Genomic DNA, 63,411 nt, shown 5'->3' on the forward strand with positions numbered 1-63,411 from the left:
ATCTAGTCTCCTGCTTGGCCTGGTCCATAGGAACACCATGGATCTCCACCCTGACCAGAGGATCCACTATAGAATGCTCCTTGATGTTGACTTTGGGCAGCTGCTGACCACTGATCACCTTAAACACACAAATACATCCGTAACTAACAGTGATTGAAATAGCTGATGAACTTCAGGAGTACATGTCGTCTTACTTCCTTTGGATTGTACCTGTATGGTGAGGACAACAGGCTGGTAGTCGTTCCGTTTTTGGGGCGTCTCAGGGTCAAATCTTTTCTCCGCCTCTCTCATGAAACTGGGCTTCAGGGTGTAGCCACAGCTGCCATTCTGACTGAACAGCCCGTCGTTCAGATCCATCCCCTCCCCAGCAGTCTGGAAATTCAACGCAACTAAATAAAGAAGGAGAAAGAAACCAGATTTATTTCTTTTGTCTTGTCTTTTTTTTTTTATTTAGATTGACAACACACTGTATTCAGGCACTTTGAGAGAATGAGAATGTCATTAAAGTCGCACACTGCCACTTTGAGTTTAACTTCAAGACCAAGAACTTAAAAAATGCGACCACCTATCTGTTCTACCAACCAACCACACAGGAGCTAGACTTATCCTTTTTTTCTTTTGGAAAAAAGACATAAGGAAGTAACTGGAGCTGCACCTTGCATTGAACTACAGTGCAGATCAGCTGTTTGCATCAGAAGGTAGAGCAGTAAAAAATATTCTGAATACAGCGTACACTTATCCAGATATTGATATTTTAGAGGCTTTTATGTGGCTAAAAGATGTTTTTCTGCTGACCCTGTCCACATCAGTGGACATCGTTCCCTGTCTGCTTGTCCAAAATGAGAGCATGTTGACTGCCATCTACTGGAGGAAAAGTACCTCATACAACCCCACTTCAATTAAGCCGAACTATCCTTTCAATGTACAGTATTATCTATTTATGAAACCTGTCTTTTTCCCTTTATGATAGGACAAAACTGTAGCCCAGTGAAGAACTAAAATACAGAAATGCAAGTGACTAAAGAAAGGAGGTCTAAACGCCTGCTTGAGATAAAGTCAAGTCTGTCTTTCAGTTGCAATCACCGATTTGGCACCCAGCGTTCCACATTTCCTGAGGATTGAAATTGGAGGAGTCAGTTCGGAAGCCAGTGGGATAAACCCTGGTCAGCTGTCGTGAGTTATGGTGCACAAACTCGGCCCCTGTAATGGAGATCATATCAGAAATATGGTTAAAGTATGGTGTGACTGCCCCTGATGCAAGTTTTCCTTTTAAATTTAAATCTAGTGATAACTGAAACAAAAATATCTGCTGTCAATAGAAGAAACATCCCTGACTCTAAATGTCAAATATCAAAAATCTGCAGTAGTCAAACCTTGGTATCCACAGTTTCCATCATAAGGCATACATTTTACTGTCTGAAGCAGAGAGGAATGAGACTGGACTCACCGGCCTCTCTCAGGTGTTTGCGGGCCTTGGACTCCGTGAAAGAGGCCACCTCATAGAACTTGGAGTGGATGCGGGAGTGTTTGAAGCTACTGAAGTGGACGCTTTTGCAGTAAACGACACAGTCGGACAGCTCCTTGGACAAACGCTGCTTCGACTTCTACGGAAATTAGAAGACAGAGAATGAAAAAAACTTTATAAATGTGCATATTAATACATGGGGGTAGTCTGTAATCAGCAAATCTTGTTGAGACGGTGCAAGTAAATTAAAATTTAGACATGTCATGTATGCTTCTACTGCTCTGATTATGATGGGAACATCACAGAATTATAGTAAATTCAATCCAACGTTATAAATGTATAGACACTAGCAGAGCAGCTTTGGCCGCATCTGTTTGTTGAAGGAGGGATAATGGTATTGAGCTGTTTTTTAGGGTTTGGGCATTCAGGGTTTGGCCCCTTATCTCCAGTTAAGACCTATGTTAATGCTTCAGCATACCAAGACATTTTGGACAATGCTATGCTTCCAACTTTGTGGCAACAGTTTGGGTAAGGTCCTTTTCTGTTCCAACATTACTTTGCCTCAGCGCACAAAGCAAGGTCCATAAAGACATGGTTTGATGAGTTTGGTGTGGAAGAACTTGACTGGCCTGCATAGACCCCTGACCTCAACCCCATCAAGCACCTTTGGTATGAACTGGAACAGAGATTGTGAGCCAGGCCTTCTGTCCGACATCAGGGCCTGACCTCATAAATGCTCTACAGAACGAATGGGCACAAATTCCCACAGAAACACAATAGTCAGGCGTCTAAATATGCATATGTAGTGTAAAAGCCCAGAAAGGTGCTATATGAGTGCAGTCCATTTAGTGTAATGAGCATTGTATAGGCTAAAATGCGGGATACGTTATCTGTGAGTACTATCACGTAATTTCTTGGCCCCAGAATGGGGCAAGTTAACATTGAAGTGACCCAATCATCTATTGGCTGTAGGAATTATGACGCAAAGGAGAAAGTCAGATGACACTGCAAAGACTTTGTAAAGAGACGGTTGAAGTGGATGGACTGTAACATGAGAGACTGCATTTTTCCATTTCAAACCAGTCAACATTGCTTGACCACAATCATCCCCTAACCAAAGTAAACCAAATGGTTATCATTATACCTATATATCATTATTATCCTACCTTATACCCAAGTGGCATGCCATTTTTATGAGCCATATGCCAGTAAAACAACTGCAACTTTCCAAAATTTAAAAGAAGTATGCCGCTAAGAACCAGAATATGACACTAGAACAAGAGTATCGTTCCACTGATAAAGTGAACGTGCACAATGAACCTGTTATAAAGACATTAGTGCCATACCATTCGCCACTGTTTACACAAAAGCAAGCACACTGTCTGCAATGAGGATGCAGTTTTAGACCAGAAGATGTGTCATCGCTTTTCCAAAGGCTTCTTAAGTTCTGCTGAGTGGTAGGAATTTGTCCAAACCTAATGACCTAAAGAGGCATTTAAACCTCTTTGATCCATTAACACAAGAAGTCACATGAGGCTCACATGACCCATGACCATGAAGTGACTCGGCACCCAAGCGAGAGGACTGTTATTTCAATCACTACCACGTGATAGGGTAAACCCTTGAGATGTGAAGGAATCCTGTCATGGGTGGAAGCACCAGGCATATCGAAACCTTGAGACAACCCCCTTTTGAATTGTGTAAGTGATCCTCGACCACAATGCCAAGCAAAAGCAGGTGAGCTGCCAGGGGTATCTTCCATGACCGTACAGATCAGAGGTGTGGCAGACCCAAACACCACGAAGACAGTGAAACCTGCCGAGCACCTTGCATGCACGGCTGCCTGCTTCCACATGAAAGCTGATCCGGCTGGTCTACCCAGGGTTCAGAGCATTAATCCCCCCCCACCCCCCCCCCTCTAATCACCTTTCCTGCCTACCAGACAGCAAGGCCGCCATCTCTCCAGACACCTAAACCATCAGCAGAGGCACCATGGGGCTCACATCACTGCCAGGCTCGGTGCTGGCCTCACCTCTGATGACCGTGTTGACAGAAGTCCCAGTGTGGCATTTCATGCTTCTCAAATGCTTATCAATAAACATGACTCTAAGTGCTCAATGATTCCTTTACACACTTGCCAGTTTGCTACAGTGGACATGGATGCACATTGAAGATCAAACTTATGCTCTAAACACTGCAATGTCAACACAAATCCATTTTGTGTATGTACAGTATGGATGGCAATCAGGGATGTATAAGAGAAGTTGCATGGATATTTTTAAAAACAATATGTTCCCCGTGACGCAGTGATATGAACACTAGGTCAGAGATGGAGAGAGTTTTGGGGGTCCTGAGCAAAACTTCACCTAAAAACCTTCATATCAAGATGAAGAAATGTTCCAAACACCTCAATTAACAGCTACAGAGCGGCAGACAGTTTAATTTCAACCTCATGATTAAAAATTCACAGAGGATATGCAAACCCTCTGCTGGCTGTCTGGCCACACGCCAGCCAGTTTAACATAACACGTGTTGATTTACCTCTTAGGAAGAAATAGGTAAACAATTTTTTCCTCTTTTTGAAAAAGGACACAAAAATGACAACGACCATAGTTTCTCAAAAGAAATATGAATTATAATAAATAATAATAAACAAAGAACTGGGTAGGGGCATCTACATATACTGTAGTGGACAGTCTATTTATTTAAAAAAACATTCACTTTTCCAAAGATGATTTTGTTTCTTTCTCCGCTTTTAGTTCTTTATCAAATGATTATGAAATGAAATAACAATCTGGGGAAGACAAAAAATTACCAACCATTTCTAATCTAATCTTCTTTTTAAACCTCAGTGAAATGGCTTAATCCAATTAGCATTCTATTTCATTCCTCAGTGAAATGGCTTAATCCAATTAGCATTCTATTTCATTCATTTTCTTATGTACACCTTTTTTTAACTTGAAAATATTCTTCATGTTTTATCATGGTGACTTATTATTTGAGAGTCTTTCCAGAGCTATAAATCAAGATCAAGATACAATAGAAAGATCTGAAAAAATCTGTCAAGTGGCCCATGGGATAACATTTCTTTGTCAAACAACACTGATTTAGTTTGCTACAGTGGACAAACTTATTTGTAGTGATGCAATTTGATATTGAAGAAAGGTTTCTAGGACCTCGACAACCTTGCTAATGAATCAACTCAAATATATATGACACTTTCCATATCAAGCATGTCTAGATTGTATTCTTTATAATATTATTTACAAAGACCTAATAATGCCCACCATGAGCAAGCACTTGGCAACAGTGGCAAGGAAAAACAGAAACCTCAAGCAGATTTTACGCATTACAGAATCACCACAGTGTAGAATGATAGTAATTTTATACTCAATGTAATGGCATATTATGTTTAATAATGATGTTGTTATTCCAAATGGCAACAGTTTAAGTGATTCGTTTGATCATGTTTAGAAATGTGGCTGAAAAGGCCAAACTTATATTTCATTCTAGCCCGACTCAGAGACTCTAGACTTTGGTATTTACCAACAGAGGTAATTACTGACTGCAATTAGTGCTCTTCAGAGTATCAAGTATCCCATTTTAGAGGAGACTGTACAACCTTCACCTTGTGGAACTTAGCCTAATTTGGCCTAGCCTGGCATGGCACGGCTTAATGTGGTTTGACAAGGCATAATGAGATCCAGAGATCCTCTTTCTCCTTTTTCTGATCCGTTTCGTTCTTGTTGATATCCACAGTGGCGGAATGTGTGCGTCGTTTAGCTCAGGAAGAGTTTAAATGTCTCAGCAGACAAATATTCTGTTTCTTTATTCTCTGTTTTGAAAGTTCAATGAAGTTCATATCAGATCTGGGTGTCCGTGGTAGAGGACACCAGAGTCACGAGTGGTAGCACAGTGTTGAAGCCTCATTCTTTCTTTCTCCCCCGTCTCTGCCTGCCTCTGTGTCTATCACAGTGTAAACAGATCACCTTATCTAACACCCAGTGTCTGCTCCCTGCCCTTCAGTCCTCTTTATTTTTCATGAGGGATGACAGAAGTTTATGCAATCCTTTTCCGCTGGATAAAAAGGCTACCAGATTTCTGGGCGTCTCTGAGTGGCTTACTACAAAACACTCAATCAACTGTGACAACAAACACACAGCTGAGGAGAAAAAGTCCGAATTCACAAGTATCTTCTGTTTGTTCCACCAGAACAAAAACAAAGGCAGATGGTTGAATCTTTTTGTACAGTTAAATAAATAAAAGTAGACTGTCCATTCAGTCGGATCAAATAAATAAAAGCAGCAGATTAAAAGAGCTCGTGTGGAGGATTTAGAAATCAGCACATGACCTGAATGCACAGGCTGAACTGTGTTTTGTTTTTGTTTTTTCCATATGCAGGACAAATAGAATATACTGTGAAATTATGTGCAGATAATCACATTACAACCATGATAATTAATCACGATCAACACAACCTGCAAGTGATGTCACGGGTTTAATATGCTGGAGTGGACTGTATGGAATTTGTAAGTACACATTTACACACTTTGTCACCTCATTAAAGAAATATATGAATAGATTTTTTCTGAATAATACTAAATAAAATAAAGATAAAGCTGTGGGTGAACGTCCTTCATGACAGAGATTGTGAAACTGTAACTCTATAAATCTACAAATCTAAAAAAAATCTACAGTATATCTATAAAAACTGAATCATAAATGTGGATGTGGGCCTATAAAATGATTTGAAATGTAATGAATCAGAGGGCTCCAAAAATGATCACCTATGAGTAAACTGAGGACCTGTGACTAATATAATTTATGGATATTTCATAATTTATTCAAACTACAGAATAATAAACAATAACTGCAGAAGGATTTGTGTCAAACAAGCTATTTGGATGAATTTTCAGAACATTGCATCAGTTGATGAGTCTTCTGATGTATTTTTTTTTATAATCATACAAACTAAACAGATGTCAAATTCAGTGTTTTCTTCTCCCGGACACTTGGCCATTGTTCTGTGTACTTTTCTAATGCAGGATGAGGCTGTTTAACAGTGAAGGCTCTATAAATATAGTTTGCATCATGTCTTTATCCTAAAGGATTGGTTTATATCTTTAATAATCTTGAACAGTAAAAATTTCATTTGTTTTATTCACAGAAATTAATAAAATGCTTAGATATTAGTCTATATTATGTATGTATATATTTTATGTTTTCCAACAAAATATACAATTGAGAAGGTCTTGCAACTCCCAGGCTGGGAACCAGTGGGTTAGACTATTGTAGCAGTCTTTACCCATGTCTAGGGCTGGGCATATCTGTACTCAATACCCTTAGGTATCAACCGAAATAAGAACATCAAGAACAAGATGTTCTTAGAAAATTAGGTGTTACCATACTAATACATAATTAGTCACTGTAATGGTTTCCATATAAGGTAAAAAAATAAAAAAATAAAAACAATGGCAAAATAAATAATTAAATACAAGTGGTTACTCTGCTAGTAATGTATGGATTAAAACAGAGGTGAAGCTAGAGGAACAATATGATAGACCTGTGAAGGGAGTGGGTGTGTATGATCTCAAGAAGACACAGAACAAATCATTACCAGGTCACAGAAGAGCATTTTAAACTTAAAAAGAGTGCTGCTGATCTGGGTACCAATCCTCGAAATGTCTCCAGTCATACATAGATAACATTCATGCAACTCCACTCTTCAATATCCTGCTTGTCAGTACGTACATTCACACTAAGAACCAAGTATCAAGTCTAATCATAGGCTTGTACTTGAAGCAGTGCTGTAGTCAAGACCACCTAAACCAAGATCATGTCAAGACCAAGATCAAGGCAGGACAAGACGAGTCAAGATTCCAGGACAAGACCTTCTAATAGTGGTCTTGAGACTGCTCTCGAGACAAGAACCGATCTACAGAGTACCACAACACTTGGGTTGGACCACCAAAAACTTAACTTAAATGGTTTCATGATGCTTCAGGATTCAAACAGGCAAGCTTCCTTCCTGGACTGCACAGCAAAATGAAACTACCAACTGTAATTAACAGAATCTATTTAATCAAAAGGAGTGCCTTTATTTTGGGATGGTCAGCTTAATCTATTAAGTGTTCCAAATCATACATCGAAATCCACTTTCTGATTTGCCTCGATGTTACATTGTCAATCTAAAAATGACTGACATAGAGGATTCTGAGTCTTTATCAGGCTGGTTCATCAGACTGTAAAATAGGCTGTCTGGGACTGAGGTGTACCACTGCTCATTTAACAACCTGACCTACCTTAAGCCTGCGACGGACACTCTCGCGATGGAGGTTATCATCGTCAATCTCAGCCACATCGTCTTCATCGCTGATCTCTCCGTTCAGAGAGTCTTCCACCATCCCATTGAAACTCTCCTCCAGACCACCAATCTTCTTTGCTTTCAGCAGAATCTTCCCCTTTAGATCCTGGCAGGAAGGTCAAACAAAAAACCAAGGGTCATCCTTCACATTCTGTAGTGTGAAACGATGGTTAGACGGTAGCTGTGGGAGTTGTTAAAATGCTTAAATCAGCTGTACAAACTGGTCAGTGGACTGTGGACTGAAAGGGGAACCATGGAAAAATAAATGTATTGTCATATTCTTTAAAGTTGTAGCAGGGGGAAAAATTTGTGGTGTTGAATAATTCAGGGTGCCAGCGGTGCATGTGTACACAGATCATATGGCCCAGGAGGCTTTGACAGACTTTTGGGGGAAAGGGACGTGTCCTCTGGGTCAATCTGAGGACTCATTTGAGTATTACCTTGACAAGGATACAGTACAATTGATCAAGCTGTTCAAATGAACATGCTGATGCTATTTCTTGCTTGCTTTGTAACATTAATGCTCACTAATGGTTAGGGTTAGGGTTAGAACAAAATAGTACTCTTAGCTAGGTTTTGTTTTTATTATGTAGCACAGAAAATCAAATGTATGAATCAAAAATGTTCTAGTTAGACAACAGCACAGAAATTAACTGACTTTTAAAAGTCAGGTAAGGTTGTTTTTTTTTTTGTTAGTCTTGATTATCACTTATCATGGAACCCCCACTGTGGCCCTGGAATAATAGATTGGGCTGCCTTTTTTCAAGCAGGATTCATGTAGGTTTATGTTCACACAGAGAAAGTACTATAAATCCAGCAAGTACCACACAGAGTGAGGTAGGATTAGGACAGACTGCACTGCTCACCTCAGGAGACGGCAGCCCGATGGGGGCCCTGCCATCCAATGTGCTTTTCAGCAGCTTGTCACCAAGGATGTGGTTGAGGTGTTGGGCCATGACTCTCTGTTGCTCAACACCGCAGTGGTTCTCGATGGACAGGATGACTGGATATTCCGATACCTGGATGGGGGAGAGGAGGAGGTGGAGGGAGTGAGTGAGTTGGTAATTTAACACTGGAGAGCATTATCATAGGGGAAAGCTAATACGCCTGCTGCCATATGCCTGCAGGTTGTGCTTGGCTGGCTGAAAGACCAGCAGATGGATGGACAAGGGGTCATGAGGCCACAATATTCAGTTGCAGACAGATGCTCATACACAGCAGGCTTTGACATGCACGTGAACCTGGCAGCTGTTCACTTTGGCATCGGGCTGGCACTGCGTGGCAGATCCCTGACTAGCTCACTTTATAGGGCTTTCAGATTATGTCTTGGATATCATTGCACAGTTGTACTCCCTCTTATAAATTTGCAATGAGATGCTGAGCGATTTGTTGATACAGCTTTAGAGGACAATGAAAGCAAAAACAATTGCAATGCCAGCATGAGGGGATTACAAAACATGCTTGGTCTACTTGAAAAGCTGTATTCAGACCAGTGTGATCATCTTTCCAATTGGGCTGTGGGTGTGTGTGACCTGTGCAATGTAAAAATCACCAGTGTTGTACCAAATAAAACTTTTTCAGGAACAAGAATAACTTGGAGGACAGGTAGATGAGAAAGCTACTGTAAGAAAGAACAAAAAACATTTTATGCATTACTCAAAGCTTACGAGTAGATGTTTTGCTCCAGCAAGAATCCATTAAAAAAGACCTGGCCTGACCAATTTGCAGTTGGATTGAAATGTCCTCGAATAAATATTCTAGTTTCAAGCTTTGGACAAGGACTTTGGGCAAGAACTTCAACTGCTTGCAAAACTTTCAAACTGACAAGGGTCACAAGAAAAGTTGCCTAACCTTCAATAGAGCAAGATCCTTGAAACATCTTGTTGGGATTAAAGTTTGGTTGCAAGGTCTAGACAATTTGGGGCTTTGGGGGCAAGTTCACATTTACTTCCACATTGGCAAAGTGAAACAAAACAAAGTGAAACAACCAGACAGTTGATGTTACCTTGAAAGCATACTTGCTCACTGCGTTGACCACATCTTTGAAGAGTATCTTTGAGGTGAAAGTGTGTCCATGGTAGACAATGGGCTCTCCGTTGGCACCATCCCAGCAGTCCACTTCCACACATCGGCAGCCACGACTCAGTGCCCTGAGCCATAAAGACAAATTCAGTCTTTCATTCTTTCATTCATTTCTTTATCAGGATCAGATATACTTGCCTAAAGTTAATGCCATTATCAGACTGACTTTTGCATTAATACAAAGAATTAATCACTTAAAAAGAACTTGACGTCAGCAATCCCACTTTATTTTATTAATGAATTTAAAAAACTGATGAATGGTGGGGGATTAATTCCGAACAACGTCACAGGAAATCTCATCATCCCTGAGAGGCTCAATGGAGCATAGTAGAGAACACATTAGGGATTTCCACAGAGGGAAACCCTTAAATCTCTAAAATGGTTAGGAAGTGGATTTGGATAGAATCATCTTCTAAATTACTCGGAAAAGATTAAGAGAAATGATTAAGTCATAGTTGCAGTGGTGGTTCTGGATGCCTTTGTACCTTTGGAGAATTCTAGTTGTTGTTTAATCAATTAGAAGCATTTTTGTTTCTTTGCCCCCCAACTCATTGGCTTTGATGAGCAAGTCTTGCAGCTTTCCTTTCACCTTCACATGTGAAACTTCTGAATCTGAAAGTGGTGACTCATGGCATGGGCATGATGATGATCTAATCTGATCAGATAGCATCACAAGAAGCTTGACTAACAGGGTAGTCACCCGGTCATGACGATGACATTTCCAGCATGCACTTGTACCAGGTAACACTCAGACAGTTTCAATGTCAACATTGAAAGTCTTGAACATTTTTAATATTTTGTACTTAAACTTAAAAAAATAAATGAAATAAACACAGACAGGTCATTCAAGTCACCATATCTCAAGTCAAATCAAGTCATGTCCATATCCAAGTCAAGTCTCAAGTCATGTTGTGTCAAGTTGCAAGTCGTCAAAACAGTAACTTGAGCCCAAGTCACAATTTGAGTCCATGTGGATAGTCAGGTTGACAAATTGATCATTAGGCTCAAAACAACAACATCTTTTTGTTTACCATTGGTTGGTTGTTGTTTGATTTTTTGATTCAGTCACAACAACAACAGTTCTAACAGAATTTAATTCATTTAAATAGTAAACTCACAATGGACATTTCTATCAAACCAGACTATTTTCAAATAAAACAAACACCAGCAGCATTACCTGATGTATCCTTCCACACTGCTCTGTCCTCTGAGTTGGTCCTCCATCAGGTAGGTGTTGTGCGAGGAGGAGATGAAGTAATGGCACAGAGGCTGGCTCATGTCCTGGTAGACGCCCCGCCGCTGTGGGTTGAAGATGGAGCCCTCAGCTGAGCCAAGGTACATCAAGAAGCCGTCAAATGTCATGGCATTCAGCATCTTGGCTGGAAACACAGGAGGATAGTGTCAGAACCTTCTCACATACATACATTTTTCAGTACCAAGGGACACTAGGTAATCACAATGATCTTAGTTTTCCTATGGTTCAACAAACACCAAGATATGGATATCCTTCACTGCCCATGTACCTGTGTCAGAGGGCTCATAGTGGTCAATGAGCTGCTTGGCATGCTGCTGGATGTCGCCCCCTACCAGCTGCTCTTCCCTCAGGAAGTCTCCCAAGTCACTCTGGGATAACTTCTGGCCATCAGCTGAGTACTCCTGGAAAACCCTTAATACATCCTCCCGCTGGGTCAGCATCTTGTAGAAGAGTACAAACTCGTCATCCTCCAAGGTACCAGACTGGGATTTATCAGCCATCTGAGGAAAGAGAAGGATACATGCTGTAGCTCTATGGATATTTGTATTAAATCCCTCCATGGCTGTAAAAATTAAACACTCAAAGGCCCTCACTGTAAAGAGACGGTGAGCGTGGTGCTCGTTCATGTCCACATTCATCATCTTCAATAAATCACGCACTTCCTTGAAGTTCATCCTGCCATCGTGGTTCTTGTCAGCCTTCTTAAACCAGTCACCAATCCATCTGGGTACGCCACTTTAGGAAAGTGTCACATTAAATAGCGGATGAAACACTCAACTGTATTTTTAAAAGCTTTGCCTAGAGCAAGAGCAAGATATTCAACTAAATCTGTCCAGCTTGGTGAATTCATATTATTAATTATCAAGGACAAGTCAAAGTTTCCCCTTAACCAACCCTTTTGTCCGTGATAAGGTATTTCTAGAGCTATGAAATGTTAACTTGTACCCTACATCAGGACATAAGTCACAAGGCTTCTTCCTACCTATCTCCCTAATTTTCCTATATGGACACAATTCTGAGGATACTGGGCTCATGTGGAGTTCAGTTGGACTGTAAAACTATTTTGAAGACACTGACTGAAAACTGTGTGTGAAGGATTGACAAGTGAAGGATACTGGTCTAGTTTTTCTCGCTCCCCCATGTTCTCCAGGTTTTCAATCAGCTTCCTCATGCCTCTGATCCAGGACTGTGCTTCTTCGGCTGACTCAGCCACCAGGTCCAGGTTACCCCTGCGACCACGGAAGACCAGCGTGAAGCATCGGTCAGCTGGGAATTCATCGGCGATGCTGAGCAGCACCTCGGACTGGTGTCCCTCTCGTATTGCCTCCAGGTCACTCACTGAAACTGGGCACAAAGATCGACACAGGATGGAAAACTTATATCATACACAGTCGAAGAGAGAGGACTATCATCTTCATGTGGTGATCATCATAAGATGAACGAGAATACATGAAAACTTAATTACATTGGTCTGTGGAAGGCAAAAAAAATGTCTATCTTTGTCATAAGAACAAATCCAGTGTCCTGAGCTCCCTTGAGTTTATCCACCTCTGTTTTCTAGCATAATGAATGTGTTTCCATTTGGGTTATCATAGATAACCCAAATGGAAATTTGGCTTAATCTCCGATGAAAGAGGTTCATCACATTAGCGCATCATGTGCTCTTACATGTGGAGTGGGTGTTGCCAGCCTTCTTGGACTTGTACCAGATGGTCATGTAGTCGTCCTGCAGTTTGAAGTAGCGCTGTTTCTTCCAAGTACGAGACTTGATTTTTCTCATTACCGTCCCCACCAGCATGGACTGGAGGTTGTCATCCCCCCGGATGCCTGAAAAGAGAAAAAGTTATCATAGAATAAAATAATATTGTGTGATTAGGTGGTATATCGCTCAAAAGTATAGTTGCAATTCAAATGTTTACAATTGTAACTTAATTTTCAAGTTTAGGTTGCACAACAATTTGGGCATGAAAAGGACTACAGTGAAAATGATTTGTATGTGGAGGCATTAATTATCCTATTTCAAAAATGAACATTGTATTTATTTATTTATTTTTACAATTAATGTTGTCATAAAAAAAACGTAAATTTCAATTTTCATTTAACGATTACATTGCAGTATTGCAGCCTTGGACTTCCATACAAAAGCTCATAGTCATATATGTGTAATAATAACATGTTTACTTTACAGAAGCAGTTCTCTGGGTCTTAGATTTAATTTATTATATGATTAATATAGTTAATTCAATCTGTAAATCATAGTTTGAGACAATATTTAACATCCTAATTTGTATCTTTTCAAGAAACCTGGGGGAAGACATAGACAGACTGCAGAGCCTGGTCAGTATAAGTCAGATATTGTTGATGCCAACACGAATGCATATCGACACACAGAGTTCCAAATCAATGAGCAATTCTATATCAGTTCACTGAAGTAGTGGAGAATTTGTATGTATTGATGTACTGAACATCTTTCACAGTAAACCCACTGCAGAATATAAAAACAGACTTACGGAGATCAGTCCCTGTGCAAGCCATTCGTTGTTGTCTCACACTTTTGCCATCTAAAAAGAAAGAACAGAAGAGCGCATGCTATACTATGCTTTTAGTTATTCCTGTGGGTTTACACTTATGAGCCAGAGACATTTAGACATGATGATGATTTCATCAGAAAACATAATCATTTCTCATTTTCCCAGTATTTCACAAGTTTTTATGAGCATTTAACACTTTTCTGTTTTCTGCAGACGTTGATTACCAAAGCACTTTTTCACCATTCCCCAATTGGAAAACTGTATCTGCTGCAGGGTTTTAACAACCAATTAACACTCTACAATATCCACATAGAGATGAGACAACGAATTCACTTCATAACAATGAATAACTTTGTAAGGATTCAGAATTTCTGCTCTTCTAAATGCAGCTGGATGCTGGGAAACTTGCCGGCTATTCAACTTTTTAAACTTTTTACTGTAACATTGAGGATGTTAGTCAGCAATAGCAATAAACATATTTCAATTATTAATTCCTTAGACAGCGTGGTCGATGCGTATATTCTTAGCCCTAATGGAACATTTTGCTGTTCTATAACGGCACCTCATTTATAGGCTGAACAAATGTTAATATGATGCTCAGATAGTTTTATGTAAACAGACATGTGCTTCATCTTCATGGAATTCTATGCGTTGGAGTGACATGCTCAGGCTGTAATATAGGAGCTCTTATGTAGAATCACTCTTTTAACCAAAGATCTCTGTGAGAACAGAGTATCACACACCTGCTCCACACAGCACTAGCAGCCTCATTATTCAGCCTTCATCCCCGTGTTGTGTGTACGGTGACACTGGGCAGCTTACTAAGCTGGTCTGGATGCTCTTTTTTCTTTTGCTGTTATGCATTCTGCAGCGTCCTGCACTTTTTGTTCTGTCTCTATGTCAAGCTCAATAAGCCAACTAATCTCCCCTAAATCCCTGTCGTGGTCTGAGCATTCCTTTCACTCTGACCTCAGCTGACTGTGATGGTCCAAGCTCCTGCTCAGAAACACTCAAAATTCAGCAAAACCACATTGCCAAAGCCAGCCTCCTACTTGCAACTAATAAATAATACTATACATGCAGCAAGTAAATCAATTAGACACAGCATAGGAAACATAGCAAATATGATAAACAGACAAAAATAGGTAGTTTTAAATTGAAAAAACAGCACATAAGGTACAACAAGAAGTTCATCAGAAAGTCAGGGAGGTTTTAAATGGAATATTCTAGCAGTATTTACAGGATCAGCAGTTTAAACAAGCCTATATAATATGGAGTCTGACCTGTTGCAGGCTCATCCCTGAGTCCCGGTCGGTGCTGCCGGCTGTTGCAGAGCTGGAACAGATCATATGGCCCGGGAGCTGCTGCTGCTGCTCCTGTCCCTCTGCATGCCACGCTGCAGTGATGAAAGGCAGCCACAAACTAACTGAAGCCAGAGTCAACTCAGTGTGACGCTCACCTGCCCTGCCCCACCTCCCCTCCTCCTCCTCCTCCTACCCATTCCGCTCTCTCTCAGGATCCCTTTTTTTTTTTTTTTTTTTTTTCCCTGTTGCTTGATCACCTGTTTGGCCCTGTTTAGCATTGCTCTAACTGTTCTGAGAGCTGTGTCTTCATTATGCACTTCGGATAAGGAGAGGAGTGCGAGTTAAAGCCTTTCTAAACACAATGATGACCGTGCGAGGAAGAAAATGAAGCCTGTTTGCACACAAATCACATGATCCCATGCCTAATCTCAGTAACCTTTATAGCTGCTTATTATAAAGTCTGAAAACTCTACAAAAGCCTCCACGTGGCTGAGGTGAAAGTTTTGTTTGGAGCAGGGACCTCCACCCAACCTGCAGCTTCAGTCCAGACTCAACAGGTTTGCATTAGATGAAGTATCTGTGTGATTTGCATGTTTGTATCTCAGATGCATGTGTCAGACTTTGTATAGATTACATTGAGGGTAGATGAAAATTAGTATATGATATATGTATAGGATTCTGTGGAAAGCAGGATGAACAGTCATGTGTATGCTTGAACTGTATGTGTGTGTATACACAGTATATACACAGTGTGTATGCAGGTAATAATAAATAATAATACTACATTTTCAAGTCCAGTTCAGCCCTGATCTCCTCAGGAAGGTCATTCTACAGTCTTGAAGCCCTGACTGCAAAGGCTCTGTCACCTTTGTGTATAAATATGTATTTAGAACATGCAAAATGTCTTTATTTGATCATGTTTTAATTGTGATTTTTAAGTCCAATACAAGTTCAAATAGATCCAGGAACGGTCGTATTATAAAAGAAAAATGGAAACGAGGATTTATTATCTAGAGTCCTGCAGCCTGTCTGCTGTCATATAAGACGCTCGTTGGCAGAGGATTCCAATCAGCCTGTTTCCCTCAGATTTGGACCACCTCTATCACATCATGCCAGGTGGAGGACCAGCAGAGCTCCACCACAGAGTGCCCGTGTGTGTTCTACCCCGTCTAATGTTACTAAGCCCCGCTCATCAAACTTTGATCAGGCCAGTTTAGCTGCAGGCCACGAGGACGGTACACCAGAGAGAGATCCACCAGCAAATGAACAAACTGCTCCCGGTCTACCTCCGGAGTCATTACCGACATCGCTTACGCACCTGAGAGCTCACACACACACACTTTAGGTTTGGAAGTTTTTGAATATTAATATTCTCTCTGTGGTCTTCATCTGTGTTCCCCTGCTCAGGTTCTGAGGCATTAATAATTCACGGCTTCAGCTCAGCTTCCCGGCTCAAATTACACAGACGGAGCCAAGACTAAAATGGAGGGGCTCCCTCACAATGACCTCTGAGGAAAAAGAAGAAAAACTACAGTACCCAGGAGCAACCTCTGCAACGGATCACCTGAAGCCATTGAGAGTAGACATCACGAAGTGAAGGAAAAACCTGAATAACTGAGTGCAGAAATATGATGAGTGTTTTGATTTTAGAGCAACGAAAACACTAAATGAGGGAAAATTCTTTAGAAGAATGATGTTAAATACCCATATGTGTGTTGGAATATTGCACAACAGATCAGATGCAGGAGAAATAAAGAAGTGTGAGACGCAGTCGCCTGATTCAGCTAAACTTTTGTTACAGAACTGATTATATCTGCAGGAGATGTGCAATAATCCCATCAGACTGTAACTGTGCTGAGAAGCCACGGTGTCCAGCGAGACTTGCTCCAACGATATAATGATCCCGATCCGACTCACACAGGTCACTCTGGGTCACTTCTCAGTCCTGACAGCAGTCGCCTGTGGCTCCTGTAAATCTGTACTCTCAGATTATAATCCGCGCACACAGATTTGCCAAATATATTCTAGATTTATTTGGTAAATCCGGATTTGTAAACCGAGAGCACAGATTTACACATGGCTCTTTTTTTTTTTCCTCGGCTGAAGGGAAGCAGAGTTTGTATTACAAACTGATGGTGTGAATTTGAAAGACGTGGGTGTTTCTAAACAAAATACACTATCCAGCTGCATTATGGGAGATGTAGGATCCAGGGGTTTTGGAGCCTGTTGAGCCGCATTTTGTAATAACGGTGCATTTTGTAATAAACGTCCAAAATGTAATAACTTTTTCATTTCATTTTGTAATAAACTGCCGCATTTTGTAATAAACTGCCCCAACGCATTTTGTAATAAATTTTGCCGCATTATGTAATAAGTTATTACATTTTGACAAGATTATTACAAAATGCACTTGCAACTTTTTTGTTTTCTAGGAAATGTAATAACATGGTGCATTATGGAATAACAATTCTAAAGTATAGTTTATTTGTTTGTTAATAGTATTTTATTTTACTTTAAAGTATTTGTAAAAGCTAGGCCTATTATTATCACTGTATTAGCCTAGTAGCAGTACTTAGCAATTACTATCAGTACACTATTCAAAGGTTGCATTAACAGAGAATATTATGTAAATTGCAGATTTTTTGCATTTGGTAATAATCTTGTCAAAATGTAATAACTTATTACATAATGCGGCAAAATTTATTACAAAATGCGTTGGGGCAGTTTATTACAAAATGAGGCAGTTTATTACAAAATGCAGCTCAACAAGCCAAACAAGGGACTAAAAGTCAGGAAATCTCGAGTACTGCTGCTCCCGTTTTGACCACTCCTATAATCTGTCACTTGTGAGCAAACTGACTTCATGGAAGAGAAAAACTAAAATCGCTGCTATGAAGTGGACTGTTTCATTATGTTGTGTTAAATTAAGAAGTCACTGATGACGCCCAAAATTTAGCAGCAGGAAATATTAACATCTGTGACTGTACTGACTTCAAATCTCTGACAAAAACACACCTTTTTAAAATTGCTTTTAATGTTTAATGTCTAATGTGTTTTTAGTGTACCATCTTATATTGTTTTGATGATTTGATGTTCTTCTTTGTAAAGTGTCTTTGAGTACCGTGAAAAGCGCTTTTAAATAAAATGTATTATTATTATTAAATATAACGATGTGCGCTAAAAAGACATCATGATTGTAATACTAGGACACCGTTTCTCAAACTGTGGTACAAGTACTACTGATGGGATAAGACCTTTCTCTAGTGGTACATGGAGAAACCTGTGAAATATAAATATCATATCGATAGAAAATAATATAAATAAAAAAATGAAATAGATTTATTTCAAAACATTATACTGGAAAAATATTTTTTTTTCAAATTAAACCTTGCTGAACTATCTGAGCTATAATGTGTTTTTTTCAAATTAAACCTTGCTGAACTATCTGAGCTATAATGTGACAGCAGATCGTGAAAGGAGATGAAATATCTCAAAAGTGAAAAACGCTACAATCATGGCTCCAAATGGGGAATATTATGACAAGTGTGGCTCAGTAGTAATAATGTAAGAATATCTTTAATTTAATAAATAACATTCTCCAATCACATGTTGTTGTGATTCATACGATCGAAATACAATGAGGTTAAAACATGAGTCCGCAGGGAAGCTGAACCTTAATACACAGATAAGGTACATTCAGATTTTATATTCAGCTTTTTTGAACAATGCATTTGTTTATTTCTCATCAACATCTACATGTAATGCAGCGCTTCTTCTGATAACAACATGCAGCGCCCTCAAGACCAACTAAAACAAACTCAAAGCAGTGAGCTCTGTCTTGAAGGGCTGCTACAACTGAAGATAAATAGGAAGAGAACAAGTATCCCACCTGCTTGCTTTGCTGCATGTCATCCCCCGTCTTTCTTTTTCCACAGCTTGCTGTCATTCTTTCAGCTGCAACTATCAAATAAAGATTCAAACAAAGAGAAAGAGACTCACCTGCTGATCACAACCCTTTAACCTGATAGATGCACATACACCTTAAAATCCTTTAGCACTGGGATCCTCCATGTAAAGCAGTAACACACACCTACAGGTGATACAGACTCATAACCACCATGGGAGAAGGAGAGTTACCACAACATGCTGAATGAAGATGCTGAAGCTGTTATCTGTTATGCAACAATTTATTGTCGATCTGTACAACAGTTGTGGCGAGGCAACAAATGTGAATGTCTTTCAAAGTGTGGATCCATGGGGCTATACATGAGAGCAGAAAAATAAGCAGGCAGCAGCCTTTCCTTTGAGTCTCTCATAAAAACAGTGTCCATGATGGAAGCTCGTCTGTTAGGCAGTTCTTTGCTGGTGTTCCTTGGGGTCGGCAGGGAGGGACGTCACTGCGGCGGGAGAGGGATGCCCCGGGGATCGGTGACCTGACCCTCCTGAAGGTTCTTCACCAGCTGGGCCAGCCAGCGCTTGGTGGTGGTGTCGTCCTTCAGGACCTGGGCAAAGGTGGTGTCTTTGAGCTGGTCAGGGAGGCACTGGCGCAGAGCTTCTCTGGCTCTGTGGGACAAAGACACACACACACACACACACACACACATCAGGCATCCTTTGTATGTTTCAACACTTCCAAAACTGACTTGGAGTCAGTTTTTCAGTAAGAAAAGTACCTGGAGTTGTCAGACAGACGTAAGTAACAGCGCACCACGTGCTTCAGTAGACGGGCTGACGGCTCTTTGGAGAGCTGGAGGACCATTTTACCCTGAGACAGACAAACAGACTGTCAGGACACAAAGACAAACTGCTAACGAACGTGTCACATGTTAACAATCCAGATATGACTCACTAGAATCATAGCAACATGGGAGAAGCGCTCATATGTTTGACAGATGTACGCCAGCCCGGTGTCGTCCAGGAGGATCTTCTGGAGGATGAAGGTTGCAACCTAAAAAACAATTACACCACCTGTCACCGGTTCATATAGTAAGATTTTGTTTCACAGGGAATATCTACACTCATACATGGATGTGTTGGTCAGAATAAAAATCATGTGAGCGTACTGTTTTGGAGAGCTCGCTGCCGGACTCCATGATGCGAAGGCACAAAGGTATGATCTCTGTGGTCAACAGGAAGTTGATGACTTCCTGCTCGTCGGTTTTCACCAAAGCACCTTGACAGGATCAATAGACAGACTAAACATTTCTGACCGGAGACGTCCATTAGGATCTCGTATACATACAGAGAATGAATGCCATACACCTTTCTTTTATTATCTGGTTTGACAGTCAGTCAAATCGCAAATTCTAAGAAATGATGTGACTCAGGTACTCACCCATACCTGACCCTGGATGTACCAGTAGGATTTGTGACATCACAACTAGTTTGGAGCCAATCACGGATCACCCTTTATCATCCAACACGCAGTTCATAAGTGTGATGGAAAACTCCGGCATATAAATGCAACTAATGATTATTTTGGTTGTCGACTAATCTGTCGATTCTTTTTTCGATTAGTCGCGATTATTTCTACAAATCAGTACACACAATATATCCGATAACTCACTGATAGCTGAGACAGATAACTTGGATTTTATTTTGGCTATGGGAGAATCACCGATGACGACGATGAAGTGCAGAGTTCTTACCTATGACTCCTAAGCTGGTGAGGCGGAGGTACTCGAACGGCCGTGTTTTGCTCACAGTGTGTAGAAACGGGTAGAGGAAGAGTGGGATGTGTGCGGCCAGGAAAGCTGACCTGTGAGGGGACGAAACTGACTGTGTTCAACGTGATCATGAATCCACACCGTCATTATTTGTTGTGTGCTTATGACAGAGATTTCCGTTACCTTGTCTCTGGATGGGAGGCCACACACTGGAGGAGAGCGAGAGCGTTACACACTCTGTTAGACTGGTGTGCCGTCAGAGTGGGGGGGTTGATTGAAGGGTAGATGTTGACGATTTCCTGCAAACGGATGAAAGGATGAAAACACAGCATAAGCTTCTGGTTCTTTGCTCTCTCTCATCCACCCCTGGAGAACATTCCCTGACTCACCTGCAGCAGCGCGGCGATGGTGCCACATGAGTGCCACAGCATGGGAGCCAGGTCGGGTACGGACTCCCTCTTCTTGCTGAGCTCCAGGAGGGCGTTCTCCCTGGTCTCTGGACTGGACAGCTCATTGATCCACTGGTAGATCTTCTCTCTGTCCACTTGTGCCAGCGCTGTGGTTACAGCCTGAAAGCATCACACAGTGTACTCAGTGTGCTTCTAACATATGCCTGTTTTACCTGGACACACAGGAGGTGTAGCACCCTAAAATATGATAATAATAAATGAATATGCATGCCGAATTAAAGAGTGACCCATGAGGTGTTTATGTGCGGCAGTTTTTTACACAATGACATAAGGGAAGCCTCGAAAAAGGCGATGCTGTGTTAAATTGACAGATTTCCACATGGAGTTCGGTGCAGAGTCACACACATTAAAGGAAGTCGTCTTAATGCTACAGCATGCAGCCAGGCTAACAGGTTAGCTCGTGTGTACTCACTGCTCCTGTCGCCAGCATCCTCTCTTCACTCTCACGCACCTCTATGACACCTTTTATGAAAGTTATGAAACAGAAGGACTCTGCTCACACACACACGTGAGCCTACATTGGCTTCTGTGTCCTGCTATAGCTACAACCATAGACATATATACATAGACGCCGCATTGAGCGGGTTGGTCGTTGGGCGCGATACGGCAATATTGGATGTGGCAGATCTGCCCGTAAACTAATACAAGGAAATGGACTGAACTTCATAAAGCGCCTTTCTACAAAGTTCTTTAAGTTAATGTCTCTTATACACCCATTCACACACACACTAATATATCTGGGAAACAAACAGGCACCAAAAACAACGTATGTAACTTTTAAAGTGATGATTATAAATGTTTACTCCTTATGTAAGCACCAAACCAACGTATGTATTTTTCTAATGCTGAGTGTTTACAGCTACTAATGTGTGTAACACTGTTACTGTGATGATAAATATTGAAATGTTTATAATTTAACATTTAATCAGTGTCTATAACACACACACACTACACCTTAAAGGGTATGTTGTATGATGTAGTAGTATGGAGTAGGTATGTATGTAGCATCTGTGTGGGTATTAGATATATAATATATATTATATATATTATTATATATATATATTCTATATTATATATTTATATATATATATATATTATTATATTATTATATATTGGTGTGTGTGTGTGGTGTGTGGTGTGTGTGTGTGTGTGGGTGTGTGTATGTATATATATGTATATATGTATATATATGTATATATATATACATATAGTACACACACAGTTTGTGTGTACTATATGTATGTATATATGTTCACGTGTAATGTACACGTTAGTGCTCTTTATTCAGAAAACCCTCATGTCACATCTACATTTCAGGATCTAGTTATTATAGAAACAGATTAAATGTTAAATTATAAATATTTCAATATTCATCATCACAGTAACAGTGTTACACACATTAGTAGCTGTAAACACTCAGCATTAGAAAAATACATACGTTGGTTTGGTGCTCACATAAGGAGTAAACATTTATAATCATCACTTTAAAAGTTACATACGTTGTTTCTGGTGCCTGTTTGTTTCCCAGTGTGTGTGTGAATGGGTGTATAAGAGGCATTAACTTAAAGAACTTTGTAGAAAGGCGCTTTATGAAGTTCAGTCCATTTCCTTGTATTAGTTTACGGGCAGATCTGCCTTATCCAATATGGCGGCGACGTCGTCGTACAATTCAGCGCTCAATGCGGCGTCTATGTATATATGTCTATGGCTACAACAACTACAGCGCTTCCGGGTTTCCGGTTTTCAAAATAAAAGCACGTTAATTACGTTTTTTTTTTTTCTTCTAAAAATGTGTTTATTAATCGTTCCAGTTCATAAAAATCCCATCAGCAAATGCCTATAACCTGATCTGGTGAAATATTCTTAATGTCTGAAATTAGGTGAATATTACATGACTATATCTTTTTCTGTTCAAAATAGAAATGTTTTGAATATCAGTATCATGTACACAAGAAGTATGATTAAGTAAACACATTTAGACAGTAATTAATTCCCAACAGACTACACGTTTCTTATTATAACACTAAAAGTGACTTCTAATGTAAGTTTGTAATGGATCACTATAATATGATTTAATATATTTATAGTAAAAATGTTTGTATATGTATGCTTCACTTCACAAACACTTGGTGAACACATCATCATAGAACTTAATGTGCTACTTTACTAAATGTAATCACTGTGCAGTTCTTATGATGTGTGTGTTCAGCAGAAAATGAGTCTCGTCAATACGGTTTGTGAGTGGAACATTTTATTACAGAGAATTAAATACATGCACAGAAAAAACTGCTGGTGTAGAAATGACAGATTCCTTGTGCATGCTTGAATGTGTAATGTAGTGTGTGTGTGTGTGTGTGTGTGTGTGTGTGTGTGTGTGTGTGTGTGTATACAGCCTCTATTAAAGAGAGATCAAAGTTGTGGTGTGTGAAAGTGGATCTGATGATTCCTCATGAGGTTCCTTTGGAGATGAAAGAGAAAATTCATGATGATAATAATAATAAGAAGAAGAAGAAGAAGAAGAAAAAAACAACAATTATTTTTGCAAATGTATTCTTTAACTTGAAATTGTGCTCTTCACAATCGCAGAACTGACTAGCTGCACTGCTCCAAAACTTTTTCTGATACAATATTGATGCAGTAAATAAAGACTCACACTCACAGCACTGACAATGACGTCTGACCAATGAAAGCTGCTGTTACAGCTCACTAAAGTGTACTGAAGCTGTGTTTATTTCGCACTGACTTGAATAAAAAAAGCCATCTTCAAAAGAAAAGTGTCAACAAAACAGAAATGACAAGAAAAGTGAGTAATTCACCCTAAAACGTCTCAGTATAGCACTCACTTCTGTCCATCTACATTGTACATTTAGAAAACTACTAATACATTACATTATTAATGTTTCACAGTGGATGTTATTGCTTGATTTGAAGTATTGCTCAGATTAAGGTCTGAAGTATTAGCAGCTCCATGCTGCCCTCTTGTGGATCTTTTATGAAGCTGTTCTGTCTGCCTGCAATATTCAAGCTGTGTTTTGATCATTCATTAATAGATCTTCATTCATTACCTCTGTTCTCCTCGCCTTGCTTCCAGGAGGGGAGAGCCGACCCGCCCTCGAACCTCTGATCGCCAAAGGTCTGGAGGTCTCTAGCTTTGGAACCAAGATGCTGTCCTGCACACAGAATGAGTTTGACTTGTGGGGTGTTTCATAAAAGCAGGACTTATTAACCCAGTTTTATATTAATGTAATGGTATTTTATGTATCAGAGAGGAACAAGTTGTAACCTGAAGAAAGGGTTCTTGAGGTCCAGGATGTTTCCAGATCTGAAGCCTGATTGGTCGACTGTGGCTGTGATGTGGATGTCGTAGCTCTGCCTGGAATGTGGAAAAGGTAAATGTTCATGATTATTGGTTACACTTCCATGAGAACTGATCTGTTCTGATCCAAACTGATAAGACAGATCACAAAGTAATTAAATGTTTTGTCCACCTCAGCAATTCCAGAGAAAACACGTGTACCTGTTGTTAGCGGTCAGCAGGACGGTCCCAGACAATGTTTGTCCTACCTTGGCAAAGAGTGGCGTCTGAAGCAAACATCTGACCTGATACCAGCGGGTCAGAGGCTCAGTGGGAGCTGTGGAGAGCCACACTGTTGACCTGCATGCACAGAAGAAAGCTTAACTTGTTTGATATGTCTTAACAGATTTCTATTACTTCTTTGAAAGATCTAATGTATTAATCATATTCCCCATATCAACTGGAAGACAGTCTGAGTTCTTTATTTCTTACTTGGATCCCAAGTAGGCCACATCGAACCAGAAGGCAAGTCCATGGACCAGACCAGACTGCATGAGTGTAAACACAAACGGAATCTCCATCCTGGAGGAAACAAACACGCATTTTATCATATGTCTCTGTAGGTATCATATTTATCTGCGGTATCCTTTCACTGTTTTGTGTTGTACCATCAATGTTTAAATCCTCACACTTCAAGTTATTAGTGGACTTAATATATCATCTCTAGTTAATAAAAGGAGATCCATAAAATTACATCCAAGTCAAACCATGGTGGGATTGATTGGTTTTCTTATAAAAAAAACAACAACCCCACATCTACTTACAACTACATTACAGTATGTTATAAACTAATACTAAACAGGGGGCTTAAAATGAAGACTGTGTGTGTCTAACCTGTGTAAATCTTCTTCTTTAACCTCCATGAAGTTGATGCAGTGCTTGACGGACCTGGCCATCAGGATCTGCACATCGAACGTGTCCTGAAAAGAATACGATATGTCGTAACAGATCTTGCGTCAAGGTTAGCACTGTTAAATAGAGTTTTACAGCACGTACCACTATAGGCTGTTTGAAGAACTCATCCACTGCAGGACTGTGAAGAGCATTCAGGTTCACTCCATAGAAACTTCTCTGCTGCCTGAAGAAAGACGAGCAAAGAATGAACACTGAATATTGACAGTCAGCTGACTGACATGTCTGCTAGTTAATATATTTGATAGTTATATTAGTAGTAATAAAGTTTTTCTCACAGTGTCCCCGCCAAAATACTTTGAGTGAACAACATCAGTTTATAGTTTACCTTCATTCCTCAAGGCTGACTGAGCCTGACCCCCACATAGTGGTGGAGCAGTGAAGGGCACAGACCATGGCAATACACACACACACTTAACACACTGGTATGCTTGCATACACTTATGCACAAACAAACTGCACAACAGAGGTTGCATTGTTTGTGCAGACATACACCCGGACATCTGCATAATTAACAACAAACTTTTAGTTTAAGGTGAAGGAAGTTGGCCATGGAAAGTCATTGAATATTATATATGTTCATGGAATCTTAAATTTTCCTGAAATTTAAGGTGTGTTGTATCTACTTGTTGCCTTTTGGACACACACAGCTCAAAATACGACATCCACTTTCACTATGAAATGAAAATATGTTTATTTGAGTATATCCTAATAGTTTATATTGTATGGGATCAAGATTGTAATTTTCTTCCCGTGTCCTGATTAAAAATTTGCGTGAAACATAACTTATGCAGAAAGTCTTAAATGTGTTTTCCTGTGGTGCAAATATCATTTTTAGAAATAACTTATCGGCCTACAAAAGATGCTATCAGTCAAAGCCTTGGTTGGTCTGTATGAGTCAGGACTGGACTGAACCAGAGCGTTTTACACCCAACAGGAAACATGCCTGACTTGGGTCAAGCCTTGGGAACGTGTGTGTCTGTGCGAGAGAGACAGAGAGAGAGAGAGAGAGAGAGAGAGAGAGAGAGAGAAAGAAAGGGAGCCAGTGTGTTTGCGTCCTCATGCATGGATTTATGGCGGTGCGTGCTTGTTTGAGAGTGTGTGTGTTTGTGTGTGTGTGTATGAGTGTGTGTGAGACCAGAAACTAGCTCGTGCGAAGTGTTCGAAGTAGAGTTGCTCGTCACTGAAGGGAGCCAGATGAATATCACCATAGGAGGGAAACATCAGACCTGGAGAGAGAGAGAGATTGACATGGTCAATGGCTGGAATAACACTTTTGGGAGCCTTGGGGAAAAGTTGATGTTGAGGAAGGTAAATCCCAAAGCAAGCCGCAAGTGAACACAAACTTGTCCCAAGTAAAGGAAAGATAAACCCCAAGTCAAGTCTCAGATTAAGAACAAGTCCCATGTCAAGAAACAAGAGCAAGAAAAGTCCATAGTCAAAGTCTAACTCACTGTTTGACGTCTTAAACAAGTCTCTAAATGTATCTTTCCCTCTAACTTTTCCTCTTCCATTAATTAAGGTTTGCCATAAGTCCCCCCAGCAAGACATGGCCTCAAGATGGCTGAAGGCTCTTATTATTTCAGATGATCTCATAGTTTATGCACACTCAGTCGTTAGGGTGGGCTTTGGTTGCAACAGTCCATGTGAAACGAAAAAAAGGCAGAACGCATTGGCTGAAATACAGTCCCTAAACAGTCTAATGATGGTTTATCTTTTTAATATGATTTTTAAAGTTATACTCATTTATATGCAAATATCTGTTTACAGAGATAAGCACAACTGTGTCTTTCTCGCCATTCCCGAATATCAAGTGGATAATCGGATTGCAGATGAGTTCTTGACTTGGATAACTGTTATTTGTTTTCGGAGTCCAAATTATTGGCTGTTGCCCCCAGATGCTAAATCATCATCAGATGGGATCCGATGGGTTCCAAGATTGGTGATGGAGTACTTTCCGTGTTTTTCATTTCCTACTTGTCATTTTCCTAATAACCATCAGTATTATCACGATTGAACTGAATCCTACCGTTGGGTTTGAGCCATTTTCTGGCATGCAGGAAGCTCTCCATGAGTCTGTCACTGAGCAGCATGTATCCCATTGGCTCAGAGACGATGACATCCACCATGTCAGTACAGCTGACCTCATCCACCTCCCCCTCTAGGACCCTGATCCGCTCAGACATACAGTTACTCTGGACCAGGATCTGGAATAGAGAAGGAAGTAATCTATCTATCAAACAACCACCGTACAACTAGGCCTATACACATCTTGATAAAATGACCAAAGCAAACTGGGTCATTGGTTGGCTTCTGTCCACTATGAGCAGTGTACATATTGGAAATTTATGCTCAGTGGTTGGATGTTTCTTGCCGAAATGCACATTCATAAAAGCTACAGGCTCTTACGTTGATTTCAAGATTTTAAACGTATCTCTGCTTGAAGACAATGTATGGATTGGTTCTATTTGTCTAGGTGTTGAGATGTCTGTCTCTAAGATTTATGCCTGATACAAAGGAGGTTAATGGAATTTAGTTGGTGGCGTCCACAGCACTGAAAACGTCAGTTCAACGGTTCAACGTCCTTCCAGAAACAATGTTGTGGTTGCTGTGGATAATCCACAGGACACACTGTCTGCAGTTTTATAGGGACTGTTTCTTCAGAAAGGATGACCAATAAAAACTGTCGACAGTGTGTTTTGTCTCCAGGGACTCTGTTTTTGGAAAGAGACATCTCAAAACCTGGAAAAAACATCATGACAAGTATCCAAATCTAATCCATCTCTTTGGACTTTTGGACTTTTGTGCTGTGTGGCTCATGTCTGAACAGGCAGATCAGGTAAAGCTGACACCACGCTAATTTTCAATATTTAATCCATGGCAGACATAATCCCCTTATATCGGTCTAAGCCCGGTATAGCATGTCTCTGCAGCCCCTATCCTCCTGAACTCTGGGCCAGATGTTGCCGCAACCCATTAACTCCCCAGAATGCCACGCTCTGCATGTGATGTATGTACTCTATGTGTGTGTGTGCTATCTAGTGCATTGCTGTGGTTTTTCTTTAGGCTCAATCAAAGCCAACACACACATAACATTACTCTCTAAACTCTGCGTGTTAGCTCACAGTCAGGAGATTCAAATCTTGCTTGCAGGTTAGTCACAAAGATTCAAACAGTTCTTTCATTTCTGCAGAGAATAAGAGCAGTTTGAAGCTGACAAAGATGGAGGCTGCAGCAAATCTACTGACCTGTGTGTACTTGGCCATTGGGCTGGACTCAACAGCATACACTCTGGTGGCTCCTGCCTGGACTGCAAAGAAAGACAGAATACCAGAACCACAACACACATCCAGAACCACCTACAGAGACAGGAAGAGAAAGGGAGACCTGGAACTGAAATGTTTTAAATACACACACACACTTTTGGATTTTGATATAATGTTCTGAATGTTTCAGAGAGATGAGATGTTCCATGCTATGACTATAGACCACTCGATGCTCCCATCCTTTATTTTCCTCATTAATACTCTTTTATACTGAGTCTCACAGACTTATAGTCTCACAGTTACGTTAGCTTTCTCTCTGGTTCTATTTTACCTGAAGTGTTTTCGTCAGGTTAACTTCATCTGTCATATTTTTGTAGTTTCATTAACATTTCTATCAAGTATGATAACATTGTGCACACCAGAGTAACTGTTAAGATGTGGGGACATGGTGACATCTCTAAACATACTCAGACTGAGGTCAGACAGTGAACACACCTGAAAGTGTACCATGATGGATGTTTACAGGTAAAAATGACTGTTGATCTTCGTTTTCGACTATTGACAACCAGTCTCATTGTCTGTCTGACTGTTCAAACTCTTTTAAAAGGACCTGTCTGTAGGATTTAGAGGCCTCACCCTCTTCTTTCTAGCATAGTTGGGAAACTGTCATTTAAGGGAAAAATGTCAATCCAGAGTCCATGTTTAGTTTGTCCATTCTGGGCTACATTAGAAACATGGTGCTTCAAAGTGGTGGACGTGGAAGAGGCCCTGTGGGGTCTCAGGATATAAAAGTCTCATTGTAAGCATTGTAACAAAAACAGAACAATTCTTATTTCAGGCATATTCTGTCAATATAAATCTGACACACTGGATCTAAGTAATAGGCAGCTGTGGTTCAGCTGGTGGTGGAGGGTAGGGTTGGAGGTTTGAAGGGAAGCTTTGGACAAAATGAATGTTACCTTGGTGAATATATTTATCAGTGATCATACCTGACAGATGGATGAACTAAACTACAAAAATAAGATCTATCTTACTGGAATTATCCTCAATATAAACTGACTTTTATTGGCATTTTATAAAACAAACAGACTAAAGCCACTCTCTGCATGAACAGTCATGTGTGTCTGGAGGAGTCACCTTGTCTCTGAAGTCAGTCTCATTGACTAAAATGGCTCTCTGGTAGGTGGTGATCCTCAGGTAGTCCTGAAGCAGGCTCTGCTGCTGGGACAGACAGCTGTGGAACTACAAATACACGAAGCAAACTGTACCTAAAAAAATTTTAAAAACTTTTCTACAACCTGTAAAGTCACAGTTATGGAGCGGCTCACCTTGTAGCCCTGTATAGGGCTGTTTTCAGCCCCTGTTTCAGATGTAGCCGGGTGTCTCCTCGACGCTCTCTCTGCATCCTCCTTTCCTCTTTCGTGTCTTTCTGTGCAAACTTTGCCTCCCTCTTCAACATCCCTTGTCTTCAACACCTGCTGGAAGTTCTTCATATCTGCACAGCCAAAGAGGACAGGATGGGTTGTACATGACAACCACAACCTCATGATGATAACCAGTATGAATTTTAGCATGTACTGTACCGACCGTTTGGAGTTTTAAACTGCAGCAGAAGACTCAGCTTGCCGACAGTGACCAGGAAGGACTGTCCTCCCACCTGGCAGCGGTCCATCTCCTTGGAAACAGTAAATTGGAAGACTGATGCTCTGTTGGCTGAAAACATATTGTTTTAAAGTACACATACACAGGATCAGACACAGTTCATTCCTGCATCCACGAAAACAGCTGAAACTCTACTATGCAAAGATGAACATAAACCACATCTACCAGGTGTGTGTTCATGTATGTGTGTGTGCTCACCGTCCTGCACAGTGAGCTGCTGAGCCTCCTGTCCCGTGGTGAGGAGCAGCGTTAGCTCCTGCTCTGCTCGCTGTCTGCACACACTGACCTGCTGCTCCCTGCTCGCCTCCTCCTGGACCTTCTGCTCCTGAGTTTACACACACACACTTTGTTTGTGTAGCTACTTTTAATATCAACTACACAACATATCAGCACATCCAACATACAGCCCATCCAACCATTATCAAGGGTACAGCAGTGGAGATGGTAGACTCTTATAAATATTTGGGGACAATAATTGATAGAAACTTGACACATGACCTAAATACTTCAGCAATCTGTAAAAAGGGCCTACAGAGATTATACTTTCTGCGCAGACTAAAATCTTTTAATGTTGATAAGACCTTAATGGTTTTGTTTTATAGATCTTTTATTGAGTCAGTTTTAACTTTCTGCTTGATCTCATTTTATGGAAACCTGTCGGTTAAAAACAAAAATTGTCTGTTCAAAATTGTGAGAGATGCCAACAAGATAATTGGCATGCAGCAGCTCTGTCTCTCAGAGATCTTTGACAGACGAGTCCTACAGAAGGCTCGGTCCATCCTGTCTAGCCCTGACCACCCATTGTTGCAAGAATTTATTTCTCTGCCGTCTGGACGGAGATACATGCTACCTAGGGCACGAACAAATAGGTATAAATTCTCCTTTGTTCCACGTGCAATCAATGCAATTAATTTGCACAACTCTTAAATTGCACTGTTCTTGTGGCACTTGTTTATCTTTTTATCTTTTATAGACTTTTTGCCTTCTGTCACTTATGTTCTAACTTCATTTAGGATTGTTTAAATCAAGTTTTGGTTGCTTTACTTTGCGTCATTGTTCTATGTCACTGTTTGTCTATTTATTGTTTGTTGTGTAAGTTGCATTGTCACTGTAAATCAAATTTCCCCTGGAGGGACAATAAAGCTCTGAACTGATAAAGCTCTGAACTATCATGATCTTAATTTGGGCAGATAGGATCTACCCTGATATGAAGGTTTGATTGCTGCCCATAGCTCCATGTGGTGGTGGTGTTGTATGTGTTGTGTAAAACACTCCTAACAACTACATTAACCACGATACATCAGACTCTCTTCCAAACAAAGTTTATATCCACTTTATTATGATCAGACCAAATAATGACTCAATTATTATTATTCTATAAAAAGACAGGTTGGAGGGTGAACACACAGGGGAGGGAATCGTGTCCACAATATGTACACTAAGCACATAATTGTCCTTTTAAGCCAGTCGACATTTTAACATGAGAAAGAATCACTGAGAGAAAACAGTTTAGGACAGATAATTAAACGTCTGTTACAAAGTGAGATGTGAAATTATAGATTCATCCATTTGGAATGGTTCAATGCAGCTGATCACTGACTGGATCTCATTTATCTCACGAGCGTAGAAATCACACACAATAAATTGCATCTATCTATCTACAAATAAGATATTCAAGAATAACAAGATGGTTTTAATATCTTAATCTTTTTCATTTATTTATTTCACCCCTTTTAAACACCTATCGGATCAAATTGCAATATATCAGAACAGAGTAGTTACAGAGCTAGACAGATTAGAACTGATGCTAGATCAGTGAGAGCACAGTTTAAATCTCTAAACCATAAACTTGCTCTATATTCTTATGAATTTATCTTATGAAGTCACAGAGTTCTGGATAAAAGTGTGCGCCCTGCAGCCTGTTTTTACCTCCTCATGTGTCTCCATGTCCTCCTCCTCCTCCTCCTCCTCCTCCTCCTCCTGCAGCGTGAAGACCCTGACAGAGAAGGCCAGTGACTCCTCACTCCTCTTCTCCATTCTGCAATGTGAAAGTAAGCTTCTCGTCAGGAAAGAAGAAAGAAGAGGGGAGAGCAGAGGGGAGGAAGAGGAGGAGAGGAGGGGACAGGGGGAAAGGGGAGGAGAGATGGAGGAAGGATTTTACGGGAAAAGAAGGAGAAACGTATGAGAAGCGGAGATTATTGGAAGAATTTCTGTGAAAATATGTACTGGAACCAGCTATGCTTCCTCTTAGCATTTTACATTTACGCAGTTGCTTTAATATTTGGATGGTTTCTTTGTGATTTATTCCAGTGATTCTAATACATGTATGATCAGAAATATTCTAGTTTAATTCAACTTAGTTTTTAGTTTACTATCAACCCAACTGTGTTGGTTGGGCTGGGCAGGATTCTAAATCTGATGCCCCTTTAAAGCAGTCATAATTATCACATATAAGTGTCACAGGAGTGGGAGGGTTTGGAGGAAAAGGACCCAGTTGCAGGCAGGTGACAGTGAACAAGAGCTCACTTTAATTTAACCAAAAAAACATAAAAGAACTACAAAGCAGAAAGCATAAAATCCAGCAAACAAAAACCTGGGACAGGAACACAGAGAGAGAACACAGAGAAACTGGGCAAACAAACAACCAATGGACAGACAAGGAAACAAAGGTAACACAGGAACTAAATAGACAGGCAAGACTAATCAGGGACAGGTGAAACAAATCAGGGGGAGATGCCAGACCGGGTGGAACTACAAAATAAAACAGGAAGTACAGAAACAAACTCAAGGAGTTGATCTTAGTTGACTTTGGTGGACCACACGTCTATCAATCAACCTGATTTGCACAAAAACCACAAAGACAGATCCCAACCAATTCAGAACCAGTATTAATCCTGTATTACTGGCTTACAAACATTTATAACTGCATTGACTAAAGATGAAGGTCAGACAAAAGGATTTCTCACGATTGTCAGGTATCATGTATAACTAGGAGTAAACAGACTGGGTATTGTGTGTGAAGAAATATTGTGGACCAAAGTGATTACAATCAATCTTCATGGCAGATCACTTCACAGAAACAAAATTTCAATACTCTGTATGTCCTGTACATATAGTAGCAATGACAATAAAGTTGACTTGACTTGACTTGACACAGCTGTTGAAATTTTGTGAGAAAAAACACATATGTGAACCTTGTGGAGTCACTGGGATTCAAAGAAATCCTTTGCAATTCATAAAATACTTATTATACTTGGATTTAACCCTTTCCATAAGGAAAAGGCTGACAAAGCAGCTGAGCCCTATGCCTTTCCCTGCTGGTGGTGGGCCCATCGGGTGACTGCTTAATGCCCTTTATTTATGCTGTGCCAACTAAGGAAACCGTGGCCCCCTTCTGGAGCCAGACTGGGGAGGGGAGCTATAGTAAGTATCCAGTGGTTGGGCCTTAGTCGATGGGACCCTGGTTTCCCTAATCTGTGTGAGGTCCTGCAGCTCCTCCACCTCATAGTGGTCTTTGTGAGACACATTTTGTCTGATCCCTTCCATGTCTTGAGAGACCCTACCAGGGGCTCACAAAGATACACAAAACCAACTACCACTGAGATTCTTTTGGGCCTGCAAGGCTTAATTTAGGGAACAGGTTCTGATTTGGCTCCCTGACTTTTAAGTGGCTTTCATTTATCAAAAGATTGTCATACAATTAATGTAATCAACATGATAAAATTCACTTTCCAACATGTGTATGAAGTATCAGCACACTGTAGTCCACACACTCCCTCTGCTGGATGTACAGCATCACTGCAAGAACACAAATGAGACATCAAGGCATCTAATTTTACAACATGAAATTAAACCACCAAATACACACTGACAGTGTGTCGTACTGTATGACCTGTATGTACAGTAGGAAAGTGGCAAGCTTCTCCCAGTCTCCTAGATTTTGTCTTGTTCTATTCATTTTTAAGTCTGCTCTCCATGTCACTTACTACTTTTTAGTTTTATGTCTTAATTAACAAGAGTTTGTGACTGACTCAAATTTGCAGTTTTTTGCTGTAAAGAGTTTTTTCTGAGTCCGACTTAGAGAACTCGTTCAAACCTCTCAGAGGTTTCTTGCATAACGTCCACATAGAGTCTGACATGAATGTATTTTGGGGCCTGTGACAATAAAAAAGTGACTGGCTTGGTTTATAAAGTGGGTGGGGGGTCTGGACCCCACCAGCACTGTGCTTCATCTCATCTATCACTCTCTCAAGTATACCAAGCTGTGCAACTTGATCCTGTAACAAATTCTATTAATATACATGTCCTGTATAATGTCATCGCTATATGTATGAGGTTCATCTGAGGTTGCATTTTAGACAAGGTACTGATTCCACATTGATGAGACGTTCATTTAAAGCCAAAGAAGACCAGGACTTCTTGTTGGAGACAGTGAATATATGTTTCTGCACTATTTAAAGAGGCTTCATCAATTCTAGTGACATTTAAACATCTGTGTTAAGGACCTTAACACATGCTGAGGTCACAGGAATGACATGTTATTGGGTGTGAATTACCCTGGAATGTCAGGATAACATTGCACATACCCCCCATAACAATCAGTGTCAAAGAAGTGATATAAAGCAGTATCCTGACAGTGGCCCTTCTCCCATAGGGCTCATTGAGTTGGTGCTGAGGGGTTCTATGCTTTATATGACCGCCTTACACAGCACAATTTGGCACACAGAGTCATTTCTATATTGAATTTCATTCTCAGCTGTATGCACCTGTTCCTCATTCCTAACCAGCGAGGTGTCAGCTCCTGTCATCCACCCGTGAACCCTACAGACACAGTCATATGTCTTTAAGCAAACATGAACCAGTGCTTCAACAGTGCAGTCTTCAGAAATCATGTTAGAAATCAGTTAAACAGGAGTAAAGTGTATGGGTTCATGGTTGCCAATTCTTATAAAAGTCTGTTTTATGGGGTGAAGTCAAGGAAACTGTGGCACATTTTGTCTTAAGTGGACAATATAATGTGACTTCCGTGTTCAAAAATATATGAATGAATACTCACAGAACCAGTAGTTCCTCTGAGGTCTGCCTTCTGTAGTGGACCCGACCCTAGTATCTGGTCTTAACCAACTTTGCCACCATCTTCATAAACATGGCCAACCTGGTAAACACCAGAAATTCTCAAATAGCCAGGTGACATCACCCTGTATGTCTGTTCTCCAGGTACGATCACCAACTTTACTGGTGAAACTGGATCATATTTTATTCATTTTATCAAACTGTTTTCTGGTTTTCAACAGCCTCTATGGACATAATGGCAGAGGAGAAGAGACCAAAGAAGTCTATTGTAAATAATAAAAGTAATAATTGTCATATTTTGCTTACCAGCTTTTATTTTCTGTTGAATATAACACACATATATATGTATAGCATAAGTAACATGGCCTCAGTGTCATGGAAAAACAAAGGTAGGTTTTAAGGTCCTGAAATCCCATCCACAAAGCCACCTAGCTTCCTGTTAAAATTCCTGAGCATCCATTTAAAGTGGACCAAACAAACAGAACCACTATATAGACAATAAATAAATATTTTCACACAAACAAACACTCTTACTGATGGACATATGCTTTCCTACAAGTACTGTGTCCTTTTACTGTCAGTCATTTACAGAGTCCCAAATGTGTACTTATTGATAGCTTGTATATTGTCCACATTCAGTTCATGGTCTAGTGATTGGTGAGCCCAATGGTGAGCCCAGTCACTGTAACCCCTTCTTCTTCTGCTTCTTCTTCTTCTTCTCCTTCTCCTTCTTCTTCTTCTTCTTCCTTCCTGAGAAACTGACTCAAACCCTTTCAAGTGCGTAGGTCAGCTGAATGGGAGAAGTTAGAATCCGTCTATCTTGTTGTATCTTTCAGATTTTCCCTCGAGCTCCCAGAATACACAGGACCACCGTTGTGACCAGCAGGACTCCAGCGATGAGTACAATCCGTACCCATGGGAGATTGTCCCACTGGGAAGACTCAGTTGATGTCTCCGGGGGATCTTGAAGGAGGGGTGGGGGTAGATGGATGAAGAACATATAACAAAATCACAATATATAGTGTCTTTAATTCAAGTGTGGCTGAGATGTTGATGAACATGCATAAATGTAATGTATGGTAATCAACGTTCTCCTCCATGCTGGAAATAACATGGATTTTGAGTATGTTTATAGCTGCTCACCTTCATCCGGGAATGATGTCACCGTCTCCTCAAAGGCTTCCATTGGCTGTGACTCTGTCATTACTATAAAAACATCAAAATGATATTAAGGCTTAAAGTTATGCAGAATTAACTGCATAGTCACTTTGATTGACAGGTGATGATACAACATCCATTTTTCTATCCAGATTGTTAGTTTCTTCTTCTACTGCAAGCACCTACTAACTTTATAATATACATCTCTGGCTGTGAATGTTTGGTCCACTGCTGTATAAATTGGTGCCAAGGTTCACCTTTTATTGGCTGTGTGGAATCTTCCAAGAAAACAGGTATAAGTGGGGATTCGGTGGTTTCGACATCAGTCACCTCTTCTGTCCACGTTATCGCAAACTCATGTGTAGTATTGAGCCAGTCCTCCGTTGCTGTGGCTGCTGTGGCTGTCTCATCAGGGTGGGAAACTGTATGAAAAAGTGACCAGAATACATATACTGTATATACTGTATATACAACAACTGTTTAGGGTTATGTTTAATATCACACAAGCCCACAATATGTGTGATGGTACAACATTCTTTCATAATCAGTAAGTCTGTTGATTGAAATATATTGTGTTGCTTCATTTAAAAGAATGAAGATTACCAAATTCTGCAGGGGTTGTTTCCAGCACAACCAGTATTATGCTCTCTGGGATCCCAGGTTTGGGATCATCAGAATCTCTGAAAATAGAATTAATAAAGGCTATTAGTCTTAACAGTATAAGAAAAATAAACATACACGTGTCATTAATGCATGTTAATGCATGTTACTAACTAACTTCTTCCCTTTCTGTGCTGTATCGTCCAGCAAGTTCTCATGGATCGTGGCTGCTGCTGTGGTCCTGCATGACGTCTACTACACATATTACTACTGTCATTATTGCTACCATATCTCCATTACAGTTTATAGTTAGTTGATGATTTGCTGCTGCTGTGCATCTGTGTCTCTCTATCTCTATCACAGGTTCCACTGATACTGTAATCATTTTATCATTCATTGTAATTCATTGTCATTTTATCAGTCATTGTAGTTGTACAATATGGTTGTGTTGATTTGTTCTGTACACGTGACATCCATTGCACGTCTGTCCGTCCTGGGAGAGGGATCCCTCCTCTGTGGCTCTTCCTGAGGTTTCTTTCACCTTTTTTCCCTGTAAAGGTTTTTTGTGGGCAAGTTTTTCCTCACTCGAACCAAAGGTCTAAGGAAAGAGGGTGTCACTCCCTGTACAGATTGTAAAGCCCTCAGAGGCAAAAGGTGTTTTGTGAATTTGGGCTATACAAATAAAATTTGATGATGATGATGTTGAAATATATTTTAGATCTACACAGAACCGTCTACCAGTAACTGAACAAAAGAGTTTCTGATTAGGCACAGGGATGGGGATTTACCCCACAGTGATATAAATCATCAGAAACCTGAAAATTTATTTAAGTGCAGCTCAGCATTGTGAGGTTAAGGTTATCTAGATATAAATCTACAATACATGTTTTGGTTGGGCAGCTATTCAAATTAGAAAAAATCTAAAGTTTACACGTTTTTTAGGTGATTGGATGGTGAGTACTTTGGAAAGTGCACAGAAACCATCTTATCGTCAGTATACCTAGGAAAGCCATCCATCCTCTGAACGCCCTACCTGTAGTTTGTGGTTTGGCACTACTGGAACCGACCACAGGCCCTGAAAAGCCAGTAATGTCATTGGAGGGAGGTTTGCTTGGTATTTTTGGTTGGTAAGTTATTTTCTCATGTTTGTGTGTTAAAGTGACTAATGATGCAAACAATTTTTTTATTTGGTCCATCGCTGCAGCTGGCACCCGTAAAACAGAATCCATTGTAACCTTTGCAGGCAATTGCAAACCATCAAAATATGTCCAACATGCCAACACAGGGAGTATTATTTTGAAAACTGACTGAATTCTCTATGCTGTGTCTGTGGTTATCCTTAAGTTATGAATTATTAAAAAGTAAATGTAAAGGACATAATCATATTTGTCAAAATTATTAGGGTTCCAGATATATATGATAACTAACTACTACTACTTAAGTATTGAGGTTAACAGCTGCTTATTTGCCACAAGAAAAATAACCTACATTTAATTTTGCAGACAAACAGTCCATTGAACTTACCTGGTTTTATACAAGCAGCTGTATTCTCCATTGTCACTCATAACTGTTGAGTCTATATGAAGATACAATTCTCCTTTAGTGTAATCCAACAAAGCAACCCGATCCGAATTATACACCAAAGTGGTAGGAATCAAAGCCTGTAAGTAAAAATGGTCAAATGTAAATGAACAAAATACAGAAGGCGGTCAACGTTAAATATAAATAACAGCATCAAGTGGAACATGGCATAGTCATATCTGTGTACTCCATATGTGTAAAGTCATAAAGGCTGTATAAGAATCTGAGGTCTGTATATGGTACTGTATGTCTACATTCTACTATTTTCTGTGGTTATTCAGTCTGTGGCTTATAACTGCAAGTTTACATTTACAGTTACATTTACAGTATTGCAGGTAGGATCAGGGTTTTGGAGTATTTTGTTTTTAGTGTTGAAGTGTTGTGTCAATCAAGGTACATTGCAACAAGGACATGTTAGGGCAGCAATAAGTACCACTCACATAGAATCAAGTGACAGATCTAGAGGGGACAGATTTAGCATGGTCAGTTGTTGGTAGTGCTATGAGAGGAGGTATTCTCTGAAAAGCTGGGTCTACAGGAGTTTGTAGTCCTAACACTGGGAGGAAGGAGGCAGTTAGTTTCTCAGGACAACTAGAACTTGTTGACAGGCCACAAGGTAGTCATCCGTCGATTGTGGATCTGTACTTTAACTTAACAATATAGGAATATGATATCTCTGGGCCATTGCGTTCCAATGAAAGACGCCTGGCTCTGCCACGCTATGCTCAGGGAAATCAAAAGCAGAGTCAGGCATCGTTTAGTGGAGTGTGCAACGGTCAAAAGCTAACAGATGCCTATGTAAGGGCATTCAAGTAGGTGGGTGCAGAACTGGAGACTACTTTGTAAGCAAGCATTAGTTAAGGTAGCCAGTGGAGCTTGATGAGCAGCAGGGTGACATTTTTGGATTGATTGAAGACAAGACCATGTAGTGTTGGAACTGATGTGGATTGCATTGCCTCCAAAGAATCACTGACACACCTGTCCAAAACTGAGATTATCACACTGCAAAATACATTGAGATGAAATCCAGGGCAACACCTGGCATGAATGGAGAGTTCTGGATCCTACTGATGGATCAAAAGTAACCCAACCCTTTAGAAGACGCACCTTGAAATTAACATCACCTTTTGGATCCATCCAATCCAATTTGTTAAGTTAAAGTACAGATCTACGATAGATGGATGACCACCTTGTAACCTGCCAACCAGTTCTAGCTGTCCTGAGAAACTAGCTGCCTCCTTTCTCCCAGTGTTAGGACTACCTTTAATTATATCTATGGAATCTCAGCAGACTGGCAACTGTAAAAGTAGAGAGTTTTGGGTAGGTAAACCATACCAATGCAGGAAGTTAGCCCTTAGGGTATGGTTTGAGACCTGCGAAAGGTTTCACCTTCACAGCATATACATTTCAAAATGGGCGCCATAATACGAAGAGTTCAAGCCCTCTTGTCTTAGTATGCGGTCAAGCATTGGATACAGAGAGGTGTAACTGCTTACTATGCAATAACTTGTGATAACGGCTTGAAGTCTTCCAAACATTTCAGACATTTACAATTAATTAATTTTAAATGATTACACATATATGAAAATGTAATTGCATTTACAATATGTTGGGTAGGGTCATCTGCAATACCTCCTTTGTTGTTGACTCTATAGTGCTGCCATTCCTGGTCCACCAGACCTGCAGATCATTGGGGGACTGGTTTCTGGAGATCGGAATAAAACATGGTAGATACACCGTGGCCCCCTCAAACACCACTTGCGAGCGCTCAACATGCGGTGCTTGAAGAAGAAGAAACAGACATTAAGTCAATGATTAATTTGACACGTAGTGCTAGACATATGTGATAAAAACACTTTCACATCAATTTTGACTTCATGAGGACTAGTCTTAGACATCCATGACATCCTTAACTTAGAAGGACCTTTTTCTCCCTTCAACCTCCAACTCACCCACGACTTCGAGCCATACTGTCGAAATGGTTTTTCTTCCTTGCAAAATGCACTCATACATGTCAGTGTCACTGAGAATTGTGTGCTCGAGGACCACAGACCAGTCTCCTTCCCAGAGCTTCTCTTCTGAGTGCAACAGGACACGGCCCTGGAATGGATAATGAGACTGTGTAAATCAGAAATATTTCTCGAACAAAGAAACACCCACAGCACTTACTTCAAATTGGTCCCCCACGCTTAGCCCTCCTTCACTCAGAATTGCCACGTCCTGCCCCATCGCCTCCCACTGGACATTCAGATCCAGTTTTTCGTCTAAGTAGGCCGAGCCATTACAGGGCAAGATGGCAGGCTCCCCAAACTCCACCTGAATGTTCACCATCTGCATTACATGAATGGCTGGACAAAAAGAAATGGAGGACAGAAAAACAGAAGTTGTACAAGACAGAAAAAATCATGCAGAGAGATGGCAGAGATGCTTGGCACAGTTAGAAAAAGAGGAGGATGGAAAAGGTGAGGACACAAATACTAAAGAAAGTGAAGTCAGGACAGGAAAGGATGGAGTGGGGAAAATGAGGATAAAGGGGATGAAAGGTTAGTGACGAAAAAAAGAAGAAAATTAGTTAAGAGTAGAGAGTAAATAAAATGTGATGGGAGACGAGAGGGAAGGAAAGATAAGTCGAGATAACACAGAGCAATATAATACAAACATTCATGACTGTTTCAAGAATTCAATAACTGAATAATTGAATGTTTATTTTAAAGGAGCTATGTGTAGGAGTTGTCCAATTTATACTTTAAACAACTAGAGGGCAGCATATCACCAAAAAATGAGGCAAAAGTAACAAGCTGCCGTTAGCTCAGTTAGCTGTGCAGCTAGCGTTTCTATTAGCTGACTCTGCCCAGAATGGGAGCTCAGGGTACTACTAGCAAAAGAGCTTTTATATATTAAATAACTTAACTTAATATTTTCCATCCTTGAACACTTTATCAGACAGAAAACATTCACAATCATACGTCAGGTCTATTTTATGAACAGTATATTCCAAACTCCTAAAAATCATTTATAATAATGAATTTAGTTTGAAATATTTCTGGAATTATTGTTTCATTCATGTGTTACGCAGTACAATATTTTCATTTAATATCAAACACTGTGAGCCTCCATAAAACAGACAGGAGGCGACGAGAACACAGTTTAAAATTGAAATCCATTTGAAATGCTGTGTAATAAATTGTTCATACCTAATCAAACATGATTTATGAACCTCACAAAAACAGTGAAGACTCACCACTGCAGATATTTCCACAGTGAAGACACAGCAACATGAGCAAAACACACAGAGGAAACATCTTGACCTTCTCCTCTTCCTCCTGATTTAAGAAAAGATAGAACAAACGGATGAGACGGTGTAAAAAGAATCAAGGATAAATGAAACTAAGCAGTATGTGTTGCACTGTTGCCATTTTACGCACGTCGAAACTCCCTTCATAATATTGCTACTTAATAATAATTCATCTCTTTTGGCAGTCGTGCCAACCTTTAAAAAGTTCCACCAGAGATTTAAACATGGATATGAGATCTTCTTTAATTCAGCATGGAGAATAATGACTTACCGGAATATGTTGGTGAGATTAAAGAAGATTTGAGCGCTGGTGATGCCACGGACTCTGCGTGTTGGAAATAACCGCAGGTGTCTCCTCTCTCATTACAGGACGGGCTTTAAATCTCTGCGGCACCAGGTGACGCCTTCATGGACTGTGGGAAAAATCGACAAATGACTCAAAAAACGCTTCACACACCCACACACACATCAATTGTGCACGAAAAGCGCACAATACAAAATATGTTATTCTGTAAAAATGCAATTAAACTCATAACCCTGTGTTTGGCTTGTTTGTTGGCTCCATTTACCATTTAAGTGGCATACTCATAGACCTCCATCATGTGCTTAGTTGGCAACATGCACACAGGGAACTGGAAACCAAGAGGCACGTGGCAGAATTCTCACTTGCCCATGCTGGGAGGAATTCAAAGTGCACGTGAAGCATCCAGGGTTACACATTTTTGGTGAAATGTAGTTTTACAGTGTGGCAACATGACCTCTATCATCTCTTTTTTAATACAGCACACACACAGGACGTCACCACATGTGTCACAACGCGCACTGTTTGATCCAGCCTTGTTGTCACACGGACACACATCACACGAGGTAATAAGTGTGATCAGTTCACAGCTACAGGTTAAACAGCTCGGGGTGAGGTGTGTGCATACTTCAGATCAGTTTTCTGAAATGTTAGAAGGCACGAGGCCCGTGCTGTCTGTAGGTGGGCTGTCACTCACTAATGATGATGCATTCACGGTCCACGGGGAAAAAAACTGCAGCCGTGTTAGTGAAGGTGTCGCTGGTATTCTGTGACATTTTCCATGTGTCATGATTTCACTGAAGCACGTGTCTGCTCAGGCTGATCAGGGAGTCAATAAACACAGAGGGGAAATCCCATAATGCAACGTGTTTAACCGCAGGTTGTGTGTTTGTGAATAGTTGTGTTCTTTTTGTTGTTGTAAACGTTACATAATATAACACCGTGGTAAGAATTGATGTCACGCATTGACGAGTGTCTAAGATCTTCCTCAGCGTGCACCGTGGTTCCATGGTGTAATGGTTAGCACTCTGGACTCTGAATCCAGCGATCCGAGTTCAAATCTCGGTGGGACCTGATTTTGGTAGAGGCCAATAAAGATGTGGCCAGTGTAATGAGACACAGTTTGTGGTATGATAGTATCAAAAATATGAAAAATGATTGAGGAGAAGACTAAAGCGAAACACTGAGAACCTTACAGGATCACTATGTAGAAAACTATTTGGTATGGTATTTAGTTTTATTGTATTTGTAGGCTGTTATATTTAATAAAATAAATTAAAAAATACCAATGTAACACAATGAATGTAAATGATTTTTAATCTACACTGGAATTTAGTATTATCAGAATCAGAATCTCTCTCTATTGGCCAAATGTACAACAACAACAAGTACACAGGAATTTGACCTGGTATAACAGAACCACAGAACATTAAATAAAATAAAATCGAATAAAATAAAAGTTAACAAAGGTAAGGGTAAAGGTAAAAGGTAAAAACAAGTTGTGCTTTTCTTTAAATATATTATTAAATACATTATTAACCTAATCATAACTTTGTATTGTGCAATATCTTTTAAGCATAATCCGAAATCAGGTTTGGTTTTACCCGCTAACAAGCACAATGATTGGATATGAACGCGCCGCTGCCCCGCCCCCGATACACGCATCACTGAGCCACACGGAGAGTGCGTGCCGTCTGCACAAAGCTTGACCGACGCGTTTTTTCTTCCAACAAACTTGTTTTTTCCCCACTGTTTTCACAGTCTTTGATACTTCCAAAAGAGGCGAATGAGGTAAGAGTTAACCACATTGCATATACGAATACAAAAGAGTATTTATGGTGGATTTATAAGGCTAGCTTTCTAGCTAAGTAAATTAGCCCATGGACCATTCACATGTCACGTCTAAAACGTGTGGAGGTCGCGCTACTGTCGTGTCTATGGAAACCCCTTCCCGCCACTGAATTAAATATATTGGATGTGGCAGGTCTGCCCGTAAACTAATACAAGGAAATGGACTGAACTTCATAAAGCGCCTTTCTACAAAGTTCTTTAAGTTAATGTCTCTTATACACCCATTCACACACACACTGGGAAACAAACAGGCACCAGAAACAACGTATGTAACTTTTAAAGTGAGGATTATAAATGTTTACTCCTTATGTAAGCACCAAACCAACGTATGTATTTTTCTAATGCTGAGTGTTTACAGCTACTAATGTGTGTAACACTGTTACTGTGATGATAAATATTGAAATATTTATATTTAACATTTAATCTGTGTCTATAATAATCAGATTCTGAAATGTAGATGTGACATGAGGGTTTTCTGAATAAAGAGCACTAACGTGAACATATATACATACATATACACACATATATATTGTAAAGGACCACACTAGTCCTTTGTATGTGTTTTGTTTTGTTTGAGTAAAACTATTTAAATTTGTCTTGTTCATATTATGTCTCAAGAAAAATCAAATTTAAAATTATTAAATAATGCTTCTATTTTATGTGTGCTTAAAATAATTGCTATGTTGTGAGTGATGTTGTGTGTATGAATCTTGTATGGACTTGGATGGGTATGGGTGTTGAATGAATTTTGTCCTTGAGTGACACCGTAGCTCCAGAAGAGGGAGACAGGTAAAGGTAAACCCACAGGTGTTGGTAATTAGGAAGCTGCTTTGTTTGAGCCTGAGTCACAAAAAGTTTGTTCTCCAGGCTCCAGCTTAAACTTTTACTTAATTTGCACAAAAAGGGACTGTGACGCCTGTTTAAACAGAAGAAAACATCATGAACATTTAAGCATCCTTGGTGAGCGCAGTGAGGTATGTTTGTTTGGTTATTTTGTCTATTTGAAATATTGTATCTTTGTAACGTGAGTTTGTATTATGTATGCAACGCTTTGATTGAATGAACGCTTGTTTTAATATTGATGCAAAATTATGTTTGTACTGTGAAGACTGTATGGTGACTTGTTTTTATGTTTGTATACCCTGACACACAGTTTTCACGGTGCTATGGTGAACCTGATTCTGCTGAAACTAAAATAAAGAACACCTTAAGCATCAGTCGAGACTCTCTTTGGGGATCCAAGGGCTGCTATGTATGTATGTATATGTGTGTGTGTGTGTACTATGTGTGTGTGTGTGTTATGTGTGTGTGTGTGTGTGTGTGTGTGTGTGTACTATATGTATGTATGTGTGTGTGTGTGTACTATATGTATGTATGTGTGTGTGTGTACTATATGTATGTATGTATGTATGTATATATGTATATGTATGCATGTTCACGTGTAATGTACACGTTAGTGCTCTTTATTCAGAAACCCTCATGTCACATCTACATTTCAGGATCTGGTTATTATACACACAGATTAAATGTTAAATATAAATATTTCAATATTTATCATCACAGTAACAGTGTTACACACATTAGTAGCTGTAAACACTCAGCATTAGAAAGGAGTAAGGAGTAAGGAGTAAACATTTATAATCATCACTTTAAAAGTTACATACGTTGTTTTTGGTGCCTGTTTGTTTCCTAGATATATTAGTGTGTGTGTGAATGGGTGTATAAGAGACATTAACTTAAAGAACTTTGTAGAAAGGCGCTTTATGAAGTTCAGTCCATTTCCTTGTATTAGTTTACGGGCAGACCTGCCATTTCCAATATGGCGGCGACGTCGACATATGATTCAGCGCTTAATGCGGCGTCTATGTATATATGTCTATGCTAGCAGTAGTATAACGCTGAAACTGGCACATTGCGTACGTGCCGCGCTTTTGGTCCATCCTGCACGTGACTTCAAACCCCACTGGGTGCGTTTGAAAAGCAGCTATTTGCTCTTCTACCATGGGTAAATAGGCTTCATAGTTGTGATTTCACTTAACTGTGTGTTTATTGTTGTTTCCTGTCATGCTATAGCCTGTGTATTTCTATTTACTGCTTAAAGTACAGATATAAGCTACGTGAATGAAAGCTTTGGGTCTGTGTACTGAGTGTTTAAAGTAGTGCTACACGTTGCAACTTAATGTTGATCAAGCGACAGAAAATACGACCCAGAGTCTGCTCATGGTATGCGCAGTTGCACAAAGTTTTAAAATGTTTTTTTGACGGGGAAACGTACCGAAAATACCATTGTTTGCCGTTGTGCATTGAACCGAACAGGGCGTATTGAACGGTTCGGTAAAATACCGAATATTGTTGCATCCCTGGTGTGAATTGTTGAATGAGATAAGTACTGTAAAAGCGCTTTGAGTGGTTGGAATAAGTGGCTATATAAGTACAGTCATTTACCATTCACGCAACGCGTCGTGGACAGGTCCAGTGGGGTTTCAGCGTTCAGTAAATGTATTAGTTTATAGTTTATCAATGATTTTTTTTTTCACACTGCTATTCACTAACTTAAAATGTCATGTGCTGTATTTTTTTCCTGATGGTTGCAGGTGCCATTTCTACAGCGAGCCACTCTCCAGAAAGCTTCAAGGCAAGAACAAAGAATTAGTCGACCGCAACTTTAAGTATGTCACATCTCGCAACCTTAAGTTGAGGCTGTTAATGAGTGTGTGCACAGTGGATCTGTAGAGATGTTTTGTGTAGTCATTCCTTCCAGATTTCAGAACTTTGAGTGCAGAGTTCTTAGGTTGTCTTCTAGTTTGTAATGTCCTATTGTGCTGGGTAGAGTATTCTGGAGAGTTTCCTACGGTGGGCTACAATGGCATATGCTATGACAAAGTTCACATGCCGCTCATGTTCTGAAAATTATTAAAAGCTATGTTGATCATCAGCTTCTGCATAGACATGAGGCAAATAGCTATTATCCATATTGCTTTGCAGACTGCAAACAAAAATTCACCAAGTACATTGCTTTAAAAGCTCATGTCTGTCGTTCCCACAACAGTCCTGTTTCACAGTTTGAAGACTCACAAAGGTCATTTGTATGTGATGATGTGCATTGTAAGAAGAAATGCATAGATTTGAGAGATCTTGTTGCATACCTCAAGGTACATTTAAATAAGGATGAGTTAGTACATTGCCCATTTAGCAATCGTAACAAGGTGATTAAAGTGAAGTCCTCATTTACATCCCGTGTTTCAAGAACACATAAACATGAAACTGTAAATACTAGAGTCACATCCTCTGAGCCATCTGTATCCTCTCAGATAGAGCCCAATGAAACTGAAACTGGAATGGACTAAAGTGAAAATCAGTCTTAGGTTACAGATGATATTGTTATAAGGTCTTTCTACATCAGGGATGTCAAAGTCAAATACATCAGAGGGCCAAAAAAACTAATTTGCAACAAACCGAGGGCCGGACTGGTCCAGTGTTTATTAAAACATGTTTATTAAAAATGTTTGCACATACCCTATTGAACCAAGACCTAACACAGTGTACCGTATATTATTTAATGATTAAATGAATAATCCAATATTTTTTATGGCTCTGTCAGTAATATCTAGTGAAAACATTTTTCAACAGCCTCTCAGAACGCAGAACAAACTTCCTTCAAAGAAAGATCACGTGCCCTGTACATTAAATGAATAAAACTATTTTCTTATGGCTCTGCCAAGGTAAAACATTTTCAAAAGGCAAACAGCAAAAAAGTAAATGTCCTTCAAAAATAAAATGTTCCTTAATATGAAGATAAATAAAATTGCATGCATTATAAACTGAAAATGCAATATTGTGATGCTAATCCTACCAATTACTGCTTTCAAATAGTAAAATGAGAAAAAAAAACAAATCAGTTGTATTCTTTCTCATGGCTCTTATCTGCAAGAGTCCACTAACTGAAAAATAAATATAAATAAATAAAATACAATAACAAAAAATACAAAAATCTATGGCACACAGACTAAACAATACTTCCTTCAAAGAAAAATCACGTCTTGTAGAAAAATGTAAAAAATTAACTGAATTAAAAACAAAAATACGTTAATGCTCTGTGATGCTCACTTGTCTGAGACTGAGTCTGATACTTGGTGGTGTCTCATCTTTTGCACGAGTTCATCAATGTTCAGGGTCAGGCTCTGAGCTGAGGAAATCCTCAGGATTGAGTCAAGGTGTTTATCAGTGAAATGGCTCCTGTGTTCCGTTTTGTTTAGTTTCATCAGAGAGCACATTTTTTCACAGAGGTATGTGCTGCCAAACATAGAAAGCATCTGAGCAGCTTGGATGCGCAGCTGAGGCAATGTGTCAGGGATGAAACGTGCGAACTCAGCAGCACCCACTCTCTCATATTTTCCCCTCAGCATGTCATTGCACTGGAGCTCAATCAGCTCCATTTGTAGGTTTGGTGGTGCGCTTTCCACATCAACTCCAAAAGGATTGGCGAGCAGTTCGAACCTACTTTTTGAGCTTCAAAGTCAGCAAATCGGCGTCGGAAGTCTGCGGCAAGCATGCTGAGTTTATCAGCAAACTGTGCAGTCGGGAACACAGTGGTAGAGAGCTTCTCTTTCATTGTCTGGCAGCTGGGAAAGTGGCTCAAGTTTTCTTTCCGCATCTGCGTCTCCCACAGACTCATCTTGGTTTTAAAGGCCTTCACTGTACTGTACAAATCAGAGATGACACGCCCCCATCCCTGCAGCTGCAGGTTCATCTCATTCAGATGGCTTGTGATGTCACACAGAAATGACATTTCACACAGAAATATTTCATCTCTGAGCTCTATTGTGTCTTTCCTTTGCTTTCCATGAACAAATAGATCTCCTCACGCAGCTCAAAAAATCTTGCAGCACGTCACCATACTCTGTATGTAACCTGTCAAGAAATGCCTTGAACTGGCGGTGGTTTAACCCTTTGGCTCTGATGAAGTTAACTGCACGCGTTATAATGTTCATTACATGTTCCATTTTCAATTCTTTGCCACATAACGACTCCTGGTGTATTATGCAGTGATACGCTATCAGCTCACCTGTGACGTTTTTGTCCCGCATCTCCTCACGTATCCTTGCCACCAATCCACTCCTGTGTCCACACATCGTGGGTGCGCCGTCTGTTGTCAGTCCCACGAGTTTTCCCCAAGGCAGCCCCATGTCATTTACACATCTGGATACCTCCTCATACAGGTCTTGTCCCGTAGTTGTGCCATGCATTGGACATAATGCCAAAAACTTACACAAAAGACAAAATTTAAGAGACACTTAGAGGAAATACTAGTATGTCAGATGCTGAGATTGATGCTGTTTTTCAGAGTCTTCAGGAAGCTGATTTGCATGCTTCATGTAGTGCTCAGCTGTCCACCGAATATATCAGGAGGCAGTATTTTATGAAGAACTTTGCCTATGTGCACCCAGAAAATGTTTTTCTGGGCACCGATGAACATAGAAGAGACAGTTATGCAAAATACATACCCTTGCATGACCCTTTAAGAGCTATTCTAAAAGATCCTGTTGTGTTAGGTCTCAAAATCAGCCTGTTTCTGATGTTGTCTTAAGTGATATCTCTGATGGCTTCGTCTTCAAATCCAATGAGCTGTTTCTACAAGCTGGTGACATCATCTTAAAACTGATATTGTATCAGGATGCATTTGAAGTTGTCAACCTACTTGGGTCAGCCAGGAAAAAACACAAGCTTGTGGGAATATACTTCACACTTGCTGACTTTGAGCATTTTTATCGTTCCAGTATTGACCATATGCAGTTAGTACTGTTGTGAGAGAGACTTTAAATCCTTTGGACATAGTGTTTGAGAGAATGTTGTCAGACCTGAGACAGCTTGAAGAACATGGATTTGTAACCACTTCTGGTCATGTGGTTCGAGCAACAATAATCTATTGTAGGTGACAATTTGGGATCACACTGCATTGGTGGCTACACACAGAATTTCAGCACTTCCAAGTACTTCTGCAGGTATTGTGAGGTAAAAAGAGACCAACTTGAGAGTGTGATATAGAGCTTTCCTGTACGAACAGTCGATAACTACAAAGAAGCAGTGCAGTTATTGCAGGAGAGTGATGTGAATGACGTCAAAGGCATCTATTGTGACTCCATCTTTAACACACTGAAATATTTCCATGTATGTCAGCCAGGCCTTTCTCCATGCATAGGGCATGACTTGTTTGAGGGGGTTGTAGCTTATGACTTGGCCATTTACTTGCGTTACTGCTAGGGATGCAAATTATCTCTTAATTTATTAATCGTTAGTTGATTGATCTTATCGGTCGATTAACGGTTAACTGATAAGCTGCTTTTTTCCTAAGAACATATATTTCTCGCGGTGTCTTTTAACATAAAGCAAAATATTGCTTATATACTGAATAAAAAAATGCATGTTATGTTCCTCAACTAATGTTTTATTGTACCAGTGGAGATATGGTACAGATATGGCATTTAACCAAAATAAATTCCGCACAGAAAATTGAAATACAGTGGTCCCTCGTTTATCGCGGGGGATACGTTCTAAAAAATAACCCGCAATAAACGAAATCCGCGAAGTAAGTTTTACAATTATTAAGACCGTAAAACTCCTAACCACACACTTTTATACACCTTTTTACACGCATTTTGTACAGTACTCCCTTAGTTAATCAGGACGCTGAACACATGTGCGGTTCTCCCTTAGCCAATTTAGGACGCAGAACACAATGCACGTTCATACTGTACAGTACGCTGTAAAAAAAAAAAGCATGCAAAATTACTAAAAAAATCCGCGAAACAGCGAGTCCGCGAAAAGTGAACCGCATTATAGTGAGGGACGACTGTACATAAATAAAAAAAAAATTGTGCACTGGCTCACCTGTTGCATGTGAAACATTAATCAACATGCTATACAATATGGGCTTAGCCTACACAGTATTAAGCCTACATATAATTATCTGGTACTTGCATGAAAAACTTGAAACATTAGCAGCACCACTTATAATCTCCCTTGTTCTGAGAAAGGTCACAGTAAGATTACTAGCCCTGGAAACTTACAGTAACATGTAGTACTGAACACAACTTAAATCATCCCTGAGGAAGGTGACAGTAAAATTAGAGGGCCTCTATTATGTCCCGCATTATTATTATGTCCCGCAGAAATGTTGAGAGTGACGAGTGGGCTGAGCATGTTTATTTAGACACAGGGGCAGATAGCATGTATTTAATTCTTAGTGGCTAATGCTAACTGCTAGCACGTCAGCTCGGCTGCAGGTTTTGAAGGTGGTATCTTAGTGAACTCGTAGAGCTGCTGAACTTAAACGTAGTAGTGCAGAGTTTACACTGAGGGTCTTTGTCATCATTACTTAGTTTGAAATGCTCCATACTCCACTCCGGGTCTGTCGCCGCGTTACGCTCAGCTGAACAGGCGAATCACACAATTTTCCTACAAGGACTCAGATTCTAGCTTATCTCCTTGTCAGGTGAATGAAAAGGCCATCACAATAGGTGGCCAAGCAGCTGAGAACTGGTGTCTTCTTAGACTACTGCCTGTCATTATTTGTGACAAAGTTGATCCTCATGACCCAGTGTGGCAACAAGTGATCACTCTGAAAGAACTTGTGGAACTAGTGTGTGCACCCAAGATCACCACTGCCCAGGTGGCTTACCTCAACATTGTTGTTGTTGAATATCTGGAAACAAGGAAAACATTGTTTCCCTCTGATCACCTGAAACCCAAGCACCACTATCTTCTCCATTATGCATAATTGATCCTCAAACTGGGTCCCCTAATACGGCTGTGGACAATGAGATTTGAGAGTAAACATTCCTACTTCAAGAGGTGTGTGAGGAGGACACAGAACTTTAAGAATATATGCCAGTCTCTCGCAAACCAGCACCAACTCCTCCAAACAACCCTCCGCTCAAACTCCTTTTTTGCACCAGTGCTGAAGTCAAAAAACGTTACTCCATATCATGCTCACCTGTACAGTGATGCAGTGCGCAATGCAGTTGCAGCACACATGTTTACAGAACCGGATTCTGTGTCAACTGAAGTAGATTTTAGGGGCACTCTTTACAAGAAGGGATCTTTTCTCTGCCTCAAACGCGAGTCTGATGAGTCAATCAAGTTTGGTCAGATTAAGCTTGTTTTGATCAGTGACAAAAAGGTGTGCTTTCTGGTCACACCGCACACTTTAGTGTATTTATCAGAGTATGGACTCTATGAAGTCAAACAAGCAGCTGAGGATATGCACTGTATTAATGCAGAGCACTGCCTGGATTCCTACCCATTGCCTGTTTACAATCTGAATGGGAATAAAGTCATATCTCTTAAGCACAGTGTTGTTGATCAGTAGGAGTGTGATGAGGTGTTTACAATCAGAAGTTTTTGACGAGTGTGTAAATGGAGGGAAATGACGTAAATTAATCAAAGTAACACGGTGATTGTGCTGGGAAGTGTAATCCACAATCTGTTATCCACTAAACTTTTAATGTAACCACTAAATAATTAATCTTTTGTCCCCTCTAGAAGTCATGGATAGATGGGTGAGTGATCTAACTTCATCCCTCAGCTCGTTCTTCAACCAAGAAGACTCTATAGCGCAAGTAGTGGAGGTGCTCAAAAACATTGGCGTCTGTTCAGCTGAGGGTATGTGGAGGCAGATGACCTTGCAGCAGTCCTGAGGCCAATAGAGGCCAGAAAAGTTATGGCCTGCATTAAAAGTAAGTAAAATAATACATAGTGCCATTTGTGATGATTGCAACAAGATTAGGATTGACTCACTAGACCGAAAATTAAGTGAAAATTATATATTGGTGATATTGAAATGACAAGATTATGTCCTTTTGTTATTTAGATTTAGTGACTAGAGTAGAGGATAAATCCTCCTCAATATCTACCAGCCACATGGAAGAACCCAGCACTGAAGATTCATTCATGAGTGACAACATAAGTGATGATATCCCCATGAGTGTTCACTCCACACCAAAATCCACTGCTACAAGCAGTCCAGCTTTGACCATAGCCTCACCTACTGGATCAGAGAGCAGTGTCAGAGAAGTTAATAGCTGGCATTACAGCTTTGACATACCCTGGAGTAAGATGCCCTCCAGTACAAGGAAACTGTTCGATACTGGTAAGAGGCCTTCTGCAGCACAGAGAAGAGAGATTATTAGGATTGTGGCTGGAGAAATTTTGAATGTCTGCAAAAAACCTGGAAAGAAACACATTTCTGAAATTTCAAGGAAGATGGTACTTTGCTACCCAAAATCCTTCCAAGGTGAGATTGAGGGTCAGATTGTCGGCACTGGGCATGACTCACTTGTAAAACAGTTCATATCTCGGCTAGATAATTGCAAACGACTCCAAGCTGCTACTGCCCAGAAAAGGCTTCCTAAAGGTTGCGGCCCTGACAACGCGAAGAGAGTGTGCAAAGATGCATATGGCTGTAATAACTCTGACCCAGAGATTCCTCCTGGTGAAACAAAACAATTGCAAAAGCAAAAACAAGAAGAGCTGATTAGGATGTTCAAAAACAAAGACAAAGATGCAAAGAAAATAGAAAGACTAATGGTGGAGACATTTCCCTCAGGACAGGATGAGGGAAAGCTTCGGAATCGGAATTCAGAATACCGCGTTTTCGGCATACTTTGCGCGAAATGGTTCCCCGACTCCACTGGGGTACCCGAGTTTGGTAATTTTTCGGGACCTTTTGCCCCAAAAGTCGAAATGGCCTCTGCTTGTCACGTCCAGAGCGGCATCTTTTGTGCCTTTTGGGGGCCCAAAAGTGCACCAAACTGCAGGAAACTCACTCGTGCCAAAAGTGGCGTGATTTCGACCACGCCCTGCGCCCTAGCACTAACCTCTGAGCTTAATAACATCTAAAAGCAGTGTTTCTGACTGAAAACTTTATTATGCAGTACTTGCCTTTAAATATAGTAATTATTAGCCGTTTTAATGTTTTCTGAGGCTGAACTTTGTGTTGGTGATTTTTATGACTGCAGTTTCCTGGTCATTGAACCTATTTTTTTCTTTCTTTAATTTCAAAGATGATGAAGACCACGGTGTGTGGCCCATCTGCGGCAAGTCGCTGCAGATGGTGGCGAAGCACATAGTGCAGAACAAGATGGAAAGGGCCATGAGCCGTCTTCCTCAGACGATGTGGAGGAAGTCGAGCCTGTGCAGCCCCCCCCCCTCAAGCAGCAGCAGCCCCCACAGCAGCAGTCCCAGCCACCTACCTCTGCTAGAAGAAGGCTGCCTTTCACCCCCCCCAGCAGCAGCCACAGCCGTCTTCCTCCTCCTCATCATCATCCGAGGAGGAAGATGAGCCAGCCCGCATGTGCAAAACAGCAGCCCCCCCCTTCTTCTAGGAAAAAAAGCCCAAGCTGGGTAAGAAGGCTGCAAAGGTTTACAGGGCCATGGCCCCCTACTTTAGCGGCAAGAGCAGGGGGTCGAAGCTTTGCAGCATCGTGCTGGGCACCTCCATGGGTAAGAAAGAACACAGTGTATTTGTGCAGGTGTGTGGTGGAGTGTGTTCACGCTACATTTATCTCATCCATCTTTACAGATTCATATGTTGAAGAATACGGGCAGTACATTTTTGCCCCAAAGGCACAGCAAAGATGCAGGAGAACGCTGTGTCGAAGATCAGCCGGGCGAAGGTATTCATCAAATACCTGTCTCTCGGCTGGTCAACAACGAGTTTTACGACGACGTGGGAGTTCCTCTTTAACATCCCCCTCCTGAAGTCGTGTAAGTGCTGAACTTTGAAAGAAGTACCCTTACTGCTTTCTGTCTATGTACACAACAGTGTTTTATGTTATTATTATTATTATTATTATTGTTGTTGTTGTTGTTAATATTATTAATTATTATTATCATTTTCTTTATTATGCATGGCCTCATGTGTCTTATAATTTCTTCTTTCCACTACAGCTACCCTGCAGTCCTGAGGAAGGCTGGCCTGGCCCCAACCACCATCATTTTGTACGTGGGCCAGGCCATCTCCTTTCTCGAATACTTCAGGGCCACACCGCCGAAACACTCCCGGATCACCAGTGGACAGACAGTAGTGGTGATCCGGGAGCTCCGAAAGCTACACAAGGACCTGAACAGGACTGTCCTTGGGCACCAGGCCCTTATTAAGCAGGCTAAGGGGATGAAGCTGGTGCCGCAAGAGGAACTGGCCAGGTGCCAGGTATTGGCCCGGGCCAAGCTGCCATCTCTGCTGGGTGAGGCCATAATGCCTCCCCCTCTTTCACGCGACTTTTTTTATTTTTATTTTTTTGTTGCAGTGCCATAAAAACTTTAAATCTTATTGTTCTCTTCTCTCTTTAACTCTCGTTTCAGAGGACATCGAGAAGGCGCCCCCGAGAGACCCGAAGACCCGCTACCGGTTCTTTTTTCTGTAGCGGGGGCACCGAAGATGAGACGTGCCAAACTTTCCCTCACAGAGGAGAGACATACTTTCAGGACTGAAAGAGACGGAAGAGTTTCTTAAGGAATGGCCTTTCCTCTGCCAGGAAGCTGGAATGAGGCTTCATTTCAGAGAACTAACAGGTGTCCAGTTAGATGACAGCTTTGGAGAGTCCAGAGCCACCAAGTTCAGAAGAACCCTGCGGTGCTTTCAGTTTGGTAAGACTGAGTCATCCACCACAACAAATACCATCCTGAGCCAAGCCCTGGCAGGAGGTGAAGAAACAGGTGCAGCTGTACTGATGCTTGTTGCCCATTTCAAGGAGCAGCAAGAGAAGATGTTCATAAATGTTGATGACACTGCCATTGGAACTGACGTGGACACCACCAAACTACCATGGACACCCTGCATTGTGGTCTGTGGTAGGTGTCTGTTGGTTGAAATACTTATTTTAACATTCTATGTCTACACAGGTAATGGATTGTACACTGCAAAACATGTTTAGAGATGACAAAATCATGTTTTTTGCTACTTTTCATTTGTTTTTACTTGGTAGAGTTTTTCTTTTGCAGTATAGACCCAATATGGGCTATTCAAAAATGAAGTCAACTAAGCAGTGTTCTGAAAACAGCTCCTGACTTAACCTCATTGGATCCATATACATTAAGCAAGCTATTTACTCAATATGGAACATATTGTTCTTGCTCTGTTCACAGGTAACAGCCCACTTACTGCCAAGATGTTCATGGTTGCAGTGGACCAGGTCATTGTGAACGAGCAGCTTCCCTGCTTCAACAAAGCGTTGGAGATGATGTTCTGCTCGTATTATGTGCACAACATTGATTATCCTGTGGAACTTGCAGCTACTCTGGAATTTTTACAGAGGTATGTTTTCAGTATGTATTACACAGGACTCACACAGGAGGCGTGACGGCTGAGCCGTGGTTTAGCTGCGTCCTTTGCCCGGTGTCAACTCACACTGGACGCGTGTCAGCCACGTTACGGCAGCGAGCCGGCCGTATTCACGCGAGATCACGAGATCACGTGAAACCTGGACATACGCGAGACCCCGCGATAAACTATGTATAAAGAAAACAACAACAACAAACAGCTGACTTTGCTTCTCCGACGTGGAGGAGATTATAAAAAGCATCTGTTGTGTCATAAATTATTGTGTGTTGTTCCACTTCAACAATTAGTCTCTCATCGTTCATATTGAGACCCTTTGATCAATCTTTGATCACCTGGTGCCACCGGTCATGACGTAACGTTGATGTGAAGTTGTGATAAGCGACATGAACTGCGTATTGTGTTTTATTTTGAAAGGGGGCAGAGGTATTGCGTTGATTCTGTGTTGGATTTCCTACCTGGTGCGCAGTGCTCTGTTGAAATTTACGAGGTTTAGCAGCGGCTCACGTCAAAAATAGAAATGCTACGGAATGCTCGTGCCGTGGCGCGGAGAGTCGCTTCTGAGACGCGCCCTGTGTGAGTGCTCTCATTGACTAGACTGGCAGCTATCTGCTACGGTGACCGCGGCGTGGCTGTAATGCCTCCGGTGTGAGTGGGCCTTTACACATTGCTTTTAAGGTAGTTTTGCTACCTAGGTAGGTTGCTCCTTTCCTCACTCACCTCTCTCTGCTCCTTTACTCGCTCCTCTTTCATTCCTCTCTCTGCTCCTCTCTTCACTTCTCTCTGCTTCTTTTCTCTCTCCTCTCTCTGCTTCTTTTCTCTCCTCTCTCTGCTCCTCTCTTCACTCCTCTCTGCTTCTTTTCTCTCCTCTCTCTTCACTCCTCTCACTGTTCCTTTCCGAGCTCACCTCTCTGCTCCTTTCCTCTCTTCTCTCTGCTCCTCTCTTCATTCCTCTCTGCATCTTTTCTCTCACCTCTCCGTGCTCCTCTCTTCACTCCTCTCACTGTTCCTTTCCGAGCTCACCTCTCTGCTCCTTTCCTCTCTTCTCTCTACTCCTCTCTTTATTCCTCTCTGCTTCTTTTCTCTCACCTCTCTCTGCTCCTCTCTTTATTCCTCTCTGCTTCTCTCTTCACTCCTCTCTCTGATCCTCTCTTCACTTCTCTCTCTGCTCCTCTCTGCTTCTTTTCTCTCACCTCTCTACTCCTCTCACCGTTCCTTTCCTAGCTCACCTCTCTGCTCCTTTCCTCTCTCCGCTCCTCTCTCCTCTCCTTGCTCCTCTCTTCACTCTGAATGTCCTAGTTTAAAAGAAAATTCTTTTTCCAACAGATGTATCTTTAAAATCAACCCAGATCAGGGAACCAAAGTGAAATGAAAAGGGACGCCAGTATGCTGTCAACAATTTTTTCAGTGTTTTTATTTAGCATTTTAAAGTACTGTATTCATAGTACTGTGTTTCTGACTGAAAACGGGACTTTAATATGCATTATTTGCCTCAAATATTGCAATTTTTAACAGTTTTAATGTTTTCTGAGGCTGAACAGAATTGCTTACCATCTTAAATTTGCTAGGTCAGTGAACCTATTTTTTCTTTCTTTTATTTCAAAGATGACAAAGCCAAAGTCGAGCAGTGTTTGCCCCATTTGTGGCAAGACGCTGCAATTGGTGGCTAAACATCTGCGAGAAATACACCGGGTGAGCAACGCCACAGAAAGGGCCATCTTAAATAATTTGGCTACCGGCCGAACCGTCATCCCCCCCGGCCCCTGCCCCATTCCAGGGTGTTTTTGCCCCACATATTGAACTTGGACAAGCACTTAAAGGGCAAAACAGCTGGAGGCCCAGGTTGCAGTCCTGGAGGCTCGGGTCCGCCGCTACAAGGTGAGTGAATGAAAAATAAATAGCAAATATACAAACTATTCATAATTAATTTCTCTGAATAGCTAAATCAGATTACATTGCCATTAATTTGCATCCCCGTTTTCTCTTGCTGTTTGTTTTTTTCCTCTGCAGAGAAAGCTAAAGGCTTTGCGCCGGCCACCCCCATCTTCCTCCTCCTCAGTGGAGGAGCCCAGACGCCACCGGCAGCCGCAGCCCCAGCCAACTTCCTCCTCCTCCTCGGTGGAGGAGCCCACACGCCCCCAGCAGCCGCAGCCGCAGCAGCAGCAGCGCCAGAGAAAGTGGAGGCTGACTTTCGCTGAGGTGAGAAGATAACCGATTAGAGTGATACGGTGCTGTAATCATTTAACCCAGTGGTTCCCAAACTGGGGGGCGGGGGCGCGGCAAGGCTACGGCTAAATGAATGACTAGTTAGTTACAATGCTAGCATAACAGCATGGACAAGTTTGTGACAGCGCTCCCAGCTAAACGCAAACCAGATGATGAATCTTCACCAAATGTAGCAACTTCAAAAGCAAAGACAAGAAAATATGACGAGGCATATCTCGCACTCGGCTTCACCAGCACAACAGTGGGTAATGAGGAAAGATCACAGTGTGTTGTGTGTCTAAAAATACTAGCTTGCGACAGTCTGAAGCCGAACAAATTAAAACGCCACTTGGAGACAACACATTTCGAGCACAAAGACAAGCCGGTGGAGTTCTTCAGAAATAAACTCACACACTGTCGTGCACAGCAGAGTCGCTTTACTAAAGCAGCATCCCTGCCTGCAAATGCTCAGCTCGCCTCCTACAGAGTTGCTCAGTGTAAAAAGCCACACACTATAGCCGAGGAATTAATACTTCCCTCTGCGATCGACATGGTCTCAACTATGATCGACGAAGCCACTGCCAGCAAGCTAAAGGCCATTCCTCTCTCAAACAATACTATCTCAAGGCGTATTTATGATATGTCAAAAGACATAGAAGAGCAGCTAAATGACAAGATACGGGACCGACGCTTTGCTCTGCAGATGGATGAGGCGACTGACAGTAATAAAGACTGCTTATTGATAACATACGTCAGATTCATTGATGCCGATGATTTGAGGGAGGATTTGCTTTTCTGCAAACAAGTGACGAGCAGAGCCACTGCAGACGAACTGTTTAAAATAATTGACACTTACTTGAGAGAGGCCGATCTGAAATGGGAGGACTGTGTGGGGATCTGCACAGACGGGGCTCAGGCCATGGCTGGGAGAAGAGGGGGCTGCAAGCGCTCATCAAGCGCGTCTCCCCTAACGTGCAGTGGACACACTGTATGATACACCGAGAGGCGCTGGCGTCTAAACAGCTGAGTCCCGACCTGCACGATGTTATGACGGATGTCATCACTACAGTGAACTACATTAAAACACGACCTGTCAAAGCACGTATTTTCTCTGCACTGTGTGAGGAAATGGGCTCCGACCACACAGCTGTTCTGTTTCACAGCGAGTCCCGATGGCTGTCACGTGGGAAGGTTTTATCCAGGGTCTTTGAACTGCGGGATGAGATCCGCATCTTTTTGGAGGAGGAGGAAAATGAACTTGCCCACAAGTTTAACAACAACAAGTTCCTCATGAAAATTGCGTACCTCAGTGACATGTTTCAAAAACTCAATGAGCTAAATCTGCAGATGCAGGGCAGCAACACACACCTTCCACATCTGGCAGATAAAATCACATCATTCACAAGAAAGCTTGAGATGTGGGAGCAGCGAGTTACAGAGGGAAATATAGACTCGTTTGAGAACCTGAAGTCATTCATTGAGGTCAACAAGCTGCAGAACACAGTGATCCCATGCATGAAAGCTCACATCTCTGCCCTCCAAAAGCATTTCCAGAGGTACTTCCCAGTGCAGGATCCTACACAATATGACTGGATCCGAGACCCCTTCAGTGCAACACCACCTGCCGAATTCAGCACTACAGAGAATGAACAGTTCATTGATGTCACCTCTGATTCAACAATGAGGCTGGAGTTTAAGTCTAAGACACTAGCTGCATTTTGGATTGGAGTGGAGAAAGATTTCCCACTGCTAGGTAAAAGAGCTCTGGCCACACTCCTTCCATTTGCCACGTCTTACCTATGTGAGATAGGTTTTTCTGCTGTGGCCTCCATCAAGACTAAATACAGATCAAAGCTGGACATTGAAAATGAACTAAGAGTAGCAGTCTCACAGCTGCAGCCCCGATTTGAGAAGATCTGCAGCATGAAGCAAGCCCACACCAGTCACTGAAAAGATGTGGACATTAAAGGTGCAGTTTTTGCAGAGTTAAATGTTCAGGATTTTGTTATTTTCTTCAGAGAGCTGGTAAAGTGTAAAAGGCCACTTTCATGCAGGAATGGAGTTTATAAGAAGATGTGTCGAAAGCCATGAACACCATTACTTGGTAAAATTTTATGATACATGATGCAGTGTCACTTTTAATAATTGTAAAGGTGATTTGTCATTTTTTTTTTAGTTTTGTTCAGGAAGAAGTTGCCATTTTGTATGACTTACAATGTTAAGTAAAGTCCAGTGGAGTTTAGAAACAAAAGATTTGTATGTTTGTGTCAGTGTGGGGGGTCTCGAAAATATTCTAATCTTCAGAAAGGGGGGCCCTGCAGAAAAAGTTTGGGAACCACTGATTTAACCGAAGGCCAAAGTATGTCACTCAAGCATGTCTCATTATTGTTGTTCTCTCTTTACCCAGGAGACCCACAGTGCTGAGGCCCCTCAAAAAAAGAAGGCCAAGGAGAAACATATCTCCTCTCCGGAGGAAGATTTGGAGGAATCGGAGGCGGTGAGTGAGATGGATTAGTTCGAAAATTTTAAAAATCTTGACCAAGTGTAGGACCGATGGGGCTATGTGGTCATGTAGCATTGGTGTTAACAATGTTTTGTTTTCTTCTTCTAGGAAAAAAATCCTCTGAACGAGAGGCAGAAGGTGCTTCTCAGAGCAATCGCCCCCTACTTCAGGGGCCGAAGTAGGGGGTCAAAGCTGAAGGACGTGCTCCTTGGCACGTCATTGGGTAAGAAAGAACACGATGCAAATTGTTCACATTTGAGCTGTATGTGGTGGAGTGTGTTCATGCTACATTCACTAATCATCTTTACAGACTCCTACGTGCAGGAGTATGCAGATTTTGTTTTCTGCCCAGAAGGGACTCAAAAAATGCAGGAGAACGCGGTGTCCAAGGCCAGCCGGGCAAAAATTTTCCTCAAGTTTTTGCAGCTCGGCTGGTCGAGCATCAAACCACTGGACCTGGGAGTTCCTTTTTAATGTCACTCAATAAAGATGTAAGTGCTGCTCCTAAAGAGTCCCCCAAAAAAGTCTCTCATTATAATATATGTATTTATTATTATATTATTTCATCATCATTTATTCTTGCATGCCTCATGTGTCTCTCTAATTTTTTCCTTTCCACAGCTACCCTACTATCCTCAGAAAGGTTGGCCTGGCCCCGACGACGGTGATCTTATATGTGGGTCAGGCCATCTCTTTTATTGAGTTTTTTAGATCGACCCCACCAAAACACTCCCGTGTGACCAGCGGGCAGACATCGCTGGTCACACGGGAGCTACGCAAGCTCCACCGGGACCTGGGCCGGACCGTGCTTGGGCACCAAGCCCTTGTCAAGCAAGGGAAGGGCCAAAAGCTAATAGCACGGGAGGATCTGGCCAGGTGCCAGGCCTTGGCCCGGGCCAAGATGCCTTCTCTGCTGGGTGAGTCCGTAATGCCTCTCCCTCGCTCACGCGCCTCTTTTTTTTTTTTTTTTTTTTTTTGCAGTGCCATAAAAGCTTCAAATCTTATTGTTCTCTTCTCTCTTTAACTCTCGTTTCAGAGGACATCGAGAAGGCAGGCCCGCGCGACCCCAGGACGAGGTACCGTTTTTTTGGGTACCTCGCGGCCTACCTTTCATCCATTTATGGACACCGCACCGGTGTCCTGACAAGAATGAGGGTGAAGGAGGTGAAGGAGGCCATCGGGGACGACCAGCTTGGATACCTTATCAACGTGAGTATCATTATAATTGTTTTCTTTGGGTCTTTTCCTCCATCAAGGATGAGTAACAAATGGATCTCTTTATTGATATCTTTGAAGTCGGTTAAAAGTTGTCTTCACAGCTGTATACCACTGACTGACCTCTCTGCTTTCTGTCATATTTTGTCTTCTGCAGGTAATGGAACACAAAACAGTGAGGAAGTTTGGGACGGCCCAGCTCTACCTGGATGCGGAGGAACACGCATGGTTTAGGACCTGGCTCCGCCTCCGCTCCAGGGCCGTCCCAACTAATCCTTATTTTTTCACCTCGCTGGGTCGTGGAGAGGCCAAGGACCTGGTCCGCTATTTCCGGATGGCCTGGGCAGAGATGGGGCCCCATCCATCATGGATGTAAGGACCGCTGTGTCGACATGTGAGTATCAAAAACACAAAACACATCAATTCATCAATGTGTGTGATTTTATACTGATACAAGCCTCATTATCTTTCACGCAGAACTTCGAGAGGAACGACTCCGAGGTTCGGCAAAACCTCTCCTCGTTCATGTGCCACAGCGCCAGTACTCAGGAGAGGTTTTATGCCTTACACAAAAACCTCAAGAGGGCCAAGCAGATAAGAGACTTGTTCGTCTGCTTGGCCCTCGAGGAGAACAAGACTGCTGCTCCTCCTGCTGCTGCTCCTCCTGCTGCTGCTGCTGCTGCTGGACCTGGGGAGGTGGAGGGAGGCAGCAAAGCAGTAAGTTGAAACCATGCGATTGCTATAACACCATAATAAACATTCACTGAGCTAATTGTGTTTCTGTTTTTCATTCTGAAGGAAAAACCAAAGAAGATGGCAGCCGCCATTTCAAAAATTGTGAGGAACGTGAAGGTGAAGGTCGGCCTCTCACCAAGGTCGGCCAAGCACCTCAAACGAAAGGTGCTAAAAAAAATTTAGTGTGTGTGTGGGTATGTTAATAAAAAAAAAAAAAAAAAAAAA

The 63,411-nt window shown here is 41.1% G+C and overlaps 4 protein-coding genes, 1 long non-coding RNA gene and 1 other non-coding gene across 7 annotated transcripts in view; 2 read left to right on the plus strand and 4 right to left on the minus strand.

The window, feature by feature from the left end:
- plcd4a (phospholipase C, delta 4a) overlaps positions 1–12,946 on the minus strand; it is a 14,977-nt gene extending 2,031 nt beyond the window's left edge. The window contains exons 1-12 of the mRNA XM_027281716.1: positions 12,835–12,946; positions 12,282–12,510; positions 11,760–11,889; positions 11,435–11,666; positions 11,089–11,290; positions 9,835–9,979; positions 8,696–8,848; positions 7,756–7,935; positions 1,448–1,592; positions 1,084–1,200; positions 211–389; positions 1–118 (exon numbers count right to left, since the gene is read on the minus strand). The exon at positions 1–118 is cut by the window's left edge and continues 15 nt beyond it. Of these exons, the coding sequence (XP_027137517.1) occupies positions 1–118; positions 211–389; positions 1,084–1,200; positions 1,448–1,592; positions 7,756–7,935; positions 8,696–8,848; positions 9,835–9,979; positions 11,089–11,290; positions 11,435–11,666; positions 11,760–11,889; positions 12,282–12,510; positions 12,835–12,946 (1,942 nt within the window). The remainder of the gene's footprint in view (positions 119–210; positions 390–1,083; positions 1,201–1,447; positions 1,593–7,755; positions 7,936–8,695; positions 8,849–9,834; positions 9,980–11,088; positions 11,291–11,434; positions 11,667–11,759; positions 11,890–12,281; positions 12,511–12,834) is intronic.
- A 6,243-nt stretch (positions 12,947–19,189) lies between these two features.
- Positions 19,190–21,727, minus strand: cnot9 (CCR4-NOT transcription complex subunit 9). The gene is made up of 8 exons (XM_010745597.3): positions 21,550–21,727; positions 21,057–21,236; positions 20,851–20,966; positions 20,650–20,759; positions 20,065–20,174; positions 19,851–19,949; positions 19,675–19,766; positions 19,190–19,564 (listed from the first exon to the last, which is right to left on the minus strand). Exons 1-8 carry the CDS (start codon positions 21,565–21,567, stop codon positions 19,396–19,398), a joined length of 894 nt encoding a protein of 297 aa, XP_010743899.1. The 5' UTR covers positions 21,568–21,727; the 3' UTR covers positions 19,190–19,395.
- A 1,664-nt stretch (positions 21,728–23,391) lies between these two features.
- carm1l (coactivator-associated arginine methyltransferase 1, like) lies at positions 23,392–32,369 on the minus strand. Its single transcript, XM_010745608.3, has 15 exons — positions 32,262–32,369; positions 30,531–30,657; positions 30,258–30,383; positions 29,999–30,165; positions 29,808–29,912; positions 28,653–28,763; positions 27,434–27,611; positions 26,543–26,633; positions 25,489–25,570; positions 25,327–25,412; positions 24,925–25,014; positions 24,655–24,792; positions 24,421–24,510; positions 24,203–24,307; positions 23,392–23,595 (listed from the first exon to the last, which is right to left on the minus strand). Exons 1-14 carry the CDS (start codon positions 32,367–32,369, stop codon positions 24,283–24,285), a joined length of 1,524 nt encoding a protein of 507 aa, XP_010743910.3. The 3' UTR covers positions 23,392–23,595; positions 24,203–24,282.
- A 3,347-nt stretch (positions 32,370–35,716) lies between these two features.
- On the minus strand, positions 35,717–42,344 carry LOC109139869 (uncharacterized). Of its 2 annotated transcripts, none has more exons than XM_019264939.2 (10): positions 42,311–42,344; positions 41,986–42,067; positions 40,914–41,092; positions 40,697–40,844; positions 40,377–40,525; positions 38,688–38,824; positions 37,167–37,243; positions 36,821–36,985; positions 36,549–36,611; positions 35,717–36,368 (listed from the first exon to the last, which is right to left on the minus strand). In XM_019264939.2, the coding sequence occupies exons 2-10, from the start codon at positions 42,044–42,046 to the stop codon at positions 36,238–36,240; spliced, it is 1,110 nt and encodes a 369-aa protein (XP_019120484.2). In that variant the 5' UTR covers positions 42,047–42,067; positions 42,311–42,344; the 3' UTR covers positions 35,717–36,237. The 2 variants fall into 2 exon arrangements, with proteins under 2 accessions (XP_019120484.2, XP_019120485.1); XM_019264940.2 differs by having other exon boundaries at positions 40,914–41,221.
- A 998-nt stretch (positions 42,345–43,342) lies between these two features.
- Positions 43,343–43,414, plus strand: trnaq-cug (transfer RNA glutamine (anticodon CUG)). The gene has a single exon. It is a non-coding gene; the product is annotated as a tRNA-Gln (tRNA).
- A 590-nt stretch (positions 43,415–44,004) lies between these two features.
- Positions 44,005–53,333, plus strand: LOC113746243 (uncharacterized). The gene is made up of 4 exons (XR_003462684.1): positions 44,005–44,131; positions 46,786–46,860; positions 52,733–52,926; positions 53,061–53,333. It is a non-coding gene; the product is annotated as an uncharacterized LOC113746243 (long non-coding RNA).
- The last annotated feature ends 10,078 nt before the right edge of the window (positions 53,334–63,411 follow it).

This window comes from Larimichthys crocea, chromosome VIII (genome assembly GCF_000972845.2).
Source record: "Larimichthys crocea isolate SSNF chromosome VIII, L_crocea_2.0, whole genome shotgun sequence".
Classification (NCBI taxonomy): Eukaryota; Metazoa; Chordata; class Actinopteri; family Sciaenidae; genus Larimichthys; species Larimichthys crocea.

Excerpts from the sequence above, each read along its gene's own strand:
- cnot9 (XM_010745597.3), bottom strand. Across the intron at positions 20,760-20,850 it reads GCCTCCCATCCAGAGACAAG|GTCAGCTTTCCTGGCCGCAC; the intron begins GTAACGGAAATC and ends GTCCCCTCACAG. Across the intron at positions 19,950-20,064 it reads GCAGCGAGCTCTCCAAAACA|GTTGCAACCTTCATCCTCCA; the intron begins GTACGCTCACAT and ends ATTGTTTTTTAG.
- LOC109139869 (XM_019264939.2), bottom strand. The coding sequence starts at position 42,046 with ATGTTTCCTCTGTGTGTTTTGCTCATGTTGCTGTGTCTTCACTGTGGA. Across the intron at positions 41,093-41,985 it reads CTGTGGAAATATCTGCAGTG|CCATTCATGTAATGCAGATG; the intron begins GTGAGTCTTCAC and ends CTTTTTGTCCAG. Across the intron at positions 37,244-38,687 it reads AGCTGCTTGTATAAAACCAG|AGATTCTGATGATCCCAAAC; the intron begins GTAAGTTCAATG and ends TTCTATTTTCAG.
- carm1l (XM_010745608.3), bottom strand. The coding sequence starts at position 32,369 with ATGGAGAAGAGGAGTGAGGAGTCACTGGCCTTCTCTGTCAGGGTCTTC. Across the intron at positions 25,413-25,488 it reads TCTTCAAACAGCCTATAGTG|GACACGTTCGATGTGCAGAT; the intron begins GTACGTGCTGTA and ends TATTCTTTTCAG. Across the intron at positions 24,511-24,654 it reads CTGCTGACCGCTAACAACAG|GCAGAGCTACGACATCCACA; the intron begins GTACACGTGTTT and ends TCCACATTCCAG.